The following is a 72,089-nucleotide window of genomic DNA, read 5'->3' on the forward strand; positions in this document are numbered from 1 at the left end:
GGAATGTCAGCGGCATACAAAGAGGCATTTTGCAGCCCCAGTGTGTGCACAAAAACATGTGTAGCTGGCCGAGTAGTATGCAGAGGTGACATATATGATGACAGGACAGTGTCTCTGCTCCAGTCTGCAACACATCTGTGGGGCTACCTCCCTATCAACAAGTGACATGTTGGACAGAGGATTAAAGCAGTAGACCGTAAAGTGGATATGTGCAATATATATTACAACTCCACATCTGGAACACCCTTCCCTCCTTCATTGTATGGGAGAGTAAGCATTTCCCAGCTGATTGTGAGCCGATGTTCAGCCCAGATCAGCCATGTCAACTGGATTTTTATACACACAAATATTGTCATCAGTAAAAGTATTTATACATGTAAAAATATACATAAAAGTTGAGGACGCAAAGCCATCTTGATTAAGACTATTCGGCTAGCCATAGACTTCTATGATCCACTGCAACATCCAGCACATGGCCAGGGTTATCCCTGATAATCACATTAGTCTCCTATGGATTACAGAAGTTCAAATTTACTTGTATTTGCTCAGCTAAAAAAATACATTACAAAATTGCTTAAACATTTTAAAAGAGATTAGATTTAATTGTAAAAATACAGAACATATCTCAAAAAATGAGTCAGAAAGTAATTTTAAAAAACTGCTATTATAGATTCGATGCCCATTTTAAAACGTGTTTACATATAGAAAACTAGAACTAAGGAGCATTATAAAATCCACAGAAAAAGACTCATTAACGTTTAAATGAATAAATAATGATACATAATTGATAAAGAAGATTCTATATCATAAGTAAACTTATTTGATTGTCCGTGAATCCACAATTCATTTGTATAAATAGTAATTATTAAAATGGATACTGTCAAACTGCAGCTGCAAGCGATTAGAAAATACACATTGTCACATTTCACAAGTTTCTGGCAGACTAACAGCTCTTTGTTGCTTTCCTGTATTTTGTAAGAATTCAATAAAATTACAAATGGACTTTGGGTGATTGGGTTATTGAGCAGGAAATCTAGTACCTCTTGAATTGTGCCGGAACCTTAGCTGGTGAAATAATGTCCTGCAGTCATTGATTAAAGCCGGACAAATGCAGTGTAGATGAGATTGGTTCTCTTGAGCACAAAGCCGCCACACAGTTGATATTGGACCTGTCGACCATGGGGGTAAAAGGTCGAGTGATGTAAAATTTCCCATCCTGATGAGACAGTACTTAATTTTATACTGCACAGCAAAAGTATCTATTAGGTGTTTTTAAATCCCTCTTTTATTGTAGCTTCTTCATATCAAATGCGCGTGTTTCCTATGCATAAGGATCCGACGATCCTGTACAAATGATGCCTTTTGTGTTAATCGGTTTAAGGTCTTTTTTTAAATTCTGATGTGGAAGGTTCAAATTCATATTCCAGATGATCATTGCATCAAATGAATACTGCTGATGTCTTCCATTTGATAAATAAAACCAGATATCCTCCAAAATTGATGATCATAAATTATTATGGGGGCTAAATTGAGAAGCTGGTTGTGTATGCCAGTAGGATGTTATCAGCCTTTAGAGACAGGAAGGCCTATGCTCTTGGAAGGCAATATCTCTGAGGGAGAGATGTTCCAGCAGGATGCAAGCCAGTTGCTCAAATGACACTGTAAAATGTAGTGGCGAGAGCAGACAGCCTTGGCATGCTCCCTTGGATCCAGCCTTCGGGTCAGAGAATGAACCACTCATTTGCCAAGAAAACAGCCCTTGCAGAGAGCAACGGTTCAAGCAGATGTATCCTAGAAATAATTGTGTGCAGATTATTCTGGATTAACATAATCAGGATAAAACCAGCTGTGTCCATAAGGATTGTGAGCAGGCTGTGCGGAGCATTTTTGTTCCTATCCTCCTGCCTTATGGAGCGAAGAGGTAAAGCACACTGGGGCATATTCATAAGCCCCTATCGCCACCACAACAACACTTTCAGTGATGTTGTGGTGGCGATAGGGGCTTTGCCTTATTCACATGGCAGCATTAAGCCACTTAACGTAGCTCAACGCTGCCTTGTGAATAGGCCACCTTTCACGCTGTGTTTAGCGTGAAAGGGGCATGCAGTGGGTGTTGTTGTGGGCGTTCCACCGCAACACCATTGATATTTACGCTGTCACCTATTCACAAGGGCAGAGTAAATAGGAGCTAACGCCAAACTTAAGGCCAGGAAAACCATGGTCTTAAGTAGGCGATACGAGGAGAAATGCGTTATTTCTCCTCGATTTTGCATTTCCATGTGTGCTGCCTTGTGCAGCACACATAGAAAATGCAAAATGCCAAGGTTGGTTTATGTACAGGAAGGTGTCCCTTCCGGTACATAAAAAAACCTTTTTTTTAAATGCGGTTTGTAACTTACATGTGTGCTGCATGAAGCAGCACATATGTAAGTTACAAACTGACATTTTAGGTTTGTTTATGTACAGGAAGGTTTCCCTTCCTGTACATAAACAAACCTCCCTGCTTGCAGACACGCTTGCACTCTGGTTCAAGGGTGCCTGCATTGGCGCTAAGTTGTGAAACTTGCCGCTATGGCAGGGGGAAAAGCAAGGCTGCACCATGTCCTTGTGAATATGGTCCATCCTTGCTTTTCCGAAGTGGCGGAGAGAGGCGTTAAACCAAGAAGGCTTACACCTCTCTCCTCCACTTCCATGTGAATATCCCCCACAGTCTGTTATGTCTTCGTTAAAGCAATTGGTTGTTTGGCCAACAAGTTTGCTTAATCCTTAAAAAAGCCTGCTGTCAGCTTGTCTGTCCTAGAGGCACTCCATTCACGGTCTTTCCCTCTTGTCAGTCCTTTAGTTGCATTTTTAACCTTGGCAACTGTGAACAGACAAACAATGAGCTCCCTGGTGTGACGGGCTGGGTGCTGAGAAGTTTTGTTGAGCCCAGACGTATAATTAAGTAGAAATTCCAACTGCTAGATGCTCACATCAGGCACCAAAAACGTAGCAAGGGAACAGCGAAGTACAACACATAGCGGAATAAACAGATTGCAAAAAGTCCATCACTTGGAAATGCCTACGATTCTATTTCTTATGATTCAAACAAGAACTGACATCACAGGAAAAGGCTGCACTCCACCTTGGGAACCCTGTGTAACATCCTATGAAAAGACCACCATCTTGAAAAGATAGTTTATAAGGTTTGTCCACGCCCCTTCCCTGGAATTCATGATTTTGATTTAAGGAAAAAACCCATGTTTGAAATCTTATGCCCAATGCTGAATTCTGCACTCTCACTGCCACTGTTTATGACCTGTTCTCTAGGCAACCCACTAGGTGACCGCGAGCTGGGACGCACCACAGTAAGCAGAATAGCACTCGTTACAACGCGTACCAATACAACGTGTACCATTACAATGCGTGTATTAGTACGCGTTGTCAATTACAAGATACCATTACAACGCAAACTTTTACAACGACTCTGCCTTTACCACGCATGCCATTACAATGCAAAAACATGCGTGGTAAAGGTATAGTTGTGGTAAAAGTTTCTAAGGTAAGTGACAGTCTTCTCATTACATTTACACTTCCCAGCATGACCCCCTACACTAGACATAGACCACTACACTATCCTAAACCCTTAAACACTACCCCCAGCATGACCCCCTACAGTGCACCATTACACTACCCTAAATCCTAAAACTCTAGCCCCAGCACAACCCCCTACACTACACAAACCCATAGACCCCTCTAAACCCTTAAAAAGTAACCCCCACTCCATGCCCAAACCCCCTTACCTCTCTCTCCTCGTGGTTCCTCTCTCCTCATTGTTCCTGCTTCACGTCGTCTCTGAGGGGCGGTGCACGTCGTTCTCAGGAAACGGAACAGCCTCTGTTTCCTTACAACAACGTGGATGGTCTAAATTTTTTTAGAATGCATGGTCATGCGAGGTAAATGACCATGCGTTCTAAAAAATGCGTAGTAATTTTCTTCGCTATGTACAAAACATGCGTGTTAATGCATGCGTTGTAATGGTATCGCAAAGTAAAAAACTCGCAAAAATGGCTGTTTACCCAGTAAGCAAGGCCTGAGGAAGCCCCACTATTCACTGAGCAGCGCATCCAACAAAGTGTTGCTCTACAGTGTATGGAGCAATCCTTTCTCTTCTGAATGTTTAGTTTCTAGTAAGCTCTTGTCACTGCTTTTGGGATAGATACAGTAACACCTGCCACAGTAATCAACCCAAGCAATGTTTGACTCCTTAAGATAAAGTGAGATATCAAACCTAGATGACTTGGCTGTGCAGAATTCCAAGTAATATTAAGACATATGCAGGAGTAATTACAGTATCAGATGATCATGTAGGATCCATTGCCCTGTCAGGAACTTGAGGGAAGGGGTTGTGAGAGTACAGGGAGTAAAGCAAGTGGATGTATACCTGCTTAGTCAGCAGAGAGTAAAGGGAGAAAATAGACGAGCCTTGATAGATTGGAGATTGTGGCGGCTGGCCCTATAAGGGTAGGTATAGTAAATTACTTCTCTACTGTTCTCCACTGAATAGAATGTCCATGAAATTACATGACATCATAGAATGCTTGGGTGACTCTCTGGCTCACAGTGTCAGTTAGTCAACTCAGGCTGAGCTGCTTGGAGCTTGCTCCTGTTGGGTTTTACCTATACTTCCTATCTTCTCCTACTCATCTTTTCTAGACGGAATCTACAATAAAGGATTATCTAACTATACAGATGGACTGTGTATCTTCCTTTACTGCAACTTGGTGACGATTGTCAACAGGATGAACCTACGCGTGAACTAAGGAGAAAGGCCGACTAAGGAACCATAGGATAAAGTAACAAAGACGTTAAGGAGTTTAAACATGTCAATTGAAACTTAAAGGTAACGCCCTGGTTAACCCCACCAGTGTCCTGTACTATCTGGACAGCCTGCAACCTGGGCGTTTGTTACTAATTTGCCTTCTGTCACCCTGCTCCTGCCTCTGAAAAGTTTCTCCAGCAACACCCTTCCCTGAGGCCTGCGGTGTGTATTTATTTCATCTGGCCTTCATCTTGTGAGGGAAGCGTCAAGGGTTTCATCCACCATCTCAGTCATTTACGGTTGCATCTGGATCTAAAATCAGTATCTAGCAAAGTCTGCCTGTGTATTTGTCTGGAAAAGGAGTTTAACGCCTCTTGAGAGTATTCACAGCCTCGTAAGGGACTCAAGAGTGTTCACAGAAGCGGCACTGTTGGTAAGCTTTTACGTTATTTTGGGCAAGTGATTTTCCGCTACTGTGTGCTATGAGTGGTATCCTGACACACATGTGTGGAGAAACTGGGACCAGAGTTGTGTTAGAACCACGGTGTGAGATATTTAAGTTTGCCGATTTTGGGGTTCAACATGTTGTCCTGGCTTCGTGGCAGTTTGGCAGATGACTTTCAAATAGCCCATGACACCACATCGCGTGCATACACTCGACACGCGCAGCCTTACCAGTTTCATGATGCCTGCAGATTTCCTTCTATGACGTCCGCCTTCTCTGCGAGTTCTTTACTGTGCCTGACGCTTTGGCGCACGCTTCTGCTTTGAGCCTCCCTGCACAGCGTCAGGTATGCGTACTGACATTTTGTATTTGGCCCTGGTTCATGCTATTTCTCTATCAACGCATCAGATTATCGGACATGTTCCTTCATCTTGGCAATCACGGCAACTAAGTTCGACAAACGTGGTGCTGTCTGTCTCCCGGCCTGCATGAAAGGTTGGTGTCATGTTTTCTTCCTATGTGGACGGGCTGGGCGACACGTTAAAAACAAGATGTATCGGTTGGAGAGAGTGTGGAGCAACGGAATGGAAGGGACTTTCCTCATAGACTGGATGACATTTTACTTTTCTGGCGAAATTCAGCGGCGACTGCGGGGAGCTGTTTACAGAGACCCCGGGTGAGAGATCGCTCACCGGAGCTCAAGTCATTTATTCATTTTGTAGCACTTAGCATCCCAGTGCATGTTTTGAGTGTGCGTCTGTTTGGCATAGTGTCTTGGTGGTGTTACATTTTGGGGGCGGGGATTCACCCTATTGTGTGTGTTTGCGGGGAGTTTCAATTCCATTTTGGAAAGTTGTGTACGTTTTTTCATTTGGGAAATATGTGGTGCTCTTATGGAAAGTGTCCTGACAGCTTTGTGGGCTCCATCGACCTACAACTAGAGTTACATGGAACTCTCCCTAGGGTGTTTAGTACTCTGTGTTGTACACTATTTTGAGGACATTATACCCTATCTTAGGTAGTTTGTTTTCCTAGGATAACACATTTTAACCCTATGTGTCCCTTCTTTGGGGAGGTTGTGGGACCAGTCAATACCCAATTTTGTTTCTAGGGTGATGTTATACCTTATGGTGTACCCTACATAGGGGATGTTGTAGTCTTGGCTTTCCAGGGTGTGAATCCTGTGCTGTACCCTACTTTGGGAGGTTGGGTGTTTGTGGGTAGTCAATGCCCCATTCATGTTCTCAGGGTTGGTATCCTGCGGTGTACCCTATTTAGGGGTGGTTGTGTGTTTGTGGGTAGTCAATGCCCTATTTTAGTTCCCAGGATTACTATCCTGCTGTGTACCCTATTTAGGTGAGGTTGTGTGTTTGTGGGTAGTCAATGCCCCATTTTAGTTCCCAGGATTACTATCCTGAAGGGTATCCTATTTAAGGGAGGTTGTGTTATTTGACAGGGTTAGTACCCTGTGTTGTTCCCTATTTTTAGTGGAGATTGTTTGGGCACTATGCTCCGGTCGAAGTCTACCTGCTTGGAACTCGTGGCCAAGGGTTTCATGCTGGTAGGACTTTGAGTTTCGAGCTGTATCATATTTTCAGTGTCAGCATGTTTTCTCTTGGGAATTTTTGTTATGGGGCTTACACTCTTCCAGTTGCCTAGAGTGAATTTTACCACTGTTGTATTTCTCTCAAGGATCTGTGTCTACACTCTCTTTGTTTACCAGGGTGCCTATCCTGTGGTGTACCCATGTATGGGGAGGTTGTGAGTGTGTCCAACGTTCTTTGCTTCTTTGGTCTTGAGTCTTCTAAATCATGCTGTTTCCCTAAGGGAGGGGGATGAGGCATATAGTAGCAAAATTTAGTTGTTTTTCTGTTCATCTAAAACTTTAGCATCTTATTGTATTTCTGCTTATGCTAATGATACCTCATGTTGTACATGTCGTGCATTATTAGATTTGTGTATCTCATTTTGTACTTTCATGCAAATGTTATATATGAGGTATCTGTGGTACATAAACAAGGATGCGTAGTCCAGGTGTAGTAGAAGATCCCTCTTTATTAACAGGTAGTTAGGTGGCAGGTTTCAGGATAGGAAGATACAAGGAGAAACCCCACCAGGAGAGAGCTACCAGCTCCTCAGCCTGAGATGACCAACTGACAATCTCAACACAGTAAGGCACTCAAACATTCCATGATGTCACAGGACATTCTGATAAAGTGCTAGAGAGGGAAAAGACATAGAAACCATTTACCACACATCCTCTTCCATTAGTGAACAACAGCAAGTAAGAAGTTAAGATGGAGCAGAAGGATTCAGAGGAGACTGTAGACACAAGAGCTAGTCAAAGACACAATTTGAAAAGCAGGAAACTCAAGAGTGAAAGCAGAAACAAAGGACAATTAAAAGAGGCATGTAAAAAGATATTCATAAGATACACAAATGGTCATGGTTGGACAAAACACAAGAATGCAAATTACATAACATGCCCATCCACCCTCCTTAATAAAACAAGGTAGCGATCCTGGTAAACCAAGTAGGGTGTAACAACTAAATGACAAAATGTGTGCAGGTGGAAGTAAGCACAATAAGATGAACTAGCAACCTACACAGAAAAAAGGAAAGCCTTGCAATAAAGATTAGTGCATGACGTGCACTAACAACCTCCCCTTCAAGGGTACACCAAGAAAGGCAACCTTTAAACTGTGGAACAAAACAACTCCCCAGGAAAGGGTACACCAGAGAAAACTAACACCCCTGGAACAAAGTACACAGTAGCCACACACTGACAATAGTGGCGCAACTACACCAAGAGTTAGCGCTGACAATGCACCCTGACTACCCACATAGAGTGATGCAACTTAGACCAACACAGACAACCTCCCCTAACAAAAGGGTACACTATTGAACAATGTAGAAATTGTTCAACGCAACATCACTTAATGGCGGCGCTGACCACGCACAACACCTTCCCCAGAAAAGGGTACACAAAGAATACTAATCCTTGAAACTTTCGAACAAAATAGTTACATGCAGACAACCTCCCCTAATAAAAGGGTACACCACGGTAAAAGTGTGCAACATAACTTCTTCAAAGGGTAACAAGATGACCCTAGGAAACAAAATGTGGCACTGACTGGCACCAAAACTTTCCCACAACCTCCCCTAAGTAAGGGTACACCATAGGGTACTAACCCTTAGAACATGAATGGGACATTGATTAAACACAAACACCCTAGTTGCCCAAGCAGGGTGAAACACAGGATACACACCCTGTGAGACCAAGACTACAACAACCCCTATATATAAATAGGGTACACCATAAGGTACAACATCGCCCTAGTTTCAAAATATGGCATTGACTGGCCACACACCCTCCACTAAATAACGCTACACCATAGGGTTAAAACGTTGCCTTAGGAACCCAACCCAAACTCCCAATGGTAGGGTACAGCATAAAACAACCACTGACAAAAAAAACACAAAAGGAAAACATACTAACAACCTCCCAAAGGTAAATAGAACCATCCATTATGCTCAACCCACAAACCAACCCACAACATACACTGAAATACAAATGAGTTGAAACATAAGAAAATGATAAAAATGAAAGACATTAGCTCCAGTGAGCGATATCTCACCCGAGGTCTTCCTAGCCAGAATTGTCCAAAAGTTCTGATGAGAGACTTCACAGCAGGAAACTAAGTAGGGTGACATGCAGGCAAGTCTTGGAAAGTAGATCGCAGGATCCTCCGCTTAAGGAAACAAGAAACTCGAGAGCTGTAGTCGATGCACAGATGCGCTGATGCACAGGGAAAAGTACCTTGAGACCTGAAGAGAGACACACAAACAGCGTTTGTGCGGCTGAGGCAGACTAAGTGCACAGGAATTGCTCGCAGAGATAATTCCAAAACAAACAAAAGCTTTGCGTAGACGCGCCGTGACTGTCGAAGTCCTTTGCTGTGGAAACCGATCGGCGTGGATAGTTTCTTGGAGGCTGGTGTATCTAAAATAGCTTCCTTGTGACGTGAGCAGACGGTGATACGAGATTGGTCAAAGACACAGAGAGAAACGTGTGACGTCGGGAAGAATGAGGAGCTCGCGTAAAGGACGCTGATTCATGAGCGTCGTCACTGTCATCCACCAACACCGTTATGAATTCCACTACGTCATCAGAAGTGCAGCAGAAAGCAGAGTGAACGGAACAGCAGAGGACAGAAATGCAGTTGGGAAGCAGTCATACGCCTGGCGAGAATTAATGCCGCTGTGAAGTAGTGAGACGCTCCGCAACTATCAAAACAAGCAGATACAGAACAAACAGCATTCAACTGAATTTCAGGGTAGAGTCTATAACGTGTTGATTCACTCATGATGGAAGATGCAGGCGAGCTAAAGTACTCAAATCTTGGGCACAGTCACTTAGAAAATAAAGATTTAATCTCTCACCAGCTTGTAGAAAGTTTCCTTACATCTCCATCGATGTCGACAACAATCCCAAGAGTGGGAGAAATTAAGCATGAGCGAATTTTGCGAATCTGGCGTTCGCGAATTTTGCGAATTTGCGAACTTGCAATCCGTAAAATCCGCGAATTCTCACAAATTTGCGGATTTTTTTTTGTGTTCGCAAGGATTTCTGCCAGTTCGCGAGGGTTTTGTACCAGTTCGCAATTGCGAACTTACATGTCAGCTCGCAACGGTCGCGATTATGTTGTTTCTACGTCTGGTTCATCATCACAGGTTCCCAGCACCCTCTGTTTCACCCCTGCCACCCTCTGTTTCACCCATGCCACCCTCTGGTACATCAATGCCACCCTCTGGTTCATCATAACTGTAGATTATGGGGGGAAAAAGCAAGCACACCTGCCCTGCTTCAACTGACATGAATTAATTTGAGGTTGATTTATTAATGTGTCACTGTTTTAAAATTCCAGTCTGGCACCTGCTTCCTTATCTGAAATTTGCTTTCTGTTGCAGTGCAATTTTTTTTTTCCAGGACCTTTGTGGCCTACTTGTAGCTATTCTATGAGCCTGCTGTGAGGGTCAGAGCAGGGTCATACAATTGTTGCAACTAGCAACTGAACTCTGACTAGGAAGCACTACAGGGAATGGTTACTATTGATGAGTTTGACCTTTTGAACCTGCTGAATGCTTTCACTTTTGCAAAACTCGTTTTTCTGCAGAACAGCATTACAGCAACTGTAATGCCCCAAACAAGCTTACTTGTGAAAGTTGATTTCTAATCCAAAAGTGATCCAAAGAAAGTCAAAAGGCCTCAAATCCAAAAAAGTGCAGGCAAATGTCAACCTGAGGAGTTATTCTGATAAAAATCATCATTTTCAGAAGGTCTATGCTGCTTGCTAATGGATTTCTTGTGCAGAATTGCAATTTTTGTAATTTCGCGAGTGCAAGATTGTTGCTGCCTACATGTTCGCAATTGCGAACTTACACCGCACGCCGCAAAATTGTATCACCAAGAAAAAAAAATCCGCTGCGTGCGAATTTGCGGATTTTTGGTAAATTCGCGAGCGTTCGCGGATTGCGAATTTACCGAAAATCCGCAAAATTCGCGAGCGGAACGGATTTTCCGCCCATGCTTAGGAGAAATATCAGCCTCAAATTCGCAGTCGTTAAGTTGACAGTTAAACTGTCATTGAACCTTGGCAACATGTTGAACACCAAAATAGGGAAAGAAAAGTCCCTCAAATCCAGGTAAAACACGCATATCCATACATGCATGTCAGTTCAAGGAGTGGTGGTTGTTGTGAGGAAGAGAGTACTGCTTGCGCTGGGCACTTCCATGAAAGCAGTCGCAAGAAGCGCTTACATGAGAAAATGTGCCTACACTGTGGGGGAACACACTGGTCTCACCTGTTTCACAGTAGATGCAAAAAGGGCGAACTGTCATAGTACAAAAGTCGTAGAGAAGCAGTAGGGTGATCAGGCCAGCTGAAACTCAGACGCTTTTGTGGCTGGAGGCAGGCAATGTCCAGATCACAGTAAGATGGCAGTTGGCTCCTTCAGACAACAAATGCCCAGGGTACAAGCTGTCCAGAATGAAAAGGACGCTGGTGGGGTTTACTGGGCGTTGCTTTGATTCCTTGAAGTGACTAGTTTTCTTCTGTTTTCTTCTGTTTAGAGTTTTACTGAGTTTACTGGGTCCCAGAACAATCCTTGGTTTCTTAAAAGCTGAGTTGCAATCCTCTTTCTGTGCAGAGTAGATTAGTTCAAGAAACGTCGCCAAAATGTGGTACATAAACAAGGATGCGTAGTCCAGGTGTAGTAGTAGATCTATCTTTATTAACAGGTAGCTAGGTGGCAGGTTTCAGGATAGAAGATACAAGGAGAAACCCCACCAGGAGAGAGCTACCAGCTCCTCAGCCTGAGATGACCAACTGACAATCTCAACACAGTAAGGCACTCAAACATTCCATGATGTTACAGGACATTCTGATAAAGTGGTAGAGAGGGAAAAGACATAGAAACCATTTACCACAGTATCTTGCCTATCTTTCTTTCTATTCTGCTGTCATTCCCTAAGGAAGGAGGATTTGTAGTAAAATACTTCTCTACTGTTCTCCACTGAATAGAATGTCCATGACATGACATCATAGAATGCTTGGGTGACTCTCTGGCTCACAGTGTCAGTTAGTCAACTCAGGCTGAGCTGCTTGGAGCTTGCTCCTGGTGGGGTTTTGCCTATACTTCCTATCTTCTCCTACTCATCTATCCTAGAAGGAATCTACAATAATGGATTATCTAACTATACAGATGGACTGTGTATCTTCCTTTACTACAGTAGGCAGTGCAGGTGGATGGATTTATGAGCAGGTAGAAGATCAATAGAAGAACAAGAGGAACTGGGTCTGTGCTTTCAGGTGAGCTTAAGTAGTCAGAAGAATGAAGAAGCAGCCTGGCAACTTTATTAGTTGTAGGTTTTGCCACAGCAGTTGAGGGATTCACTGTTTGGTGTTTCTCCACACTTTTATTGTTTTTCCCTTCCCTCTCCCAAAGTTTCCTCTCTCCTCTTAAGTACTTGACGCCTGAAGGATGTGTCGATATCTGATGATAACTGATCCTGTATGGCGTGTTGCATGTGTCAGCTTCGGGTGCTTCTGAGTCTGGGAGGGTTCCTGAAACTCTGTCAGTGCTTATTTTGAGCAGGTGCTTTCCGGTGCTCAGCACCAGCACCTGTGCTTTTAGCACTAGTTAAGGACACACTCATTTGGAAGGCACTTGATTTTCCACAGAATCACAGGATGTTGAGCCACGCCGAGACTCAAACCCCATTCCCAAGCTCCATAATCGGCAGCTCTAGCCATTAGGCCAAGTCCTCTATAGAATAATAAGTGCTGGGCTCTATTCAGGTGGTAGTTTGCACCAGCACATGTCTCCTGCTAGAGCTGCCTCCTTAGGAGAACCCCAGCACTTTTTATTTTACAAATTAACCATTGAACTCTATAGTGTTGTCAGCTGCCCCTTCACCGGAGCATCAGGTAAGTGTACAAATCAGGCTCAGAGAAGTTTACCACCATGCTTAAAGTACACAAACCATTTTAATAATACCTGATCATTTATATTTCTAAATAGTGCATATGTGAGCCCAATATTAGTGGTGTAAGGCGTTACAGGATAATTAATGAGAATCAAAATAAGTTCTGAACGAGTGTGCCATACCCAGTGTTTCTCCCTACGCCCATTTTCCCCTGGGGAGGGGATGTCTGAACATCCTCTCTTTTGCATGCACTTTCCTTCCACATAGGAGTTGGTTGGGTTATCATCGACAATCTGTTGTCACAATATTATCTCTAGAGACTTCTTCTACGCACAGGGGGGACCCTGCCCGAAAACCAAGGAGGGTCGGTAGGTAGTTGAGAGTTGTAGCATGGATTTTACCTTCACCATGTTGCCTGGACCATGCATGTTTAACAAGATACTTTGGGGCATATTTACAAGCCCCTAACGCCACAGGAGTGTCATTTGTTTATGCTCCGGTGGCGTTGCGCCATTCCCCATATTTACAAGGTAGTGCTAAGCCACTTAACGCCACCTTGTAAATGTGCCCCTTACGCCTGCAGTCTGCTGCAGCTAAGGGATGGGCAATGGGTGTTGCTGTGGGCATTCCACTGCAACACCTATTGCTTTTTAACGCGGCCCCAGATTTACAAGACTGGGGCAGCGCCAAAAACTAAGGCCCGGAGAATTAATATTTTCTCCACGTTTATAGCTCTGTCCATGAGCACTGCATTCTGCAGCACACATAGAAAGAGCAGATCGCTGTGATTAATTGTTTATGTGCAGGAATGTGTGATTTCCTGCACATAAACAATTGCCCCTGCAGCGCAGGCACCCGTGGAACATGGTGCAAGGGTGCCTGTGCTGGCGCTAGTCAGTTGGGAAAAACAGGGATGCGCTGTATTTTTGTGAAGACAGCGCATCTCTGCGGTTTGAAAATGTCAGAGCTTGGCATTGCCAAATTTGCCACAATATTGCGCTCCTGTATTTTCTTGTATATAAATGTAAATGTATTTGTAAAGCGCTCTGTTACCCCGGAAACCAGTGTTTCCTGGCGCTGTACTCATACCACTAGGGAACCCATCCTGGCTTTTCCCGGTGAAATGTCCACTCCTGGGCATCCCCGGGGTGCAGCCAGGCATCCCCAGCGCTGTTGGGGGCCGTTGTGGAGACTAAGCAAGCTATTGCCCAGAGTTGCAGCGTGGGACTCATGTTCAGAGTAGGCACCAAGGCGAGAAATCAGGTCCGAGGAATTATGAGCCCAAGAACCACCGAGATCAGCCGAAGCTGGAATAAACCCTGGTCCCGGGCCAGACCTCTGCACCAGGGACTGCCACTCTAACCAGTGAGCCACACTTCTCCACTATATATATATATATATAATATGTATATATACACACCTTTATTTCCCAATCAGCCATGAGTCTGAAAGAGAAGAGCTGCATACATTTATGCCACAGTGGAGGGAGTGTGGTGCACTTTGAAAAGCGCAAGCTTAAATAATAGGCTATCCAGTTCCCCCTTAAAAATTTAACCACACCTGCAATTCTTGCAGTGCGTACACTATGAATATCAACTAGAAGACCTTCCAGCTGATACCCTGCTTTGGGATTAACCTTTTGTTAAACTGAAAATATTCCATGTCAGTGATTTCATCTTTCAATACTGCATCAGGCAGTGCCTCAAAAAGGAATCTCCATGTGTAAGATCATGGAAGTCACAAAGGACGAGTCAAGACTGGTGTTACTAGGAATGACCTGAGAGGGTTGTAGGGAGGACCTTCACTGACATTACCCAGTTATCACTATAGCGAGACACCAGCCAAAATTTATTGTGTCATGAACTGAGGAGAAGAGTCAAGCTATCAATCAATTGTTTGTAGAGCGCACTACTCACCCGCAATGGTCTCAAGGCGCTAGGGGGAGGGGGTGCTGCTACTGCTCGAATAGCCAGGTCTTGAGATGTCTCCTCAATGTCAGCTGGTCCTGGGTCTGCCACAGGTGGTCGGGGAGGGTGTTTTGGCGGCGAGGTGGGAGAATGATCTGCCGCAGGCAGTCTTTCTGTGGATGCGTGGTACGGTGGCGAGGGCGAGGTCCGCGGAGCAGCGCTGGCGGTTCGGATGTAGAAGGTGAGTTGTTTGTTGAGGTATGCTGGTCCGGTGTTGATGTAAAGGCCCACTCCCTTGGGTGTTTAGGATATAATACATTCATCATCTGAATATGGTAAGTAAGGGTGGGCGTAGTTCGCGAAGTAGCGCTACGCGAAGTAGCGCTACGCGAAGTGCACTTCACACTACGCAAACTTCACATAGCACTACGCGAGCTGCGTAGTAGCATGTTCGCACTGTGCAAGATGCGTTTTCAATGATTGCACAGTGCGGACAAGCATCCCGCACTGTGCAATCATTGAAAATGGCATCTTGCACAGTGCGAGCTGTAGTTTTCTGCTGCTCAAGTAGATTTTTACTCAAGCAGCAGCTTTCTCAACAAGAACTGGTAGTTTCTCATTGTGAGCGGTCGCGAGCATGCGCAACCACATGCAATGAGAAACCTGACCTCCCCGCGTTGAGAATCTCGCCGGGATGTCATTTTGCTTGCTCGCGGTCTCACAAATGACGTTGAGGACCGCGAACAAGCAAAAAATGACCGCTGCACTACACCACGCTGCACTACGCGTGTTCGCACTGTGCTACGTGCAGCTCGCGTAGTGCGAAGTTGCCAAACTTCGCAAACTACGCGAGCGTAGCATAGTGCTTCGCCCAGGGTTAATGGTAAGTCAGTTAGTTCACTCTCCTAACCCCTGCCGACATGTGTCTACACAAAGACCTATCCAACTACGTGTCAAGAATAATTAAGTCCCCGTCATGAGTATAATCAAGCACCCAAATTTAGGATTCTCCCAAAGAAGGATGTCTCACCAATATTGGGACAATATATTTCGAGTGTTGACCATCTCAAATTGCCTTCAATATTAGATTATGAAGCTCAGTATCAGTTAGGGTGTGCATGTGTCCCTATCTCCACCCCCTAGAAAACGCATTGCTGGTGGCAAAAGTATCAACGTGCTCCTACCTTTCAGCAAAGCTCGATGGCATAGGTAAAGCAAGGTTCCTGCATCATCATTACATCAGTCTTTTGGCAAGAAATACATACTACGCCATTCTGAACTTCACACAGATTATTAGGGCCCCCTACATTCCATGTTACAACCCATAACAACATGTTGCATGGGGTGTTACTCCAGCAGGGACTGCTCATCTGCATGAGGCCTGTGATAGGATGTGGACTGAGGCACCAGTATATGAATTATAGGTATCATAAAATAAAAGAATGTTACCAAAAGTTTAAATGTTCACCATGCCCTGCAGACTCACTTAAACTGCTGAAATTCCGGGCATAACATATCCATCCCTTTAATAAACAAGGTATTAAAAGAAAAAAGTAAACAACTGGGGGCAGATTTACAAGTCACTTTTTGTTACGCACTGGCAGCGCATTGTTCTGCCCCATATTTACAAGTACAGCAAAAACCACCCTGCGTGGCTTTTCCTGTTCTTGTAAATATGGCCCCTCTACACACAGAACTTTGCGTGAAAGGGGCGTTCCATGGGTATTGCTGTAGGTGGTCCCACCCAACACCCATGGAACCAGAAACAATTCCAGATTTACGAGGAATCCTGCATCTGGAAAGGCGTCTTAATGCTGTGCCTTCCCAGGGGAGGCGTAGGGAGGCTCAACGAGAAGAAATTTACTAATTTCTCCTTGTTGTTTTCCTCTTTCTATGAGTGCTGCATTCTGCAGCACACATACAACGAGGAAATGACCTTTAATGTTTGTTTATGTACAGGAAGGTTTCCCTTCCTGTACATAAACAATCCTTTAAATCTATGACGTTTTACAAATTCTATGTGTGCTAATGCAGCACACATTGAAGTTGACGTGACGCAGTCATCCTTGCACCATAGTGCAAGGGTGCCTGCGTTGGCGCTTAGCAGCAGTTTGTGCACCAGCGAAGGGGGAAGCACAGAGATGCGACATATTGTTGTAAATATGTTGCATCCCTGTGCTTCCAAACTAACGCGGTGCGGCGCAGCAAAATGACTTGCTGCACAGCGCTGCATTAATTTATTGTAAATCTGCACCACAGTGTTTACTTTCCTTACGCACCATACCAAATAAGGACCCATGCAATTTAATATGGCCAGACCTCGCTCACTCAACTCCTCCCGCCCAAGTAGCAATTTTAAATATGCATGCTGTCAAATCAACAGTGCATCAAAGTGCACAGCATCCTCGTGCCAGCTCCCCCTCGCTGTCTCATTGAAGGCCTCCCTGCAGCCGGTGATTGTGCTGATTGTGCCCCTGCTGACTGTACTGGGCTGCTGAAGCTGCTGGCCCTCCACCGCTGTCTGTCCTCTGCCAGCCAGTGTTGTTTCCTGCCAGTGCCATTGCCTGCGAGTGTGTGCCAGTTTAGCCTTTCTTTTCCTGTTTATTTAGTTTAGTGTGGGCCAGTTAAGACTTTCTTTTGCTTTCTATTTAGCGGGGTGTGGGCCAGTTCAGCCTTTGTTTTTCTGTATATCTTGCGAAGTGCAGGCCAGTTTTTTAGCCTTATTTCCCTGTTGACTGTATTGTGCTCCTTGCCGCACCTGTTCCCGCTGTTTTTTCAACACCCTGGCATAATGTCGGCCAGTGCCCCTCCCGCCTCCAGGACCTACTTAATGCAGGCCACAGCGCCAAAGGCAAACCTGTCTGGGCCCGTCCGTGCCTGGACCGCACCCAGCACCATGAACACAGGTCCCTAGACCACCCACCAGTTCTCCACCGCTGAGGTAATGGCCCTGGCTCCCAGATAAATCAAAAACAGCTGCTCAATCAACAGAAGGACCTTTTTCCTGCTGCAGCTTCTGCTTAACATGCACTATCAGACCTACCGCTCGCACTAGATCACGCACCCCAAACCACTCCTCATCCCCCCATCGCCACTGCAACGCCCGACTGCTACAAGATGACTTGACCATGGCAACAAACACAGTGGAGGCTTTGCCATAGTCCACAAAGAATCCCTCCAATGCACTCCCACTGAAGACGATACCATGCCAATCATGGAGCACATCAATTTCCAACTTCGGACCCATACCAAGACAACCATCAGAGGTACCCTCGCCTACAGACCCCCGGGGACCTGCCCAGGCTTCTGCAACACCATTTCTGAATCTATTGCCCCCCAAGCCATCTAATCCAAGCACTACATCTTCATCAGCATCCTCAACTTCCACCTCAGTGACCGCCTGGACACCAACTCCCCCACTGCCTTGAAAGCATGAGCAACATCAGCCTCACCCTACTGGTCACTTGTCCCAGCCACAGTGCAGGAAACATGCTGGACCCTATCTTCACAGTGAGTGACAGAGTCAAGCTCAGCCACCTCTCTGAACACATGAGGACTAATGACAGCCTTGTACAATTCACCATGACAAGCTCCCCCAAGCACCACCACTAAACACCTGAGCCCCTTCCACCGCAGCTGGAACAAAGTCACAGAGACCCAGCGAATGTCCGTCCTCAGCACCACCCGGCTTGAAACCACTAGCAACCTGAAACAAGCACTCCATGAAACAAGCAGTCCATGAAGATGGCCAACACCAGCAAATTGACTAAAAACATCAGCTGGTACAAACCAGAACTTTGGACCATCACACGTGAATGCAAGCTGCTAGAAAGACTATGGTGCTCCAACAAGGACATCACAGACCTTTTCACCTTCAAAGCAGCCCTCAGTAAATACCCCAAACACCTAGAAGAAACCAAGATAGACACCCTGACAGACAGTATAGAGGCCAGCGCCAACCACACCAAGGAACGCTTCAGCATTGTCAGAGAGTTCTCCTGCCCGGAAGCCACTGAGAACACATTATGCCCTTTCCAAGAACTCTGTGGCATGCTAGTCAACTACTTCCACAACAAGATATTCACTGTCTATGGCAACTTCGACCAACAACCTACCAACATCCTCCGAATGCAAACCGACGACACCCACAACCACATGCTCACCACCTGGATGCCTCTCACAACGCAACAGACCTCCTTTACCATGACCTCCATCCACTCTGGAGCACCATCGGACTCCTGTCTCCGCCACATCTTCAACATCAGACACAAAGAAATCAGCAGCCCACTCACCGCCCTTATCAATAAATCCATCATCACAGCCGCTTTTCCTGAAGCATGGAAACATGCAGATGTCAGGCCCCTCCTGAAGAAATCCTACTGCAACCGCAGTAAACTCAAAAACTACCGACCCATCTCATTGCTCACATTCCCTGGCAAGGTCATTGAGAGAGCTATCAAACATAGCTCACCAAACACCTAGAAAGAAACAACCTAAGCAACGCCTCCCTATCTAGCTTCTGCTGTAACCACAGCACAGAAACTGCCATGATCTCCGCAACCGATGACATCAGATACCTCCTCGACCGAGATGAAAATGCAGCCCTGATCCCCCACGAACTCTGTGGCGTTTGACACCGTATCCCACCACACTTTCATCAATAGACTCAACCACACCTTCATCCAGGGAGACGCCCTCAAATAGAGTGCATGCTTCCTAACGGAATGGACCCAGAGAATCCAACTACCACCCTTCACCTCCGATCCTATGTGCATCATCTGGGGCGTCCCCCAGGGATCATCTCTCAGCCACACCCTTTGCAACACCTACGTGACTCCACTGGCCGACATCATCCGAGCTCATGGACTGAACATCATTTCCTATACGGACGACACACAACTCATTCTCTCACTAACTGAACAGCCCAGCACCACCAGAAAAAACTTCCAAAACGCCATGATGAACGTCGCCAACTGGATAAGGACCAATTGCCTTAAGCTCAACAAAGACAAGACAGAAGTGCTGGTTTTCGGAAAGAAAACCTCACCATGGGTCGACAGCTGGTGCCCTCTGGAGCTCGGACCCTCACCCACCCCCATGGACCACACCTGCAACCTCGGTATCATGCTTGTCAGCAAACTCACTATAAAACGACAGGTTAACCCAACACCAGGAAGACAGTCACTCAAGCCCTCGATCCCGCAGGTTGGACTACAGAAATGCATTCTACACCGGAATCGCCATCCAACGACTCAAGAGACTCCATTCCATACAGAACTCAGCAGCCAGACTCATCTTCAGCCTTCCCAAGTGGGCCCACATCACACCCCACCTCAATAACCTCCACTGGATCTCTGTATAGAAGAGATCCCACTTCAAGATGCTGGCCCTCACCTACAAAGCTCTTCACAACTAGGTTCCAGCCTACATCAACCACCGCCTGAAATTCTTCCAGCCTACTAGACAACTGCGCTCTGCTTCCCTCGCTCATGTCCCCCATATCCACCGGAGCCACCCCGGAGATTGTTCATTCTCCTACCTCGTCGTCAGGTCCTGGAACGACCTCCACTTATGAACAGCACCACCACCGGCGGACATCAGGAAGGGACTCCAGACCCTGCTCTTAGACTAGAGACCTACAAGACCTCAGCACCTGGATACCCCCAGGGGTGATGAGCTGCGCTCTATAAATACTGATTGTTTGATTAATTGTTTGACATCCAACTTATGTTGAGATTTACCTATACTCCGGTAGTGAGGACTGACAAGTAGTGACCCAGAGTCAGAACAAGAGCTCCAAAGTGTCTTACAAAGGATATAGTGAAGAGGAATGGCAATGCTATGCATTCAGGCTAGAAGAGAAAGTTGGACAATGTGTCGTAGTTGATTAGAAGTGCCATTATCATGAAATCTGCAGTTAAACATCAACAGACCCATTGCCCTGAATGTCTGCCACGTATACATTACCACACGTTAAAAGTTAGAGCCTTAGCAAACCAAGCAAAAGAAAGCGATTGCAAATCAAAGTTACCAAACTGTGTTAGCCCTCAGACGAAGCAGCACAGAACTTTTCAGAGGTGTGGGACGGCGGGATTTTTGATCTCTTATCTTATCACTATAGATCTAAATCCCCACTCAGGTCGACTGAACCTTTGTTGCCTGTCATAGAGTAAAAAGTAATCCACTACCAGGTCAATCAACCCAATAATTTGCACAACTCTGAAGAACCACTTACCACGAATAAGTTTTTAAAGTTTTATTATAAAGCCAAAGATAACTGGAGATACAAACATCTCAGGATTAGATTCAAAAGATATACTGGCACTAATACAAACATGAATTCTCTAAACGATCTTAGCCGACAGAAAAATATCACCAAGACTAATTCAAAGATCAACAGGTTTGCAAGAATAGACACAAGTTGTAACTTGAGCGTCATATAAAAAGGGAGAAAAGTTCAGGTTAGACTGTCCCTACACTGGACTAAGTGACATCCCTACTTAGCAGAATCTTAACCTAAAAAGGTGTCAGCCGTGGTGACTTCCAAAGAAGTGCACTCACTTTCCCTTAGTCTCTGTTGTAAATCTGTGCATCGCAGTCATGCCCTCTCTGCCTACCCATCCGCTCTCTAAGGTTCCTCAGGCCATCTGCTCTAACTCCACCCAAGGGTGCTGTCCCGAATACAAAATCACAATTACAGTTGAAACGCCCCTCAGAGACGCCCCTCACGTACACCTCTCACGTGGTGTCGGTTCTGGCTTTTTCCATACTGATACTCCTCTGGGCTCCTTGTTAGCATTGACCTTGCTTCTCAGGCTTTTCTCCGGCAAGACGGTACCCCCCAGGAAATTCCTGAAGCCTCCTCCAGGCCTGTGCCTGTCTCCCAGAACAGAGCTCTATTCATCACTCTCTTGATTGGAACCCCCTCACACCTGCAAACAGACACCCATGAAGTGGGCCCCAAATTCCAGCCTCCAGCTTATCTCACAAGTCGTAAAACTTCGAACATAGTCCACAATTTATGCTTAACGAGACTCGATTTTAACTAGCACATGCAGATCAAAGAAACAACTTTATCTTTCCAGGCCCACTAAATTACATGAACAGGCCTGTGCATTCCATGAACCCTTGTTTCTCAACCTAAAACAGTATTCTAACTTATTACACTCTGATTATATGAAACACTTCTATAAAACATAATTTCAATCTATGATCAATAATAATTTGAATAATAATAATCCATCTTATGTGAAAATGTAAAGGCACGTTTTCCTTCTTCATACATTGCCATGAGGCCTGCACATTTCTATGTTTGGCAGCATTACATTCTCTTCTGCAACAGCTACATAACATGGAATCTAATAGCATTCTAACAATTTCTAACATTACTACATTAGTTTCTCACACTTGATATATGCATGCTATATTGATTAAACACTCATAAGTATATTCACTCTATATATTCGACACTCTTATGTTCTTTAACTAAATTCGTGCATCTTACTTGTAAATAGGGTGCACTTCTACATTCTACTCAAATTGCGCTCTCTCAGTTGTATACCTTCAAAATGTCTGCCTTAGGTAAAGCCCCCACAGCACTGTGGGAGGTGTCATTTTTGCATCTTTCATTTCCCTTTTCATTCATCATTCAAAGGAGTAATCAGCTTTCATTTAAACAGTTAGTACAGTGCAATCTTCACTCACTTAATTTCCTGGCATCATGAAGTTTAAGTCTCATAGAAATTCTTCACAAGAACTTAACTGAAGCTTGTTCTTTGATGCCCACATTAAATGCTACAGAGCTGTTCAAAATAAAAAGTACCCAAGTACCTGGTCCAGTTAGGAGGCAATCCTTGATTACAAGTTTCAAGCTATGAACACAGATTTGTCCGCAATCAGTGAGTCAGGAGACTTCTAACATGCTCACCTAGAGAGAGCGGTACAAAGGGGGGTGGTAAGAACAGGCCAATGTTGCATAGGAAACGGTTTAGCGTATTTTAATAAGTAATAATTTGACATCAAGTATGGCCAGATGTACGACATATTTTACCTGTGGCAAATAGCCCATCTATCCGTTTGCGACAGATAAAATGCATTTTTCTATGTCAAAACCCTATTTTGAGAGTCCGTAACCTATTAACGACTAGCAAAATAGGGCTTACGAGTCGCTATTAGGAAGGGGCATGCCAATGACGTCCTTTCCTACTAGCGAGTCCCAGGGAGATGCACGATTGTTTTGCAACCGAAATGCAGTCGCAAAACAATCGCAGTTCACCACCTACTTCAAGTAGGTGGTAAGCCAGTCACAAATGGAAAGGGGTCCCCAGGGATCCCTGTCCCTTTCCCTTTGTGAATGGTAGAGAAAAATGTTTTTACTAGCAGGCAGTGGCCCCATGGATCACTGCCTACCCTTAAAAAATGAACCAGAAAGGTTTACTTTTTCTTTTTGAATCGCATCTCGTTTTCCTTTAAAGACAACAGGTTGTATTTTAAAAAAAAATTAAAGTTGCTTTATTCAAAAGCAAACACTGACATGGTGGTCTGCTGTCCTGAGCTGCCCACCATCCCTGTGTAAACTGCCCATTCCCAATGGATCTCAAATTGCGACCTGACGCATGAATATTGATGAATCAGGTCAGTTACAACATCGCTAATGTGTCTGGACGGGTGACAACCTTTACAACGCAACTTTTACAACGCACTACCATTACAACAAAACTTTTACAACGCAACATCCATTACAACGCATGCATTTACAACGCAACCATTACAACGCATGACACTACAACGCACACCACTACAATGCATGCCATTGCAACGCACTCATTACAACACATACCATTACAATGCATAGCATTACAACACATAGTGCCCTTACACTATCCAACCCTTACTCTACTGTTACACCCTCTGGAGTTAGAATAGTAATTTTTACCCCTACACTATCCAACACTTACCCTACTGTTGCACCCCCTGGAGTTCGAATAGTAATTTTAACCCCTACACTATCCAACACTTACCCTACTGTTGCACCCCCTGGAGTTATAATAGTAATTTTTACCCCTACACTATCCAATACTTACCTTACATGCAATGTAATGTTATGCGTTGTAATGGTATGCGTTGTAAATATAGTATGCGTTGTAGTGGAATGCGTTGTAAAGGTAGTTTCAAAGAATTTGTTGTAATGGCATGCGTTGTAATGGTATGCGTTGTAATGGATGTTGCGGTGTAAAAATTGCGTTGTAAAGGTAGGTGTTGCAAAAGTATGCGTTGTAACATCATACATCCGTCTGGACACATGAGTACATTTCATTTTGCGATTCTCTAACTACGAGTCCCAAAAAATCACAATTAGAGACTCGCAAAATGAAATGTTCGTACATCTGACCCGTGATCTTTATGGTTATAGGAAGTCGTGCAGGATTCAACCATATGTGGGTATGGCCTCATTCCATCTACACATCGGAAAGTCCCTTTCTGATGTGTAGACACTCATTCTGGAGCAACAGGTTCAACATTGAAGGTAAACTTCAAGCTTCTCCGGCCCTTGGGCCAGATTATAACATCTCCCCTTCCTAACTTGATCACTTCTACACTGTCCGCCATCTAAGTTCCATCTACTGTGTACAGCACTCCATTGCTTACCAGGAAAGTTTGTGCAATATGTAACAGAATGATACAAACATGTATACATAAATAAACAAAGCATTCTTAAGTATAAGGACAAAATATGTCAGTAGCACTAGTGGCAAATGCTAAGAGAACTAGAGCTTGCACTGATTTAATAGACAAAAAATGGAAAAAATAAGGCCAAAATAGGAATTTGCACCAAAAGCAAAAATTGTGGTTATTCCTCCACCTATAAAAGGGAGTTTCCGGATCAAAAGTACTATGGATGGCTTGAAACAGAAAACATAACTTATCACACGCCTCCAGCAGAATCGTTGGTATAAATGAACTTTTTCTGGTCAGGTTCAGGAGACAAAATGTAAGTACTGAGGAAGACCCCGGGGATGGGTTAGACGATTTCTTCTCTTTCGTGCTATAATGTTTCCCTCCCTCTCGAGCTGAGTAATGCTTTGCAGCTGGTATTTTATCGGCTGCAATCCATCTGTTCGTTTCACATCACAGACTAAAGTTAAATCCATTCCGCTCTATTTTTCGATAAGTTAGCTTTAATGTCCTTTCTTTTTGAGGTATTGACTTAAATTCTGCCTAATGCGCGTGTAAATTGCCCGGTAGGTGTCATTTGGACCTTGGCCTGGCAGGGCAAACATCTGAACGTGGTGCTATTTAGGTCTTCTTGGACACTCAAATGTTATTTACCCTATCAGCACTTCTATTCTTGCATAGCCACAAACTTCAGGGCAGATTTATCAACACTTTGCACCGATACAAATTTACAAAAAGTGTTGACAAGCATAATTTTCACTGGAAAGTAGCCCTAAAAGTAATGAAAATAACATATTTTGGTACTTCGCTTTGCTTTGAATCAGTGGGGGTGGGGGAATGGTGTTTCAGTAGTCATGGATCCCCACCGACACCAGGAAGACGGTCACCCAGGTCCTCGTCACCAGCCAACTGGACTACGGGAACACCCTCTACGCTAGAACCACAGCCAAACACCAGAAAAGACTCCAGCGCATACAGAACGCCTCTGCACGACTCATCCTGGACATCCCCCGTCACAGCAACATCTCTGCCCATCTGAAAGACCTGCACCGGCTCCCCGTTAGCAAGAGGATCAAGTTCAGACTCCTCACCCACGCACACAAGGCTCTCCACGACATGGGCCCCAAATACCTCAACAGCCGCCTCACATTCTACACACCCACCCGCCAGCTCCGATCCACCAGCCTCGCTCTCGCCGCCGTCCCACGAATTCACAAAGCCACCGCCGGAGGAAGATCCTTCTCCTACCTGGCGGCCAAGACATGGAACTCCTTCCCCACCCCGTACGGCTGACCCAGGACTATCTCTCCTTCAGGAAACAACTCAAGACCTGGCTGTTCAAGCAGTAGCGACTACCCTCCCTCCCAGCGCCTTGAGACCCTAACGGGTGAGTAGCGCGCTCTAAAAATTACTTGATTGATTGATTGATTGATTGATTGACATAGGCGTTCCTACCCACCACTCAAAGTTTTTGATGCAAAACCCTAGCTACAATGGTTGAAACAGCTTTGCACAAATAACACCTCCTTGAGGCAGGTTCTAACAAGGATAAGGAGAAATATTTGTATTTCTTCAAACTTTTCTCATATTGCTTGATTGCTTGTGTAGTGCACTGTACAGCTCACTCACACAATGTGGGAAACATTTTAAAGTATATCTAAGCATGCTATGCTACACTCACACAGACACCTTTGCACTATGGTAAAAAGGTGTGTGCGTGGTGTTAGGCAGCCTGAAAGAGCTTAACCTAGGGAAAGAGATCAGCAGTGTCATGACTTCCTATTTATGGCGCTGCCCTGCTCTGTCCCAATAGAGCTACGTAGTACATCAAATTTGTCTGCACAACATTGCGTTATAAATAAGGACCCGATGTATGAATATCTCTTCACAAAATGCTGGTCACAACCTGCAGCCAGAAATATTTTTACGACCAATAAAGATTTTAGGAACCGACCTATGCACTAATCTGGATGGTGGTGGGTTGGAATTTGGCTGACCTCACAACTGAGGTAGGTTGCAAATTCCTTCTCCAATTTTAGCCTTTTCTGTTTACGTGTTGGTAGTGTCCTCTGGACTAATCTCTGCTCTGCAACAAACATGACTTTTATGTTAACAAAGTGGAAAGGAAACTAAAAGTACCTCAATCCCTTTTACGAATTCATTACCACCTCAATTGAGGTGCCAACAAAATATCAATGTTTTGCAATTGGATTTTGGTTGCAAAATGTTGCATAAGATACCGATTTGGTATTTTGAAGGGATGCCTAGGCCTACAACACTCCCCTGCCACATACCATATTGGTATCTATTCAGAATCCCCTTTTAGGAGTTGGAAAAACACACCTGACTCTTAAAACGGGGTTAGAACGTCAGAAAAAAGCTGTTTCATGGTAGCATGCTGAATTGGAGTGGTTGTGACTGTTACAAAGTTTCTATATTCGGTCTTAAATCACTGCTGCTAAAGAGTTTTCCTTTCTGCTGCTTGTTTTTGCATCCCTCTTGATCATTCTTTCTTTGTAGTTGGAGATAGCTACAGACTTGAACGTGTCATGCAAAGTCTCACAACACTCACTCCCATTTAGAGATATGAGAAACATTAAGACGCAATTATTTCACCAGTTCAAGCTAAGATACATGTGTAACATTTTGCTCAAATACATGTAAAATAAAATAAGAATGTTCCCACATGTTATTCCATCTTTATATCCAGTTGGTTTTCACCAGCTTTTTAATTGTGGAAGGGTTTAGGTATTGATGTGAAATATGTCAGTATATCATTTTAAATATAGTGTGGTGTGCACAACCACAGGAGTCTAAGGGAGGCATTTTGAGCATCATATCCCTTGTCATGTGTGGCTACACAAACATTAGCTCTGTTGAAAATATCCAGATCCCTATTATACGTGGATTGTGCAGAATGTTCTACAAATTAAGACCATTATTGGCAATCGTTGGCCTCCTATCACAGTGGGGGATCAGTCAGGATTCATGATACAAGCTCTTTTTCATTCTCGTTATTGCTACTTAACCTTACAGTTCACTCTGTAGGTTGCTTATCAATTCCCCATGTAATAAAAACTAGACCTGTGATCCCACTTTTCTCCCCCTTTCCTAATGATTTTATCTCTTTGATCTATATGAAAATATAAAGCTTCCTACCAAATGCAAGCTATGATTCTACTAAGTACACGGAGGTATGAATTGCACGGTTTTTACACGGTATCTTTCTCTACTCCTATGGCCATCATTACTAGTGGCCTGCATGATTCTGGTATGTGCGGTGGCTACGGTGACCACACGTCCCGGAATTATGAGTTTGGTGGTTAACTCCACCCTTCTTGCAGTTTTCCCCAGATACTTTTTTTTGTCAGGTCGAATTGCTTGAAACCCTATTGGGGAAACATCCCCGCTAAATAACAGGATATGTACACTTTACTAATGTAAGCTCCAAAAATATGAATGCCATTTTCCATTCTCAGGCACATATTCGTAATTTGGTGTCATGAAGCACATTCGATGAATTCCGACCCAGTGGTTGCAGATTTCAATGAATGTGACAACTACTGGACCCAAAACCCGGATACGCGTAATGAGCGCTTCAAAAAGGCAGCTGACCGAGGACAAAAACCAATACTCATAACACCCTGGGAAAAACAACAACGCATGCAGTTAACAGAACAACAAATAAGGCATTATTAGTGGAAAGAAACTGGTGTGAAACAATCCCATAATACTCTCATTGTTGCTTGTCAACCTTGTTTTATGTTCATTTATTGCTTGCATTTTGCATGCATTGCTAGGTTGAAGCCATTTGGCTCACCATTATGGGGCCTGCTGGGGCCAGTGTGCCTAGAAAGTTGCCTGTCTGACCACCGAGTCCTTTATTTCCTGGCGGATTGTCAGCTTCCACCCCGTGTTTTGGCGCGTTGGCTGCAGGCCCTTTGCTGATTCGAAGGCAGTGCTTGACAGTTTCGGCTATCAGCCAGTGGTCTTCCTCAGGTCCCTCTGGCAAGACCCGCACACCCGCTGCCTTAGGCGTTTTTAGCTTTATAAGGGTCAGGTGGACAAGCTGAGACCTGAAGTTTCAGAGTGGTGGGCCACACCTTAAGGTAAGGACTTTGCAGTCGCACTTCTATTTGCACACTTCAGCCTTGATTACTTTCCGTCCATGTTAAAGAACAGTAGATGTTTCAGCACCCAGGCTAATGTGCTGCATAGCTAAATACATAAAAGGCCCAAAGGCGAGACCGATTGCATTACAAATGCTTGTTTCATTTTATTTTCGATCCGTCCCTTCATATGATAAGCTGTGAGGCTGTGACACCATCAGCCGAAACTATTGTTAAAGCCATCAGTCTTTGCATTCTGGGACTTGTTGTTTTACTTTACCACTATCGGTTTAAGCTTAGAAAATCCCAGCATAGCAAAGACTGGCCGCCAAGAAACAATATTGACTGAAGGTGTAATGCACAATACCACCACTCTCCCAGATGTGCAGGATTGCATGCATACACAGGTGTGAGTTATGCACAGGTCTGTGTGTGCTGCTAACGGCTCTCTACGTGAATTGACCCTGTTCGGAAGGGGATGTTTAAATATATTACATAACCACAAATAGTTACAAGTCCCTGCAAAAAAATCAATCAAATGCCCCAGAAACGCAGCTGATACGCCCATATCGTCTTTCAAAATGTGCTGATATTATAATAAGAACAATAGCACAGGTGTCATAAGGCAAGGAGAGAAAAAAAGAAGGAGGAGCTGCTCAGGTTCCACCTGGGGCAACTGGAGCCCTCTCTGACGTCACTCTGTGCCCATCGACCCCAAGTTAGGGACAGTCATAGGTAAGACCTTTGCATTAAAGGTCAGGCAGATTTGGAAACTTCTGTTTAGCAAAGCAGAGAGAGTTTTTCTGTCTTCACCTATGATGTGGTTTCCTGCCCTCCAAGCGGACTGTTCTCTACGAAGGGAGGGACATCGTAGGAGTGGAAACGCGTAGGTGTCAAGAGCCATGGTGGTGAGAAGAGCAGGCAGACCAGTGGCGTTGCCTTAGGTGAAGGAGTTGCAGCTACATGGACAGTGTTGTTTCTCCCTCGAGGACTTTAATTAAGAGGGAAATGGGGGAGGATTTATTAAGTCGTCTTCCACTTCCACCACTGGTGGATATCACTTCTGGGACTTTGCAACTTCCCACACCTCCTAATAGAGGTGCGCCCCTATTGCTGTACAGCACCATCTCTCTCTATGATGCAGACATCACCAGGTACTGATGTATATCATGAGTGCACCCATTATAAACTAATTGGATGGCCTTGGATATACTTGGTGCCACTTTAATGATAGAGGATTAATCGATCCATAGATTATTACCATTGTCATTGCCACTTGTAAAAATTGGTCCATTTCTTCTTATTTCTTGCATTGTTGGTATGAGTATGGTTGAACTCCTGACCTACAGGACTTGTTGGTATGCGAGAGTATGAATCTGTTGGTGTGAAACTGTTGGTATGAATGTGTGAGTGAATGTGGTGTGGGGTTTATTTATAATCAATCATTGTCAATGAACTAATAAATTTTAATATGTTTCTAAATTTTGCATTGTGACATGCCTTTGTCTTCTGGCCAGCTCCCAGGGTGTCTATATATCAGCGACTTGTAGCGCATCTTATATATTGCGGTAGAGAATTTCTGTTTTAGGTAGCCCATTATAAACAGTACTTGGTGCTCTGATTACGCATACTCCCGTATATTTGTATGAACTATATCACACAGTAGGTACATCCCCTGGGGTATCTCAACTAGTGCTGTCTGGAGGTACATTGCTAGCGGAGGTACAGCTTCCATTGGTGCAGCAGGTGCAGTGGCACCAAGGCACATAGGCCTAAGGGGCCCACTGAACCGAGATTGACTCAATTTCACAACTTAAACAGAGGCCAGGAAGTTAATTTCCTTTCTTTCACTTGGGCCTATGACAGACTGGCTACACCTCTGATTGCTAGTGCATGATCTGTGGCCTTTATGTACATCCATTGACACCCTTCAACGTGTACCTAGGCTGTATGTATGTATCCATGTGGTATTTCTGTAGCTCAAAGCTAGCCAAAAGCCAGATGTATCTATATCAGTGGGTTTGTATATATTTATGTTCGTGATTCTGTGTTCGACTTGGTAAAAAATCATTGTCTTAAACTTGTCATAGTCTGTATACAAGCTCTAAGGGGCTTATTTGCAAGCCTCTTGCACCTCCTGTACGTCACTTTTTCCCATATTGAAAGTAATGCGCCGGTGGAGCAATGGGCTTGTAAATAGGCCTTTAAGTGTGCACATGCGCACAAAAGCCTCGATGTGCAACTGGTAAAAAACGCTAGTGCTAATTGCTTTGTCAATTCTTGGTTTTAATGTGCACTACATGGCAGAGCTCAGCACACGAGCTGGCGTAACAACGGATATGTCAGGTTTATGATGTGCTAAAAAGTTTTTTGTTTAAAGTCATTTCCTGTATGAATAGTGCATAGACATGTAGAAAGTAGTTAAAATGTACATTCAGAACGTAAGAAGCTGAAATCCATCAAAGACTCGGATTAAGAGGTAAATCTGAAGTCCAAATACCTGGGGCATCATTTACAAGAAACTGAGGCATTGATGTGCCATTTTCCTTGCGCCTGCAGCAAAATGTCCATGCACCACCATGGATGTGCTGTAGTTACAATACAGGGGTCCATGGCACAAGTAGTAACATATGCGTAAGAAATTCTGACACATCTGTTGGCGCAAAAGTGATTTGTTGCTATAGTTGGCCATAAAACTGACGCAACTCCAGCAATGCGACAGAACAGATAGGCGAGTCCCATTCCTTACTCCTGGTCTGAGCAGGCGTAAGGATTTTGAAGCAGTGAATTTAAGGAGTGATGCAGTGAAGTTTGGTAAATTTAAGTGAACCAGTTCTACATGACTTTTTTCCGTGGGAATACCTACCCTGCATACATTACACCTGGCGCAGGTAGAATGTGATGCAGGGCTCTACAAACTGATGCATTGGACCCAATGCGTCAGTTTGTAGATATGGTGTAGAGTGACGCACTGATTACGCCGGCGCTGCCTAAATAAAAGTGACGCAGTGGCGGCACAAGGGGTTTGTAAATGAGGCCCCTGGAATTTTTTCACAATTTAGCCTCCTGTGTACCAAGACGAACTTGGATTATTTGGCAGGAACATAATGGAGTAAATGCAAACTTATAATGCAGAGGGTGTATGGGTCAGGATGAATTCTCTGTAAAGTATATTATTATATATCTAAAATATGGACAGGAAACACAGGGGCTTATTTACAAACCGCTTGTGCCGCCAGTGCATCACTTTTAATATGTGAAAAAGTGACGTACCAGAGGCGCAAAGGGCTTGTACATAAGCTCTTTTGTATCTGAAATGCACGGTAAACACTGTGTTTGTGAGAACGTTCAGGGGTTTGAGATCATAATGCAGAAACTTCGCCCTAATGCAATGTTAATACTATTTGCATGCTGTTTGTAATAATTTTGTAATAAGGAAGAGAACTGGTGGTATTTGCAGTAGTGCTAATATAACAAATGTCAGTTTAGATCTATTTTTGCATTTATGGCATAAGAAGTGGATAGAATACACTTTAATCATGTTTTAAATGTGAAAGATGAGATTGTGTCTGAGGTTAAATCACTGTCGCTTTTATTTCAAACATTTCAGAAACACTGCAAAGTCAACCGCACTAGGAACCCCTCCCACCCCTACTGACCATGCAACCTTGACATCATACTGGACACCTCGCACTCAATGAACTGCCAAATCAACGCGGGATCCTCATTCTGTTTCCACAGACTCCACATCGTAAGACCTTCAGATGGCGTCCCAAAGAACCCAGAAAGACTGGACTACGGCACTGCACTCTACGCCAGCGTCACCTGGAAACAGCTTAGGAAACTACAGAACATCCAAAACGCTGCAGCGAGACTGGTCCTCGACATCCCCCGCCGCAACCACATGACACAACACCTCAGACAACGACACTGGCTCCTATCAACAAGAGAATCACATTCAAGCTCACACATGCCTACAAAGCTTCCACAATGCAGGACCGGAATATTTGAACCACTGCCTTGCCTTCCAAACACCCACCAGACATCTCCGCTCCGCCCAACTCGCCCTGGCCTCAGTCTCATAGATCCACAAGACCAGAACCAGAGGAACATCCTCCTCCTTCCTTTTCGCCAAGACCTAAAAACACCCTGCCCCTTCACCTCATGCAATTTGTATCACTAACACAGTTCAGGAAGGACCTAAAAACCTGGCTCTTCGTCTAAACCTCCACACCCAGACAGAAGCCCCCCTTTCCCCGTTAGCACCTTCAGACCCTCACGGGTAAGCAGCCACGCTATACAAACCCCTGATTGATTGATTGATTGATTTTGCGCTATGTTCTTTTTTCGAAGAAGCCATTCATGCATGATGCGCTAGAATGTATTTTGTGATATAACAAGGGAGTCATGAATGCTAATGCAAGCCAGGAAAATAAATCTCCTTTGCCCTTGCTGTGTAGTAAAAGCCAGAAAAATCAAAATGATGTGGGCCCTCCCACACCTCTGTTGTTCATGCATTTGCTGAATGTCGGTCCCTCGTCAGGAGCCCACTGCAGCTTGCACCAGCCCATTGCTTCTGTAAGCGCCACCTATGACAGAACCAACACAGCTACTGACCATGAAACCCTACAAGTGCGACAATTCAGACTATTTCAGGCCCCCAAAGCTGTAGGAATGGCTTGGAAGCAGGGCACAAGTCCTAAAAAAAGAAGTGGGTGGATGCTGACGTCACAACAGAAAGTGATGTCACGAAAGGTGGCTTGCACTCAGTTGCAGTTTATAGGTATCGAGCTCCCGATAAAATAAGTGGGGGTGACGCCGTCCACCCGCGTGGTACCCCGACTCGAGAGTATCCACTTTAAGGTATGTTGAATGAATAACAACTGTTGCTGTGCTCCTCTCTATATTAGACAAACAGCGCCACCATGATGTGGCTGCCTGTCATAAGCCTCGGTGTTGACAATTAAGTGCACGGGCCAGCACCGGACACCACCGGCTCAAATGAAGCACTGCTTGCTGCACTAATGACAGCTACGTCCCTGGTGTTTTTATAAATGTATCTGTTGTATTCTACATAATTATAACAGGTATTCTAGCCCTGCTGCCTCTAGCTGCTCAGCCAGAGTGTGTCTTGGTCTTAGAATGTTGGTGTGCCTGTGCTGCGTGGAATGCCTGGGTGACTGAGTGGGATGAATGTGGCAGTCGGAGATGGGCTGAGTAGCTGGGGAGGCTGCTCCTGGTGGGGCTGGTACCACACTAGGCTGGCTGGAGTACAGAGATGTTGTTACCTAAACTGAAGACTGAATAAACAAGTCTAGATTACATTCTGGCTCCTGGTGTCTTTTCTACCAACGACACAACAGTATCAATTTACCATTAAACCTATTTATAAATAATATACATATTGTATAAGGATTCACAGTCAGTATGTTCCATTTTCACCAACATGTGTATAATGGACTACTATACAAAGGTGCTTATTTACAAGCCCTTTGCGCCGCTAGTGCGTCACTTTTAATGTAGAAAAAAAGTGACGTGCTGGCGGCACAAAGGGCTTGTAAGTAAGCCCCATCTCTTCCATATTGCACAGGCACAAAAAAAGTAACATGATTCGCCCCCTCCCCCAACCCTCGTTCTTGAACAAGAGTAGTGGAGCCAGACGCTAGCAGGTTGTCGTGCTAGCAGGGAGCCAGACATGAGTGAGAGGTGTTGATGAACGGTGTCTCTTCGAGCTCACTGCACATGCGATGGACAGAGTAAATACCGGTGTCAGCCCCGTCTCGGGCAGCATAACCGATGAAGCTTGCATCCCGTCCCCCAATCCTCCGGAAGTGAGAGAAAAATCCCAGCAACAGACACCCATTACAGGCGTAAACTGGCATCGCGGGCGCGCGCTGCCTTCCCTGTCTCGCTTGAAGCCTGTGAAGGGGATTTGGCAGGGTGCAGCCAGCCATGGCAGCATAAGTGGCGGGAAAGGGACGCGGAATCCATCATTAACACTCTGACTTGGCTGTGATGGGGAAAGTGGAAGACTGAGGTAGGAGTCAAAATGCTCCGCACAGTTCTCCTTATATTTTTTGTTTTATCACAAATTGGCATACATGTCTTTATGTCTGTGTTTAGGGCCCATGCCTGGCTGCACACTGATGTGATGAGTGGGAGCCAAGGACATACTTCTCCAACCGACTCCTATAAAGGACATCTGATTTCAGATTACATGATTTTTACTAGCTTCCCTTTCTGCATTACACTGCTGCTGCATTAAATGTACTTAAAACTTAAATCTGTAATTTGTGAATATGGAGAAGCCTAGCAAAACCTACTTGGCAGCATACATGCAATGTTGACTGAAAAGAATTCCAGTGTCATTAGAAAGATATTATACCATTATTACAAGTTTAAATCCGGAAACATATAATGGCTGTTCTAAGCTGAAGGTCATTCCAGAAGACATATACATCTATGTTATTACAGCTCATTCATTTCCTGGTTGGCCTCTTCGCCCCAGAGGCTACTTCAAAGTTCTGGCTTCAAAATACCAGTATGTAATTAGTATCAATGGTCTCTATCATGGAAACCTGAAGTCATACACACAGGACTGCAATCAGAGCTGTGTGGGTATGTATCCAAATGGAAAGCATTGTATTTATATAACTATTCAATAAACCAGGAAATGAATGAGCTATATATGTCTTCTGGAATACACTTCAGCTTAGAGCAGCCATTATATGTTTCCGGAGCCAACCAAACCAGTCATGCGCACATGCAGCCTACATGGAGAAAATAGCCTCCCCATAGGCTCCTGGCTGGGCACTGTCCCGACCAATCACAAGGCTGCAATTGCAGCGTTGTGATTGGCTTAGGGGAGGGGAGAGGAGAGAGGCTGCCTGCTTCCTATTCCTGCCAGATGCAGGAAAGCAGGAGCAAACCGAGCAGTCAAGACAAGGGACCTGGGAAAGGATTTTTTTTTTTTTATCATTTAAACCCCACACCCCTCTCCACATGACCCTCCTTCCCTCGCAACCATTCACTCATCACCCCCACCCTGTGCGATCTCGCGCCTGCCCCCCCACCCATGAGCCATGCCGGCCACAACTTATAAACCTATAGCTCCTGCAGTTGAGATGTACAAAACACAAGCGAAATCTGCAGCACTTTACGGCAGTGAACTATGGGGGCACCAAGCTGCAAGTGAGTTGGTACGTGTTGAAAATAACTTCATGAGGCGTCTTCTGGCCCTCCCCACTGCAACCCCTTTGTTTCCCTTACGTCTTGATCTGGGCTTACCATCTATCAGGGAGGACCTTGAATCCAAACCCATAAGATTCTGGCACAGACTTTGGTCAACAAAGGAGCTTAGTCACTATAGGCAAGATCTTGTACATGTTATGAACCTAAACCACAATGACAAGATCCCTTGGCTAGCCTTTGTTAAAAAAGAATTGTTCCGGCTGGGTTTTAAAGAGCTGTGGGTGGCTCCAGAAATTGGCTGTAACAAGGTCCCCCGGAAAAGACTAGTGGAAGCATATAAGGAACAAAACCTTGCATCCCACATGACTGCATCTAGTATCGGCACCCTAACTCACGGTTTTATTCAATCCAAAATTTCTTATAAGTTTGAAACTTTTATGGACTTCATTTACCCGATCACGGCAAGGAAGCTTTTCATACAGTGGCGGTTTGGCACCCTACCTTTCAAATCCTTCACTAGTAAATGGACCAATGGAGGGGACAAATTATGCCCTGGCTGTAATTCGTGTGATGAGGAGGAAATCCATGTTCTGTTTTTCTGCCCCACCTATAAGTCTCCAAGGAAATATTGGTTGGTGCCTCTATGTAGGAACATGGCAATAAGGAACTGTTTAACATCTTACAGAATATTGAAATCTGATCCCTCCCCCCACATTGTTTTTGCAGTCTCAAAATATCTCTTCGCCATGTGGCGCATTAAGTCCAAGTTGATTAAGGTTAAACCAACATAGGATGAATGTCTCTGCCACTGTCTTATTGTAACGTTTGGCTCCCGTTGGTAATGCCTTCCATCATATTGCCTATTTTATTCTCATTGATATGTATTGTGTTGCTTTTCCCCTCATGCATTCTATTTACTTGATTTTAAATAGTAAGAAATGTCGTTACTTGTTTTTGTATGCATTTCAATGATGATTTTAATATTGTTGTATGTATTTTTATGTATCTTTTATGGCCTCAATGGCCGAAATAAAGATTTTTGGATTGGATTGGTATTAATGTCCAAAAATGCCTCTGTAGTACCACTCCTGTTCCTAGAAGGGATTCTTCCAAGCCAGGTAAGGCAGAGCAATCCAGCTGTCATCCATCACGAGTGACTTATGGAGGGGTGTTCCATTGAAGGAGAACCGACTTAATTGGGAGTGCGTCACGTTATGCTAGAAGTTGCAGTGAGAAGCCTGTGACGTTTCTTAGGCTTTGTCAAGGGCCAGTGCTTAATTTGCTAAAAACATAAGTGCCAGAGGTCTCTTGAGAAGGCCACTGCAGCTTGCACCAGACATTGCTTCTGCCATGCTGCCAATGATAATATCAATGCAACTACAAACCATTACATTTATAGGTGTGACAATTCAGATTATTTCAGGCCCCCAAAACTATAAGAATGGCTTGGGTGACAGAAAGTAGTAATTTTTAATATATATATAGTATTAATAAGTAACTGTTGTGATCATTTCTAAATTAGCTGGACAGCGCCACCTTGTGGCAGGCTGTCACAAGCACTGATGCTGACAATTAAGTGCCAGTGTTGCACACCGGAAACAACAGGCTCAAATTAAGCACTGGAAGGCATTATTACTGGTGAATTACTAATTTACCCAAGTCAAGTCAATTAAAACTTTATTCAGCCACGTTCTGGCCATAAAAGTACATTTACATAAAAAACATGTGCGTTATAGATTAAAATAAACTGGGTTAAAATAAATTCAGAATAAAAGAAATGTTCTTACCACCTGGGTCATAATTGTTGACCCACCACATTATTTCTTTTACGAATTGGTCCTGATAAGAAACGTGTGACCCAGTAACAAACAAATGGGGAAGAAAGCAATTTGTAGGTAGATCAATGCTGACCTAACTTGTGAAAATTGGCAATCTCTTAAAAGTGGTAGGATGTATTTAACACGCAGCTCGGTAATAAAACCACAAAAGAACATAAAGTGCAATATGTCTTGTTCAGAAAAGTTATCACATGCACATGGTTGCAAGGAACTTAACTTTGAAAAACCTTTAGGTACAGTTAGGATCCAGTGGATACAATTAAATCAAAATCTAGATAAAATAAAGCAAAGATGCAGATTATTGACAAAAGACCAAAACGTTTGAGTTAAAATACCAGGACTTGAAATTATAAAATGCCTACATGTAGGTTTCATAAGTTCATTTGCTTCTCTATCCAGCTGTCTCCTCATTAAGCATGTAGTTTTCACATTTTGCACAGTTTCAGGGTGCAGCTTTCTGGATTGATTAAATAGCTCTGGTTGCCCAAGAGCTGAAAGCTGCCTTGAGATGTAATTTAACCAAGGAATTTCTGCAGCTCTGTACAAACTCTTGCAGTCTTCTTAGATATCTGGTTTAGATTTGGATTTTCTCTGGACCAAATCTTTAGCCACCATATCAGGGGTGCTACAGCAATGTTATCTGTCAGGTAGCCCTGCCTTAGTTCCTTATGTATATTACAAGCTGGAATGTTGGAGGGAGCAGATAGGAGTTTTCGTAAACGTTTATTTTCTACCACTTGAAGTTCATTACAATCCTTGTAACCCCAAACCACACTACCATACACTGTCATAGTAACACATTTCACATTGTATATTTTCAGCAGTGGTTGTATGTGTTTGCTCCCTAGTCTTCTAGTGAAATCCAGTGAAGAACCAGCTGCTCTTGCCAGGGTATTTTTCTTTAGAGCATGCTGTGCTACACAAGTGCCCCTGTCATCAAATAATATACCCAAATATGGATAAGTGGGCACATTGGTTAGCACTCCTCCTTTACAAGGAAGGGATTTATTCCCCCTTTTTGGGTAACCAATTGACATTACGTGTGATTTATTAAAATTGACCGCAAGATCAAGAGCTACCATAAAATCAATAAAAGTATTAACTAAACATTTCAACGCAATTGGAGTCCTGGCAATTAAAACTGCGTCATCCTCATATAAAAGTGCTGGGATTAATTTTGAACCTACTCTAGGAATATCTAGACAAGAGTTAGACAGCACGGCCCCCAAATTATTTATATACAATGTAAATAAAACCGGGGAAAGAATGCTCCCCTGACTTACTCCTCTTTTTACCTTCCAAGCATTAGATAGGGAATCTTCATCTTTATACCTTACAGAGGCAGTTAGATTAAGGTTGGACCAGTCAAAGAAACTTACTAAATTCATGTCCATCCCTGTTTCTATTAACAAATACCATAGCTTGGACGTATTTACCCTATCGAAAGCAGACGTTAAGTCCATAAAAGCCAACGACATACTTCCTTTTTGGCTAGGGTGTATTTACTGGTAATCATGAGTAGATTCATACATTGTTCCACTGTATCCCTGCCTTTGCGAAAAACAAATTGTAGTTCTGACAACACTTCCTTTTCTTCCAACCAGGTTGTTAGATGATCTAAAATTACTTTAACTATTATTTTTGCTGCACAGTCCAACGAAGAAATTGGACGATAACATCCGTTGTCTTCCCTATCACCTTTTTAGGTCTCGACCTCTGCCAATGCGCTTGCGCATTGCAGATGTCGAGACATATAGAGGCGGAACAGGAAAGCTGATCAAGGGGCTTTGCCAGGCGGATTACGCAGAGTGCATGTGCCCGTGCACGCGCTTGCCATTTGCTCCCCGAGCCGCCTCGCATCATCGTATCAGACCCGTCACAGCAATGCCGAGAGCTTCACACTTCAAAGGAATGCTCTCCCTCGCCCCCTCTGTGCAATGCCTCGCTTCCATTTGCTCCCCGTCTCTCCGTGCTTACAAGTAAAAACCAAATGTGTACTACCAACAGTGTCGTCACGGTCGCTGAAAAAAAACATTTCTTACGTCCTTTTCAACTCTTGGATGAAGTTTCCTCTCAAATGAAGATTCCATTAGATTTAGACAAACTTGTCATTATTACTGCAGTCGATAAAACCTATAATACAAAAAACGGCATGCTAGCACCTTCAGAGCTGAAGCTAAAATACAATGTTGTATTCGAGATAGCTTGGCTATGCTTCAAGTGAAGAGTGGCCTTCAAAAATGCATTTTATCGGCAACCAAGTATAAGAGACAAGCTAAACCCAATGCATGACGTGTTGCGACAACCTAACTGGTCACATGTGATTACACTGACTAATTGTATCCACATTACTAAAATGTAGCCATTGGATGGAAGTCACGTGCTGAACTTCTGTAATCGGTGCCGTCAAGTTATCCGTCACCCTGGGGGCCTGATCGCATTCTGCACGGTATGGATACTTTACTTCTAAAGTTACGAAAACAGATAACATATTTCACAATTGGTGTATCTATTTGATGTATACCCGTTTCAGCATTTTGGTGCATTGATTTCAAGTTCAAAGAGAAATGTTTAGGTAGTGTCCCCAGGCTTAGAGTAGTGATTCTGGATGGGGGTGGGTGGACAACATAAGTCAAAAGGTTAAGAACCGCGGGAGTACTGTATTGCTCAGGTTGTGTATCAAGCAGCGCCCACAGTCTGAACTTACTCTTCAGCACATACCAACGAAGCTTGCCAGAGGCACTGCACCCATCTCGTCCCCCAGCCCGAGGCAGTGGGCTCTAACTCGGTGACCCTTACGACCCAAGCCAGGTGTGCACCTGTTGCAAATGACGCAATTCCAACGTTCTCTGTTAGATTGTGCTATGAATGACATCCCTCTCTCTGTCCATTTTCTTACCTCTCTATCCCTCTCAGCCTCCCTACCATAGCGCCATATTTTAACTATGCCTCTAGCTTCCTCCCTCACCCCCTCACCCTCACACACCCCTCACCCACCCTCACACCCTCAGCCTCACACCCTCACAACCCCACACCCTCACAACCCCACACCCTCCCCTCACACCCCCCACCCTCACACCCCCACACCCTCGCACCCCTCACCCTCATACACCCCCTCACCCTCACTCACGCTCACTCCCCCTCCCCCTCATTCCCCCTCACCCTCACATCCCCTCACCCTCACACGCCCTCACACACCCTCACCAGCATAGCATAACAAAACATAGCATAGCATAACAAAACAAAACATAGCATAGCATAACAAAACAAAGCATAGGGTAGCAAAAAAAACATAGCATAACAAAACAAAACATAGCATAGCAAAACAACACAACAAAGCATAGCATAGCATAACAAAACACAACAAAACATAGCATAGCATAACAAAACATAGCATAACAAAACAAAGCATAGCATAACATAAAGCATAGCAAAACAAAACATAGCATAGTTTAACAAAACATAGCATAGCATAACAAAACACAACAAAACAGCAGAACAAAACATAGCATAACATAACATACAACATAGCATAGCACAACAAAACATAGCATAGCATAGCAAAGCATAGCATAGCTAAACACAACAAAACATATCATAACAAAACACAACAAAACATAGCATAACAAAACAAAGCATAGGATAGCAAAACTAAACATAGCATAGCATAACAAAACAAAGCATAGGATAGCAAAACACAACACATAGCATAACAAAAAATAGCATTGCACCCTCCAACTCCACCCTCCAACTTTACCCTCCAACTCTACCCTCCAACTCTACCCTCCAACTCCAACCTCCAACTCCGACCTCCAACTCTACCCTCCAACTCCACCCTCCAACTCCAACTCCACCCTCCAACTCCACCTCCACCTCCAACTCCACCTCCAACTCCAACTCCACCCTCCAACTCCACCCTCCAACTCCACCCTCCACCTCCACCCTCCAACTCCACCCTCCAACTCCACCCTCCCCCCTCCAACTCCACCCTCCAACTCCACCCTCCCCCTCCAACTCCACCCTCCAACTCCAACTCCACCCTCCAACTCCACCTCCACCTCCAACTCCACCTCCAACTCCACCCTCCCCCCTCCAACTCCACCCTCCAACTCCAACTCCACCCTCCAACTCCACCTCCACCTCCAACTCCACCTCCAAATCCACCTCCACCCTCCAACTCCACCCTCCAACTCCACCCTCCAACTCCACCCTCCAACTCCACCCTCCCCCCTCCAACGCCCCCCTCCAACTCCACCCTCCAACTCCACCCTCCAACTCCACCCTCCAACTCCACCCTCCAACTCCAACTCCACCCTCCAAATCCACCCTCCAACTCCACCCTCCAAATCCACCCTCCAACTCCACCCTCCAAATCCACCCTCCAAATCCACCCTCCAACTCCACCCTCCAACTCCAACTCCACCCTCCAACTCCAACTCCACCCTCCAACTCCAACTCCACCCCCCAACTCCACCCTCCAACTTCACCCTCCAACTCCACCCTCCAACTCCACCCTCCAACTCCACCCTCCAACTCCACCCTCCAACTCCACCTCCACCCTCCACCTCCACCCTCCAACTTCACCTCTACCCTCCAACTTCACCTCCACCCTCCAACTCCACCCTCCAACTCCACCCTCCAACTCCACCCTCCAACTCCACCCTCCAACTCCAACTCCACCCTCCAAATCTACCCTCCAACTCCACTCTCCTACTGCACCCTCCAACTCCACCTCCACCCTCCAACTCCCCCTCCACCCTCCAACTCCACCTCCACCCTCCAATTCCACCTCCACCCTCCAACTCCACCCTCCAACTCCACCCTCCAACTCCACTTCCACCCTCCAACTCCACCTCCACCCTCCAACTCCACCTCCACCCTCCAACTCCACCCTCCATCACTCAGGGACACCATCACATCACTTGGGGACACGACAACATCACTCGGGGACACCACCACATCACTTGGGGACACCACCACATCACTCGGGGACACCACCACATCACTCGGGGACAGCACCACATCACTCGGGGACACCACCACATCACTCGGGGACACCACCACATCACTCGGGGACACCACCACATCACTCTGGGACACCACCACATCACTCTGGGATACCACCACATCACACAGCCCAACCACATCCTCACTCAGCACCACAACAGCACTGTCCTTGCTTGCTACCAACAAGCATTGCCATAGCCAATAGGACTCGCATTACCAAAGTGTAAGCTATTGGCTTTGTGAATAACGATGCTATTAATTTATATATTTTCAAAGCCAACACTTATTAAAAAAAATTGTCATTTACAATACCAATAGCTCACACTTTCCTAATGCGAGACCTATTGCATTGCAAATGCTTGTTGAAAAATTGGCAATATCACTGCTGTTGACCATGAATGTGGTTGACATACCCTTATGGCAGCATTGTACACTCCGGTTAAATTTTTTGCCCATGCACCCGGGTCTGACATATAGAGGTCCACGGGTATCCCACCGAGAGCTTTCCTGGCAGACATACCCTCAATCGATTTCTGAACCTCTTTTAAATTTAGAGGTAAATCAAGTGGAAAAGCAATCGGTATCTAGGAAGGATAAATTTGTTCAGTAACAGCCTCAGAATATATTTTTTTAACCCCTTAAGTGCTGCTGACGGCCAATGGTCGTCAGCAGCGCTACCTCCCCAGTGCTGCGCACGACCATTGAACGTCCATTCAGCACTAGTTCTAATGGACAGCGCAGCACTGGGGAGAAATGTTTACACGCAGCTAAGGTGTTAAAGTGGGTAACCCACCGGTCGACTCGAATTACATTGCACACTCTACTTTTGCTGTAATATTGTCTTTGAAAAAGGAGTTGTTTACCACTTTCCAAAATTTTGCACTATCGGCTTTTGCTCTCGCCTGTGTTAGATCGTCCCATGCCTGCTCCCTTCCTTTATTTTAAAGCTGAATCATATGCTTCTCTATGGATTTTAATCAGGTCAGGATTTCTAGGTGCGCTTTTTATAGCAACCATAAGGGCTTTATGGGCTTTGGAGCAGTCGGTGTTAAACCACTTTGCCTCATTAATTCCTGTCTTGATCTTTTTACTGGTTAACTTTATACCAATGAGCTTACTTAATTTATCATAAGCCTCTATTACTTCTACTAATTTACCCTTAAAAATGTCATGCATGAATTCTGTTCACGGAGAGGCTCTACCTAGATTTAAAAAGTAAAGAAGGCTTACCTGGCAGACATGACGAGTTCATACCTGCCAGTCAGAGTACTGGAGACTGTTTGGTTAAGCACTTTTGTGATCTAATTCCATCATTTTGGTCTTGGACTTCTTGTGCCTGTCTCATGCAAACCTACACAGCTATATGGCTCAGTGGCGGCTGGTGACATTTCAAAGTGGTGCGCGTAAAAGTTGCGGGTGAGTTTTAAGTACTGAACAAGGTAAGTGAGGGAGCCCGCCTGATAAAATGGAAGGTTGGGGGGTCTCTTTTAGAGAAACATTCGATCAAAGAGGGCCAAATGTATTTTAAAGCAAATTTCTATACAGAAAGATTTATAAAACTATTCTTAAAGTATGGTCTTGAAATATGACAATCCATTAAGGAATGTCCTATATCTCACTAGATCCTGCCTCAAGTGTCTTGACAGCTGAGAAACAATTTTTGTATGTTTGCAACCCCTAAAGTGGGATTTGTAGTCACAAAGAAGAGCAATGTACACGCTGGAGAGGAATAAAAGCGACTTCAGCATGGAATATTGCACAAATATTATGGTCCAAATGTGCTAGCAGAGCAGGAGCCTTTGACAATGAACAACAGCAGTGAAGCCAACACAAGCGTGGGGTCAAGTCAGCTCTAGAGCCAGTGTGAAAGGATTGCTCTGCTGGCCATGTGCAGGTCACTGAAGTCATACTGGCTTGAATGCAGATAATGTCACACATGATGACATAGGCAGACAATAGTTGTTCATAGGTCACTCTCTGGCTTACAAAACATGTGTCATCAATAAAAATACTAGAAATCCTGATTGCACCGTGAAAACAATGACTTTTAAACACAAAGCCCAGAACTGGAGGCTAATGACCTCACCACAAAAATGATGTTCTGCAACCAACACATGAATGTCGGCGTTTAAAAAAATCTAAATTTGAAAACGATCCCAGATGTGAATCAAACCAGGGTCATCCCATGTAGAAAAGGAAAAAAATGGTATTTTAAATTTTCTGACAATGTTCGACCTTGGCAGAGCCTTTTATATGTGAAGGCACATATGATTTGGGCTCATCGCTCCGTATATTCCTGCTGATGCAATTAGTGTAAACAGCTAACCTACATCAGGAGGAAAGTGCATACAGCTCAAACCAAAACTTGATATATAACGCTTATCGCTGCATTTAGCCAAGATGAAGCACTGAAAACATCAATCGGTTAACTTACATGATGCAGTCCGCATGTTTCGGTGATCTCAGGAAAATGTTAAAAAATACAGCACTCGTAAATTATTATTATTTTTTTTAAATTAAAAGTTAATATTGATAATCCACCATCCACACATTCGAGAATCAGGGCCCTTAACAGTACAGGAAAGAGAATTACCAAAATGTGTGATCCTGGGCAAATCAAATAATATCTATGCCTGCAGCTCTTTATCAGCCAAAACACCGCAGGCGCACAGGAGGCTGACAATCAGAGCTAGGAACTAGGCATCTTTGACACAGCAAAATACTGTTTCAAAACGTTTGCTGTACATCAGATCTTGTCTCAGGCAGTGTGTGCCGGGACAGACTCGGGGCACAGAAGACATGAGACACATTTCTGGATCTGATCATTCATCACCGGAAGAAGCCATAGGATCAGACTTTCACCCTTCCTCTCCGACCCCACGAAAATCACCTGTGAAGTCCCACAGGGTTCATCAGTGAGCCCACCCTCTTCAACATCTACATCGCCCCCCTCGCAGCCATCGTCTGATAACACAGCCTCAACATCGTATCTTACGCCAATGACACCCAGCTCATCCTCTCCCTCACCAAAACCCCACCACTGCCAAACTCAACTTCCTGAAAGGAATGCAAGATGTCGCAGTCTGGATGACGAACAGCTGCTTGAAGCACAAGGCCAAGAAGACAGAAGTCCTCGTCCTCCGTACCATACCTTCTGCATGGGACAGCACCTGGTGGCCAACCGCCCTCGGGAGCCCAACTACCCCCTCAGACCACGCAAGAACCTTGGCATCATAATTGACTCATCACTCACCAGGAACCGACAGGTCAACGGCGTCATTTCCAGCTGCTTCAACACCCTCCGCATCCTCCGCAAGACCTTCAAGTGGATCCCCCCTGATTCAAGGAAAACAGTCACCCATGCACTCATCACCAGCAGACTGGACTATGGAAATGCCCTCTTCACTGGCATCAACAAATCCCTACTCCGCAAACTCCAGACAATACAGAAAACCACCGCTAGACCTGCCCTCGGCATCCCCCGACACAAACACATCAGCCAACAACTACCAAGTCTCCACTGGCTCCCTGTGGAGAAAAGAGTCATTTACAAAATCCTCACTCACGCATGCAAATGCCTACACAACAATGGATCCAAATACCTCATTGACAGAATCAACTTCCACATACCCAAAATAAACCTCTGATCTTCCAACCTCGCACTGGCCGAAACCCCGTGCAGCCACAGAGCCAGAGCAGGCGGAAGATCCTTCCCTCACATTGCAGCCAAGACCTGGAACGAGCTACCGGCAGACATCAGACATGCCCCCTTCCTGAACACCTTCATAAAGACCCTCAAGACCTGGCTTTTCGTCTAAACAGATCTGCAGACCCCCCCTCAGCGCCTTGAGACCCTCACGGGTGAGTAGCACGCTTAGAATTCCCTGATTGATTGATTTCAGCAGAGTGGCCTGACACTACAGTGTCCACCATATGTCAACATAACATATTTCTCAATCAAAATCCAGAAGTGGATACTGGTTAAAAGCATCATTTCTGCATAAAAGTAGATGGTGCCATCACGATCTAACTAACAACGAGAAACTGTTTAACTTTCTTTTGTTCAGAGGGACTGGTAGAAGAATGTATATGTTTCGCTGAATATGTGTCATTACATTGCATACTAATACCACGCGTGCCATTACAACGTGGCTATTAATACGCAATGTCAATGACAATGACATGCCATTACATCGCATACTTGTACCACGAGTATGCCTTTACCATGCATGCCATTACAACGTAGAGGCATGCGTTGTAAAGCTATACTTCTGCTGAAAGTTTGCAAAGTAAGTGACAACCCTACTCCTACACCTACACATCACACTACTTCCACCCCTACACTACCCCTAACCCTAAAACACTACGACACTACAACACTACCCACACTACTCCCACCCCTACACTACCCTAAATCCTAAAACGCTACTACACTACAACACGACCCTGGAGGAACAAATGGTATATCCTGAGCTAAAAAGTCAATATCATAGTCCATCAATTAAATCCAATGAATCAAGTTGTCTTCATTTCATCTTCATTTATTTTCCAGTTCATCAATTAATCCAGTCTTCACCAAGAGAACAAACATTAGCCGCTGCCAACACGTGTTTCGTCTTGGTATGGTGACCAAAAGACTTCTTCTGGGCTAGAAATGTTACAATAAATATAATCACAAATCCACTCAAACAAACAATGTAAATGTTGCCACATAGTCCAATATATAGAACAGTCCGTACAAAACAAAATGGCCTAGATTGAGGTCAAAACTATTTTGTATATTCATACCATGACCTCACCACCCAATTAATAAGATCCAACAAGGATCCTTTACATAGACACAATCAAAGATATAGCAGTTTCAAACTTATAGGTCATATATGTATTTCCATAGTACAATAATCTTAGATCTCAGAGAAAAATCTTTTTCTCCAGTCATTGAGTTTAAAAAGGAGGAAAAACTCACATATGATCCCAGGAGATTGATTAGGATAAGAGAAGTGATAAGGTCATAAAGTAGTAACCCCGTAGGAACGTGAAAAGTTGAATTACTAACGTGATATCCATAGTGTAAATAAAGATAGTAACCATAGAACCACAGACTCCTTTTAAACACCAAAAACGTGTACCAAATACATCGAAAGTTGTGTGACCAGATCAGTGTAGTAGAAGATAAATATTCATAAAAGAAGAATTAGGTGAACGGATAAGATAAAAGAAAAAAGGAACGGTAAAGGAGAAAGCACATGATCGCTCACCTATGGCTAGAATCAAAACATACTAGAGAAGCAAAAGGTGTGCCTTCTCAGATCCACGGCATCCACCAATAAGATCTAAGACAGAAAGGGAGCAATACGTCATCCTATAACATGTCTATCCATCGTATGTATACGAGGTCTATAGCATAAACTTTATTTTATTTTTAAATCCCAAAGAAGGGATTTGTGTACATATATAAAAGTGATACCAAAAATGAACAAGTAAAGAAGAGCACTCACTATTCGTTAGTATTTCCACGCTCCAAACGGTATTTCAAAGTTCTCAATTATATAGAAAAAATAGCCGATCTCCAAAATCAAGAAGTTATTATTGTGCCACAAGTTGTTTAAGCGTATTAAAACGACCCGTAATGGCGTTTGGAATCAAGCAGTGTCCTAAAGGTAAAGAAATGTAAGTAATTGTAAATATTCTATCCGTATTAGTAATAACAGAGCCTCTATTATTAGAAAAATGATTATATATTGCTATCATAAAGACATTCGGCCCCCATTAAGAGGCCTCAATATTAAAAGAAACCACTTCACGAGCAAAGCAAAGTGATATATCCAATTATTAAGTTAAAAACGGAAAATAAAGGGGAAATGGTTCTAACGCGTGTCCCCGAGTTTATCGAATTTAGGAGTATACAAATAGTTTGTTAGGAAAAGAACGTTCGATACTGATCTTACCTCCGAGTACAGAGAAAGACCGCTAGCAATCCGGTGCAGTCGGCGTTCAGCAAACACGCCATGTTAGTCAGCTCCTATTAGTTTCATTGGTAATAGAAATGAAAAGGGGACTGGCGAAGTCCTTGTAAGTAGTTCATAATGTGAGTAGCAAAAACTACCACCATCTTGTAGTATGTTTGTACTACTTATACTAACCAAGTCAGTTCATATATTAACTAGTCAAACGTCAAGCAGTACAAACATACCACAAGATGGTGGTAGTTTTTGCTACTCACATTATGAACTACTTACAAGGACTTCGCCAGTCCCCTTTTCATTTCTATTGGTTAGAACACGCATACAAAATAACAGCGTGTTCCATAACGGAATTAGTTCCTATCTTAATCTAAAGGATCTAACCTATTCTAATGAGAACCCATTAAGAGTTACTTTTGCAAAAGAGCAAGTAACATTTCTGATGGTCTGTCATCTTCTTTCTCGATTTCCAGGGTAAACGTCCATGTAGACGTGTAGTTATTTCAATGTGGCTACAGCATATTACAAAATGATACATCTAGGAAGGCTCTTATTTGACCCGTTCTGAGACTACTCTGTTAGCTGTTCAGTGTCCCATTGAGTAACAATGAGCTGCTCTTTGAAATTAAACATTATTGTCTGGCCTGTCCTGGTTAGATCATAGAATTTTAACATACAGTGGGCATTTTCTTCATTAATATACTTGTTCATTATAAGCATGTGGCAGAGGAAACAACCTAAAATATGAGGGAGGTCATACGGTGTAAGGAAGGAAAGCAATATATTCTGCAACAAACAGCATGTTTCACAAAGTTGTCACGTTCTATAGTTGAGTTATAACATTAAATCAGCATTTACAAAAAGGCATTCATTTTATTAAGGGATAGGAAAGAATCAAGAACGTATTGGTGCCTAGCAGTGAAAGATTGATGGAAATGGGAGCTTTCTGCAGAAATAAGCAGCTAATTCACTTTTTACACGTTTAATAAATGCACATTTTGCTAACCACTATCTTGATATGCATTTTCTATGTTAACGTTAAAACACATTTCTACATTGGTATGAGTTAAATTTACATAAATATTTTCAACTTCCATAGATTCAAAAATGATGTTGAACTGAGGGCACATTTGACTGTGGCAAGTGCAAATACTGCACCTGAGCTTGATTCATGCTTTACCTGATTACCAAAAGGGGAAACACTGGAGGCACTTGTGATGGGGAATCAGGGTGTAGCCTCATTAATGAAGATCGTATCCACAGACACTGTCTTGTACAGCCAGTTACACTGCTTAGTATTTTGTGTTGTTGTGTGATTAAACATACTTTTATTTTCCTTAAAAGGAAAGCACTATTCAACATCTATGTGTCGGACCTGGCCAAAACCATCAAAGCATATGGGATGAACCTTACCTCATACGCAGATGACACACAGCTGGTTCTAGCCATCAAAAATGATGGAGAAATAGTGGCAGAAGGTTTTAAAACAGGTATGTTGGCAATCGGACAGTGGATGTCCGCAAACTGTTTAAAACTTAACTCCGAAAAAACGGAGGTGGTAACTTTCGGACATCTATCCCCTAGCTGGTCCCCCGCTTGGTGGCCAACATCTTTCGGGGCCCTGCCGAAACCAACTCCCAAGGTGAGGAACTTGGGTGTTATCTTTGATAATGACCTTAATTTTGTTGCTCATGCCAATCAGACTGCCGCCACAGCTTTTTACAAATTACGTCTGGTGAAAAAAATCCTCCCTTTTCTTCCAAAGAGTGCAGGCAAGACCTTGGTAAGCGCCCTAGTTTTATCTGCATTAGGGTCATCAAGAAAATGCAGACAGTACAGAATGCGGCTGCCAGACTTCTTTCGGGAATTCCTAGATATAAACCCATAGCTGCCACTATTAGGAGTTATCACTGGCTCCCAATTGGGAACCAAATTAAATTCAAGACCCTTTGCATAGTCTACAAATCACTGCATCAACAAGCACCTCAATTTTTGAGAGACCAACTAATTCCATACAACCCTTCACGACCACTTCGCTCGTCCAACCTTAACGACTTAGTGGTGCCCCGTACTAAGTCGGTTACTTGGGGAGATCATCATTTTCTTATTACGGCCCCAAAATTATGGAACACTCTCCCCCAATCTATCAGGATTAGTCCTACTCTTATGTTATTTCGAAAACAACTGAAAACCTGGTTGTTTAACCAGTAAATGTGAAGCCCAGTAATGGTCTGCAATAGTAATAGCGCCGAGACGCCTGCGGGCAATTGTTCGCTCTTTATCAAATATCAGAAATAAATAAATAAATAAATATTGAAGTAATCATGCCGGTTGAGGAATTGATTAGTGCTGAGCTCGGGCACCTCACACTACATCCCTGAGAATCTGTCACTGTTCTCCCCTGCTACCCTGAGAGACAAGCGCAGAAGGAAGTCTACTTGGCCCAGTTGCAGAGCCATAGCAGCGCAATCCCCAGGACACCAATGGCAAATTAGCCAAAACCCAACAATTAGGGCCCACCAGTCCCTGTCTGACCTGTGACACCTGAATGAGGTTTGACAATTTGAGGACTAAATACCTGGGACCTCATTTATGAAAAGTGACGCATCGCTGAGTGAAAACAGCGATGCATCACTTTTCATTGCGCCCTCCTTGCAACACCAATGATGCGCCATATTTACAGTATGACGCATCATTGCGCAAGGAGTTACAGATACGTCAGTATTTCTGACGTATCTTTATGGCGCAAAAGTGATGCCTTGCTGGAGTGTGTCACAAAAGCGACGCAACTCCAGCAATGCGTCCTTTCACATGGGGCAAGCCCCATGTGAAAGGGCCTGTGTCAGTCCTACACCTGCTCTGAGGCAGGTGTAAGATATTGATGCATTTGCATCCTAAAAGTGGCGCTGTGAAATCTTATAGATTTCACCGTGTCACTTTTACGACCCTTTCTTGTGTCAATACGCCCCCTTGCATACATTATACCTGGCGCAGGTATAATATGGCGTAGGGGTTTACAAAGTGACGCATTTACTTAGATGCGTCACTTTGTAAATATGGCGCGACAAGGCACATTTTTTACGTCACTGGTGCGTCACAAAAAGTGACACACCGGCGGCGTAAAAGTGACGCACAGCCTCATAAATGAAGCCTCTGGAATAAATTGCAGACTTCAAGTGAAGTGAGTGAACAATACATGGTGGAACCTCTTTGGAATGTTTGTCCCTCAAATAGCGTAATTTCTACCTCCAAAATTTGCTAAAGCCATGTAAAGGGCACCCATGATAACGACCAGTACCTTGGCCGTGTTTCGTGAAGGTTGATAGGGGTTTCCCTCTACCGGAAAAAAATGAAAAACAGTGGGCTGTCTGTGCACCATTTTTCAGACCAGACTTTTCACAAAAAGGGGTATGCACACATGGGGGCATATTATCAAGAAAGGCGATAAAATTATCGCTGCTCTAGCGGCAGGAAACTGCAGCTGAAGCGGCGATAATGGGCTTGATAATAACATCAGAACCTGGGCTGCTATGGGAATTCACAAGGACATATTATCTAGGCCATTATCGCCGCTTCAGTGGCAGTTTCCTGCCGCTAAAGTGGCGATAATTTTATCGCCTTTCTTGATAATATGCCCCATGGACTTTAAAGGCAGGTCAAAAGCTCTCCAGTTGTGTTCTCACATGGCCTTTTCATTTATAAATTGCATAGAGAATCGTCTTTCACTTCTACATTCCACTTCCTTTCATGTTTCCATCCTGCTTTTATCTTTTCAGTCACACATTAGGTCACACGTTAGGATGATAATCTAATTAGAAGGAACAGTGTTGAAACATTAAAAATTACACTCACAATCCCAGCTGACGGCAGCAGAGCTAGACAGATGATGAAGGCTCAGGAAACAAATAGCAGTAGCCATTATGCCATCGAAACCTTAATCAATATAGTCGATGAAATGTCTCCACCAGTCATGAAATAAAGGGGACTAGCATGAAGAAGAAAAAAATCAGCAATAAGTCACTAGAAGACTTCATGAAGTGTAATCGTATTCTTAAATATCAGCTTATTGAAAGGTATAGACTTTGCATTCAACTTTATGTTTTAATTTGAGAAAAAAACTAAGATTTCTCAAACACAAGTTTGACTTTTTTTCAAATTAAATATGTTTGATGCCCCAATATCAATTTCTATCACCTGGCCAACGTTTGCCTTTCGAACATAGACATCACCATCATTTGCAGGAAATGTTTGTTTCATCCCAAACATTTGAACAGTCTAGTGCCAGGGCTTGGCATTATCATAAACATGATGGCCACATTATGATACACATTACCACCACTTTACTAGAGGAAGCATTCTGCCAAGGGTGAGCACCATAGTAGCAGTTGTCAAGGATATAAACAAGATCAAAGGAATTAACACAAGTATTTCATTGCCAACATTATACATGTTGTGGATGTCCACATTAGCCTGCAAATGACCACCATTATATCAGGTCATATCATTCTATGCCAGGGAATGGGACTATTCTGCAAAAGAGCCTGCAATATGGCAAAATGACCACTATTATTCTATGGCCATCATTATACCAAGGGTCAGGGGAGAAACTAGAGTCAAACATCTCTTAACACTTAACATTGGTGGGGGGATCAACATAACAGAGAGAGAATTAATAGTGTGGGGTCTCCCATCCGCTGTTGTGGTACAAAGCATACATGCATTTTAAAGTACACTGATGCAAGGCAGAATTTAAAATTATTTACAGGAGTTTTGGGATTCTTCCTCAAGGAATTTTAACAGAAAGAAAGCTTACAAGTATTTTTTACTTTTGATGTTTGCATAATAGGATGTTAGTATGATGGACAACTCTCTTGTTGTCCAAGTTCCTTAATACATAGAATCTTGAATACGTATTCTGCAGTACTTATGATCCATCCCCCATCAAATCCTCTGGATTTTGAAATGTTGGTTAGTCATAGAGCCTGAAACCCATGTTAGGAAAGATTTGGTGGTATGACATGCATTAAGAGCAAAAACTGAGCAGTCAATGGTTATCATCTATGCTTGCCCTACATCATACTTGGACACCAATAAGGGGGTGTCAGGGTTAGCAGGTACTATCCCTGACTTGCATTTGTTACTCCTGCATTCTCTTGCCATCCCTCGTCTCACAATTATGAAGGCGGTAGCAGGATCAGGGCCGGACTGGGAACACAAAGCAGCCCTGGCAATTTTGTCAGCCCAGCCCCAGGAGGGATGAGCAGGGCAAGTGTGAAGCCCTGCTGCTTTTGTTACTCGGGGCGATATTGCTGCACCCTGCAAAACAGGGCCCCAAAACCAAAACTGGCCTCCACCGCGACAGAACCGGCGCCCACCCCTCCAGCCTCCTGGGAAACACCCGATGTCCGCTACGGCCAGTCAAGCCCTAAGCAAGGAAATAAAGTTACGTTTCTTTAGTTTATACCCCTTTCCCTCCACCTGACCATGGCCAGCAAATAAGTAGAAGTGCTAACTATGGGAACATGGGTCACAAAGTGATGCATTTGGAGATCAAAGGCACGGGATGTCACTTTGACTGCTTCTGGCAATTCTGTGAATGAATGGCCATGGCTGCACTGAACCAATATCCAAACCTATTACATACCCAGGACCACTAGTAAGGAGACTATATCAGAACAATTGAAGAAGGTTTTGGAAAAGCAGAAGTAATATTTATTTTTTAGTACGGTCCTTCATGTTAACCTAGCCTTCACACTTTAAACAATTGTGTAAGACTACATGGCCTCTTCAGGAAAATTTAGTTATTAGTAAGAAGCTCATGTGGGGGGGTACTTTAACACACTCAAGCAGATGGGCAGTCCTCTGTCTCCCAGGCATTCTCTTTGGCCTGCCCTAGTATCTCTTGAACACTGGTCATACTGAACACTACCTCCTTACCTTTCCTGATTCCCCCTGCCCTCATTATTGGCTAGCTATAGTTAAAACACTGACACATGAACTACCACTGTCTTGCTGAAGACTCAGTCTTACTTAAAGACTTTTGCCTCATTCCCTCATTCTTATGCGTATCCTTCCTCTTTCTTATGGTGGCACAAACAAAATATGTAAATAAGTACCATATCAACTACAATCTCTTTGAGATACAATTGTATGTTAAAATTAGTGCTCTATGAGGTCTCGAGGTCTCTCTCTCTCTCTCTCTCTCTCTCTCTCTCTCTCCTGTCTTGAGCACTGCAACAGAGTGGAAAACTAAGGAGGCAGTGACAGGAGAAAATGAGCTATAGTATGCATTCTCTACTGCACTTCTCCCCATCATTCTCTCCAACCACTCCTACGTTCCCCTTTATCCTTTATCTCGAAGCAAGAATTTCATAAGTGAAATGATGTGTTTTTGAAGTCTGTTTTTGAGTACTGTTCGAAATGGGGTTTCTGGTTGGCTAGGGTATGCACCAAACCCAGGCAGACAGAACCCACCACTCTAGTCAGGGTAAGGGAGCAACACAACCCAGATAACCCCTGCTCACCCCCTTGGTAGCTTGGCACGAGCAGTCAGGCTTATCCCAGAGGCGATGTGTAAAGCGTTCGCGCAACACACACACCCACACACCAGTGACACACTAGGCACACCACAAAAGACACTCCACCCAATGTTATATAAAAATATAAACTAGATTATACACAAACCATAGACCAAAACATCATAAATAAGTAATGACGTTGCAAACTAGGCAAGCATCAAAACACCACAATGTGTGCAATAAAAAAAAGGTCTCTAGGTTGCACTTGTCACTAAAACGCCATTACTGTGCACATTATACAGTCACTCGTTTTCCTGACAGTGCAAGGCATAAACCAACATATCACTGTGAACATGAAAGGCAGCTGTGCCTCATAAGCACCTCAGTAACTGTGGTAATTACTTTTGATTCAGCTTAAGAGTGAAGCACAGAAATTACCAACTCTCACCATAAACCAGAATACTACAGCCCATCTGCGTTCCTTTCAGGTGTGGTACAGTAAATCCCCCAAAGCGTAGGGCACAGGAACCCCGGTTCACCTATTTATTTTATAACTTTATTTTCAATGATTATTAAAAACCAATAGCACATGTTCCATTCAATACAATTGTTTTTGGTAAACACATCATAGATATAGTTTTATCATGTATTCTTCACATAGTAATGGACACAGATATCTTGTAATGTCAGCAAAGGAATACAAAACGCAATACAATATATGACATATGCTCGTCCACAAACGTATCCTCTTTCTAAATGCCCCTCTCCACCTGGCTGTAGGTCCTGAGTCAGATCAGTCATCCGCCATCATCCCCAACCTAGAGCAACAGAGGTGCTGTCTTGATGAAGATAAGACTGTGCGAAAGCCAGTCGTGCCATATACAGCCTTCTCTTGCTTATCAATGTGTGCTCCATATGATCTATCTGATACCCGCGGGTACTATCCCAGAGTTAGATTGGGAGGCGGAGGAGTTACGTAAGGTATCAATATATGTCTTATAAGGGCCCCAGATATCTTTGGGGTGGGCTGAGCTCGGCAGTAGGCTAGAGTAGATCTCGCTATGTGTACTACAGTGCGCTAGGCTATTCAACCAGCCTTGCAACGTTGGAGAAACTTTTCTGCACAGTGTAACACTATCTCTCTCTTTGCTAGGAGCAGGCCTAGTGAAGCAAGCTACCGGACCGTCTTAGGAAAATTAAGTGTGTAACCCAACAGTGCCACTCCGGTATAGGAACTACTGCGAGCCCAAGCTTGTCCCCTAGTGTTTTGTGTACCTGTACCCAATAGGAGTGTATGCGAGGGCATGTCCAGGTTAGGTGAGCAAACTCTGCATATTGAGTGCTTCATTTCCAGTATGTGTGTGGCCTATCTGGGTCAATTTTATGCAATTTGTCCGGTGTCATGTAGATTCTTCTGAGAAATTGAAAGTGTAATATTTTATTGTGACTATTTAAAGAGATGTCCCCTATGGCTTTACAGCAGGCGGTCCACTGGTCGTCTAAAATTGGACGCCCTAAATCGGCCTCCCATTCCGCTCTGAGTGTCATCTGCGATAGGGACCTGTGCTATGCATAGTTTACAAAGTTTGGAAATTATGTGTGTACCACTCTCATTCTCAATAATTTGAGCGACAGTGGCGCAAAGGAGACAGGCTTCAGCGGGAAGCCCACTATCATGGCTCTTAATGCTGCGTGTATTCTTTAGAGGACAAATTTATCCATAAACGTGGCCTCTTGGAACATCCTCAGCGGCCGAGAAGACATGCCCGTCAGGGTACAGATCACCTACTCTGCTAATGTCAAATTTAGTTAACGTGCGTTGCACCAGTCCTACACCTATTATGGGCAGCCAACGGGCATTCGGCAGCGGCAGGGCTGAAGAATATAATACTGCAGTACCAGAGTAGCGGAGCAGCCTGCTCCAAGCCCAGCTGGTGGTCGAAACCGTTTGTATGTCCACTGGACTCCTGGGTTCGCCCCTAGGTAAAACAGCAGCTAGTCTCTCTGGGAGGACGAAGTCTGTCTCTGGGTGCAGAAATGGGATTCTTGCGTCCGGGTGATACAAGGCAAAAGCATAACTACACTCACCAATAAATAGTATAAGTAAAAATCAGGCAATCTGAATCCTCCCCTATCATACGGTAAAGTGAGTATCTTCCATCTAATGCGCGGTCTCCCGCCTCTCCACACCAGCCAGGTAAGGTGGAATCGCAGTGTTAAAAGGAAAGTGCATCTGAGGGGCATGGGGATATTATTAAAAAGATATAAAAATTTGGGTAGCACCATCATCTTAATTATGGCCATTCTGCCTGCAATGGACAAAGGGAGTCGTAACCATTTCTCCACCTGAGACTCCAGTTTCGCAACCGCTGTTCCATAATTAAGGTGCAGAATCTGGTCCGGGTCTAAGTGTACCTGAATACCCAGATATTTGACAGAGTCCGAGCACCACTCCAATGGGAACTCACATTCCTAAGGAGTCATACTATTAGTCAAGAGAAAAATAATCGATTTGCGCCAATTAATACCTAATCCAGAATGTCACTAATGAGGGACTAGGTTCAGATGCGGTTCTCTGACATAAAGAATAGTATCATCCGCGTATAATGAGACCAGAAGTGGGCCCATTTTAAATTGTGGGCCTCTATGGAGATGACGTTCCTGAAAGTGCTGTATCAGCGGGTCCATGGCAAGAATGAATAGCAGGGGCGACAGAGGACATCCCTGACGCGTACCTCGGGTTAGTGTAAAAGTGACGGAGATAGTGCCGTTTATGCAAAGCCTCGCCATAGGACGACTGTTGGAAATGGCCCTTTTCGCAGGGTTATCCCCAAACTTTTTGCTTATTCCTCCTTTTTTTTCCTGACCTGTGGTTGTTGGCAATAGGACTCTGGGCACTTTACCACTGCTGATCAGTGCTAAAGTGCATCTGCACTCTGTATAAATGGTTTTTGTGATTGGTTATCCATAAATGGCATATTTGTGTTACCAGGAAGTCCCTAGTAAAGTGCACTGCGTGTGCCAGGGCTGGTGATTCGAATGCTACTACTGGGCCTGCAGCACTGATTGTGCCACCCACAGGAGTAGCCCTAAAATGGTGTCTCAGGCCTGCCACCGCAGTGCCTGTGTGCAGTTGCTAACTGCCATGCTGACCTGACCAGTGTCCACACGGGCCAGGCCTAACCCTTCCCTTTCTGTACACATTGATCACCCCTATGGAAGGCCCTAGGTACCCCCCTGGGCAGGGTGCAGTGTATGTGAGAGGTAGATCATGTACTAGTGTGGGTGACATGCTCTGGTAGTGAATTACAGCCATTTTTGTTTTTCACTATTGAAAGGTTATCTTGCCCATAGGCTATAATGGGGAATGCTGTGTATAATGTTTACCTGCATATCTTCCCATAGGAGCAAGATGGAAAAATAAAGTTTGGTATCCCTGAACTCATAATTTAATAACACATCTTGTGTTTGAAAACATCACTTTTAGAAAGTGGCTGCTTTCTTGTCTGACCTCTCTGTGTGTCTTGGCCTGTTTGTGAATTGCCCGTCTGGTTTGTGTGTGACAGGGGCTGAGGTGGCTCCCAGGGGCTGAATGAGTCATCCTTGGGCTGAATACCTCCATGTGCATCTTGAGTGGTGGGAGGGATAGCACCTGGGCCTGAATAGGGCTATGCCTGCCTTCCACAATAATGGCTCCACCTCCTGCTGGGCGGCTGACAACCCTGCCTCTTTCTCTCAAAGGAAAGAAAAGTCAAGTAAACAAAGTGCTCCAGGACTGACCAGAACTGGTTCTAACTAAGCCAAGGCCTCTCTGCCCTCAGAGAACAAAGAGAATATTGGTATAAAAAGGGCTACCCAGACTTCAGAAAATTAGATCATCCTGGAATCAAGAAGTAACCACTGCCTAGCAGAAAGCTGGAAGACTGAAGAGGAAGGACTGTCCTGCCGTGTGTTTGTGGGCTGACCTGCAGTTGCATTGCTGCCAAGGAGAGGGGAAGGACTTTGCTGTTGCTGTGTCCCCTTGCTTGAAGAGATCTCCAAGGGCCTGAGGAGAGCTGGCCTCCTGTTAAGAAGTCCCAGGAACAAAAGGACTTCACCCCCAGCTTCCCCCCTGAACTCTGCTGTATGAGTTCTGCCCTTCCTAGAGTGCTTGACCCAATTGTGGGGCCTCTGGAAATTGTGCCTGCTGTTTGGGTAGCTGGACAAGAAGAAAAGAAGATCTGCAATTTTCACGCATCGCTCGCTTGTGGAGCGCATCGTCGACAGCTGAGAAAGTTCCTGCCACCGCGAAGATCCTCGCAGCGCCTGTTGCCGCTGCAAGAACCGGCGCATCGCTCGCTTGTGGAGCGCATCGCCCCGGTGCGGAAAGAATCCTGTCGCTGCGAGTATTGTTGCAGAGCCTGTCGTCGCTGGGTGAGATCGTCGCTCCGCCTGCTTGCGGACCGCATCAAGTTGCTGCGAACATTGTCGCAGAGCAATTGCATCAAGGGGCTGTAAGAGGAGAAGATCGCCGCTGCACCGCGCATCGCCGCTGCACCTGAGATCATCGCCGTCCCAAAGATCGGCGCATCGTGCCTGTGCTAGACACTACCTACCAAACCTGTGCACCGGAATCCATACAAGGTATTGTATCCCTCCCCATACAGACCAGATTCATAGCAACATGCCCGCTGCATGCTGCGGGGCTGTCACATCACCTCTCCAGGGTCTCAGGAATGACACATCGCTTGATTTCCAACGCTGCAGCTTCCATTTGGAACTTTTGTTGAATCTACAGGTACTTTGGACTAAACGTGACGCAACTTTGGAATATTTTGACACAAACCCTAGAGCAGCGAACCGTCGTTGATACGGATCTCCATAATGTATGCTTTGATGTAGGGAGGTCTAAGGGTCTGAGCCAGTGTGCGACCTGGGCAATCGCCCTCACCATATCTGCAAGCTGTTGGATATTTACCTAAATAGAAGATCTCGCAATCAGCTGTTTCTCTGTATTCTGAATGGAAGGTTAGTTTCCTACCTCGCAAAGTATCTGGAGCAGCGAGACGTGCCTCATTGACCAGTGCTGCTAGGTCACTCTCTAGCCTTGTCAGTGTTGTGGGTAGTGCCTTGAGTACCCCTGCGTGCTGGAGATGCATACCCTGCGAATGTAGGCTTTGAACCCCTCCCACAACACTGCCCAGGATTCAACCTGATCCAGTGTTAATAGTGAAATAATCCTCTATCGCTTCTCTAATCTCGTGACAGAACGAGTCGTCTAGGAGCGTGCAACTGGGAAAACGCCACTGCCTTTCAAACCCCTCGGGCGTGGGACTCGGAGGCATAGCTGGACTGGGGAGTGATCTGAATATGTATTAGGAAGCGTGTGTAACACATGATACCAAGGAGAAACACCCAGGGAAATCTGCCAGAATTCAATCCTGGTCCATGTGTTGTGTTGTCCATGTGTGTAAGTAGTAGCGGTAGGATTATGCCTGCGAAAAATATCTGTCAGTGAAAATTGGTCGCATGGGTCTCCAACTGCACATCGCGCTCTAGGTTTCATGTCCGCAGCGGTGGATGTACTATCTAGGTCTACGTTCAAAATAATATTGACATTCCCCCAACCATAATCAGAGTTGGTTCTAGTTTCGAAAGTTGAGTGTGCACTGCGTGAAAGAATTCCGGGGAGTCAGTATTGGGGGCGTAGACACTCATCAAAGTGACCTTGTGACCCATCAGCGACCCCACAGCAATAGTATAGCGACCCTCCTTATCGGTGATGACCTGCTGTGTATCAGAACAGCGGTCCCTCTCGCATAATTACTAAAATTAGAAAAATACCTGTGAGCACCCCAACTGGCGTCGATGCTTGCTGCATCTGACACTGGTAAGTGTGTTTCTTGTAGAAAAGCGATGTCTATGTTATGTGTATCCAGGTAATGCACTACCTGCCGTCCTTTACGCCGGTTATTAAGACCTCTGACATTCCATGACAACAGGGACAAATTAGAGGGACCTGCAATTAAAACTGGCTGTGTCATCAGTGAACTTTAGGAAGTCTGAAGCGGACGAATGTCAACTTGAATACAGTAAAGCAATACCAAAGACAATCAATACGATAACCAATCAAAAAAACATTTGACCCTGCCCTAACCCCCACCCACCACCCAGCCTTACTGTAGAAACAGCAGGGCCAACCCCATCCTGTAAGCAAAGAACAGAGTGCCAAACAACTTTACAGTGAAAGAGCTCTACCTTAAATAATTCCACCTAGTTGGGTGGCAACGCCACGGCAGTCGACCGGCTGTGCTGAATATTTTAACTCAAGCATAATGTGTCCCCTTGAAGTTCAGGAATCAAAAAGGAGGAGGCAAATACACAACAACGTCACCCAACGCAGGAGCCAGAAAATGGTTCCAAACTTGCAACAGAGCCACTGTGCTTGGGAGACAGGCCATCTCTATCATCTCGAGACTGGTCATTGTTATTTTTATATGTGTGACAGAATTCTTGGACCTCATTAGGATTGTCAAAAAAAGCGTACCCGGCCCCCGGCTTCAAACCCTAAGCCGTGCAAGATATAGCATGCCATATTTGAGGCCAAGGTTTTGGAGGGTAGCCTTTACCCCAGTGAATTTCCGTCTGGCTTCCTGAACCGTCACTGTGAAGTCTGGGTACAGAGCAATTTTTGAGCCTTGCCAAATAGTTTCCCCATGCTCCCTGGCCAAGCCCAGAGCTGTGTCCCTTTCTCGAAAGTTCATAATACGGGCTATAATTGGATGCAGAGGGAAGCCCGGGATAGGTCGAGGCCCAATGGTGCGGTGGGTCCTCTCCACCACAAAGCCTAGTGTGAAAGAATCCCTCCCAAACATATCTCTCAGCAGAGTCTCAACAAAGAGAGCCAGACGGCCCGTAGCTGTAGACTCCGGGACCCCAAGAATACGCACATTATTGCGGCGGCTGCAAATTCAAGATCCTCACTCTTTATGGCCACTTCCTTCAAAATACGTCCACATGGTCTAATCTTTTAGTAGATTGCGCAGTCCCATCTTCGATGTCTGAGATCCGCGCTTCCGCCATGTCGAGACGTCTATCGTGGGCCTGGATCTTGGTGCTCATTGATTCAAACGTTTTGTCAAAAGAGTTGAAACGACTGTCCAAGGAGCTAAAACCGTCTCTCATCTCCTGTAACCATTCGGCTGGAGGGGTCACGGAGGCTGCGTCACGAACCGGATCCGCGGCTTGCTCATCCATGTCAGGGCCTTTCTCCGCTGTCTTCTCTGCTGCCTTTTCAAAAGGTAGTGTCCTTTGCTTCGGGTCCTTGCGACCCATGCCCCTGTGATATGTTGAGGGACCACCCAGCCGCCACAGACTTCCAAAGGATGCCACTAATCATGCAAGGGGCATCGAGGTAAAGAGGTCTCCAATGGGCCATCTAACACACGCTTAGTCCTCCAGGCTCCACGCAGGATAAAACGGTGCCAGCTATGTCAAAAAACACCCCTGCCGCACAAGCTGGGACCCCAACATTGGTCGGAGAGATGTCCGCATTGGGTTTGCAGACAGGGGTGCACTATCGCTGTGGTATCTGCCCGGATGGTGGATTGTGGGATAGGCGGCAAAGGCAGTCAACCCTTCACCTTGATCACCATTTAGCCAGGTACCAGCAAATCAAAAGGGCCAGCGGATGCCAGCAGAAGGAATGAGTCCCATAAAGCTAGATGCACGCAGGAGCATATCTGTACTGAAACCGCCTCACTCACGGGTATTACGGAGGCCAGGGTGACTTCCTCTAACGGTGCAGTGGAGTCTGCATCTAACTAGGCCCAAGAGGCCGGGGACTGCACGGGAGACACTCGGGCACCGGGGGCAACAGGCAACTCCAGCCCCACCCCCCTCCCAGCAACTCACGCGCCGCCTTCTGTACGGCCGCATCAGCGCCCTGTGCAACTGTGGGGGCTTCTGGGATCAGGAGACAATGCGGCCGCAAACCCGCAGCAGAGCCAGGTAGGCCCCGCCTCGACCCTAGTGCTCGTAGATCAAATGAGCATGCAGGAGGGAGGGGGTAAAGCCAAGAATTACCGGACTGGCACCCGGGCGCTCACCGTCACTGTGGGTCCCCATGCAGGGTGGACGACTGCTCCTATGATACCAATGGTTGCTCTCCGCCTCGATGTGCCTTCAGGCCACCATTATCAATTCCTCCGCACTGAAAGTAAATGCCGTCTGGGGGCCAATTCACGTGCCCGCACCCCCGTGATGCCACACGATTTACTCCTTACTGATTATGGGGTGCATCGGTGCACTCGCCTCCCTCATAACAACACTGGATACTGGGGGAAACGCCGTTGATGTCGGTCGGCTGGCGGAGCTTCAAAGCTGCGTGGCCATTCCAGTCCAAGGCTTGGTCACGACCCCACCCCAATGCACCTATAACAGTGATTACAGTAATCTTTGAGTTCCTGAAAAGAGCAAGTCCATAGGGGGACCTCCATCAAGGGCTCGCCCCCACCGGCCACCAACGTGCAAACAAATCCCTTAAGGTTCCTTGTAGAAGCATGACCAGATGCAGTATTCCTAAACAAAGCCTGTCTACATGCTGACTCAGGCCATGTCCTTGTTCACACCCTCCCTCTAGGCTACCACATTAAACATAGAGGGGCATATGTACAAGCCCCTATTGCCACTACAACATCACTTTTATTGATTTGGTGGCAATAGGGGCTTAGCCTTATGTACAAGGCAGCGTAACACCACTTAACATGGCTTGACGCTGCCTTGTAAATAAGGCCCCCTTTCAGAGTATGGTTAGCGTGAAAGTGGTGAGGAGTGGGTGTTGCAGTGGGCATTCCACTACAACACCCATTGATTTTGATGCTGCCCCCTATGTACAACGGAAGTGTACATAGGAGGCAGCGCTAAAATTAAGACCAGGAAAAACCTGGTTTTAAGTTGGCGAAACGAGGATAAATGCATTATTTCTCCTTGTTTTTGCTTTTTCCAAGTGTGCAGGCAGCACACACGGAAAAATAAAAATGCCATGCATTGTTTATGTACAGGAAGGTCCCCCTCCCTGTACATAAACAATCTCTAAAAAAAATCAATTTAGTGGCTTTCATGTGTGCTGCATGAAGCAGCACACATGAAAGTGACAAAATTGCATTTCAGGATTGTTTATGTGCAGGAAGGGACACCTTCCTACGCATAAACAATCCTCCCCTGCACACAGACACCCTTGCACTATGGTGCAAGTGTGTCTGCATTGGCGATACACTGCTAAGTGTAGCGCCATTGCAGGGGGAAACGCAAGGCTCCACCATATTGTTGTAAATATGGGGCAGCCTTGCGTTGTAGAAGTGGCAGAGTGAGGAGTTTAGCCATGACGGCTAACTCCTCACTCCGCTACATATCTCCCAGAGATCATGAAATTAGGAGACGTGGAGGTGTTGCAATCAATTTGAAAGATGTTTTTAACTACTGCATCAAAATCGACCCGGTAGCTGATTGTTAAAGCTTGTCATTCGCTATCTCATTCTCCTCCATTAACACTTTCTCAGGTATCCTCATTTATAGGCCTCAAGGCCCCTGTGGTAAATTTCTTCAATCACTCCCAGACATGGCCGCAAATCTGGCTAGCAGCAGACCCAATTTATCATTAGAAGGAGATTTTAACATACAGCCTCTTCTCTGCTTCAAGATATGTTAGCTATGACAGAGGGCAGTTGCTTGACACCGTCTTTTCTATTGACAAATGGCTCAAAGTTCTAGCCCTTGTTTCTGTTTGTTGTATTGCCACATGTCTACCTGTTGTAAGGACCGTATGAGATCTAGACTCTCAGTAGAGCACAGGAAACAATCTCTTACCGACCTTGATCCTCCCTAGATGAAAATCCTACCTCTGCCTATGATCATTTTTCTGGTTGGATTGTCTCTTCTCTGGATTAGGTATCCCTCTAAAAACTCCCTCTGCGAACGAACAGAGGAAGCATGGAGGGACAATTATGGGGAATCAAGCAAGCAGAAATATAGAGAGGCCATTAAAATCTATAAAGCAGAAGTCATAGAAGCACAAGCACTTTCTTCTGAAGAAAAAATTAACCTGGCAGTCAATTCTGCACAAGAAATTCTTCGCATTGCCAAAACTTTACTTAACCCACCGCCCTCTCGCATTAATTTAGTTTCGTATCCTGGAAGGTGCAATGACTTAGCAAGCTTTTTCCATAAGAAAATTCAAGACATCTATGATTTATCCTGTTGTGCAACCCCCACCCCCCTTCTCACCGGTGTGCAAAAACGTTTACCGGCTCCCCACTGATATTAGTGTTACGGAATTTTCCAGCTTGGAATTAAACAAGCTCTCAGAGATCTTTCACCAAGTCAAGTAAGGCTTCCCCTGTAACCCGGCCCTTCCTCACATCTTAGCCAAAGTCCCTGATTTGATATTTCCTGCAGTGCTTGCAGTGATGAAGCTTTCTTTCACCTCTGGCTGAGTACCTCGGGCCTGGAAACATGCTATGGTCCCAGCATTATTGAAAAAGCCGAACCTCGACCCTTTGATGCTAGAAAACCCATTTCTCTCCTCCCATTGATTGGCAAGTTATCTGAAAAATATGTCAACCAGAGTATCTCGGAACATCTAGAAAGTCAATATTTACTCCCCTCTACCCAGACAGGATTTCGACCCCGCGTAGGCACAGAGACCGCTCTTTTAGCAGTGGTCAAAGAATCCAAAAGATTACTCGACCAAGGAGGATCTGTTGCCAACTTCTTGCTTGATCTGACCTCGGCGTTTGACACGATAAATCACAAAATTCTTGTGGAAAGACTAATAAATATAGGAGTCTCTGGGAGCGCTCTTGCATAGTTTAAATCTTTCCTGGAAGATAGGTCTTTTCAGGTCTTTGAAGATGGATGTCTCTCTGACAGCTTACCACTTAAATGTGGAGTGCCTCAGGGCTCATCTTTTAGCCCCACATTATTTAATGTTTACATGAAGCCTTTGGCAGACATCGTCCTACCATTTGGTATCTCTATAGTCACCTATGTTGATGACACGCAATTGTTACTCTTTCTGAATAAAATCCAAGACCGTCCCCCCATCTTACTAGGAGCTGTGCCTTAGTAGAGAAGCTAAGTGGATGGAACATTCTTATCTCAAATGTAATGGAGGCAAAACAGAGTTTATGCTCCTTGGCAACAATCCATATCTGGGTCCGAGATTGGAATGGCCAAGCTGCTTAGCTCCTCCTCCTCCACCTAGAACACAATCGAGAGCCTTGGCATATGCTAGATAAGTCCTTTAAATTTGACCATCAGGCAGCGAAGCTTGTTGCCACCTGCTAAGGTCTTCTCAGAGTGCTTAGAAAGATACTTCCTCTACTCCCGTTTACTGCCAGGAGATTGATGGTCCAGACCTCATTCTATACAGAATGGATTATGGTAACACTCTTTACTTGGGATCACTGAAGGGAATGATTAGGAAATATCAGGTGGTCCAAAATTGTGTTGCAAGATTGTTGCTCAACATCCCAAAACATTAATCTGCCCGACAAACCTTGAATTCCCTGCACTGGCTCCCTGTGGTTGAGATAATCAGGTTTAAGTCTTTTTGCATTGCGCACAAGCCATTGTGGGGCAATGGACCCGTGATGGTTCAATCCTTTCTTTCTTTCTAACTCCCTCAAAGAACATTGCTCATCTAGCTATTGTTCCTCGTTTCAGGGGGGAAAGATTTGGAGGATGTTCCTTCTCACATAAGGCGCTTTACTCTGGAATGCCCTCCCCTATTCCTTGCACCCTACAAGTCACTCAAACAACACATATTCTGCCTAACCTAAAGACTCAACTTCATCCAAGTTGTTTCAGAACTGACACAATGTGGTGGGCAAATGCTGGACACTATTGTTTTCTGAAGAGAACTCACCACAGTGACTCGAAATCTTCAGATCATCTGGAGATGTCACCACCTCACCTCATTCACTGCTAACCTACCCATCAGTTTTAGATTATTGAAGAGCAAAAATAACTTTTAAAGACATTGGAAAAAGTACAAATTCACAGCATTCAACACTCACGTCTCCTCATAGATGCCATCCCAATTGCATTACAGAAATGAAAGAAATCTGAAGGTTTCAACAGACTTATACCGCAAAATGCCCATAGAAAGAACATTGCAGGATCCTCTCAAAATTCTTCAGGTTCACCTGCTCTGCTACCAAGGCCACACTATCTCAAGCCCTTCGTGACGACCTTGCAGACCATCTCTTCATAAAACCACTACTCTGGAACAGTACTTCAGAAATACGTCACACAACTACCTCCATCCTCAGAAGACTAACCATAGATAACGGATTATGGCAACCTTCATTCAAATTCCTGACCCAAATTAAGAATTGGCGAAGAGCAGCATCCCACCTGGCTCTCATCAGACACTTGTCTACCTCAAATCTTTAAGGCCTTCCAACTATCCACCAACACCAGCATCTAGTTCTGAACCATCATCAACATCTGCTGAAGACCTTTTACAACCAGCCAATTATAAAGTAGTAGTCTGTTGCCGTTGATTCAGCCAGCTACTGGCCAACCTCCAATAAGACATTCCTATACAAATTGATTGACTGAGCTCCTTCGACTTAAATCTACAGCTTCCCATAATGAAACAATCTACTGTCTGACTTTCAGAGTCTCAGACTGGCTTCCTTCAGCTGACAGGAATATAGGAGGCACATACTGCTTTTGGACCTGTTCTTACCACTCCAGCCTAGAAGAAAGGTTGAAAGATCTTGGCCAGGAATGAAATGAAATTAAATGAACTATCCTAGACTGAATCTCCTCTTCTCCAACAGACAAAGCACCTTTGCACTCCCATAATAATCACCAAATCTATTCTGCTCTACCTCTGCGGTGCCTCAAGCTACTATCATCTTTCCAATCCTCTTCAACTCTTACAACTCCATTAGCAGAGTTCATCAGGGCCTTCATTCCAATATGTTTCTATGACACAGATGACAACCAGATCTGGTTAGAAAACCACATGAGCCTAAACTGCATTGATCAAGACCATTACCTCTATGCCATGAATCAATAGATGCTAACCAGCAACCCGAAACTCAACACATCCAAAACTAAGATCCACTTAGATCGAAGATATCTGTCTGAAAACAACAAAAATACAATATGAAGACAATTACTGTGCCTAGTTTTAGGTGACCACATTACTCTAGCCCTCGACTTACTTTACTGCCCACCCAAGGCCGTATTCCCAATGGAAAATCCAGTGATGCATACAAAACTGGCCCCCTTTCTGATGGTTCTGCCTTCAAGAAGATCTACATTGGTTGACCTTTCAAGGTTCATGCATTACTATTCTAGAACTCAGTCCTGTAAAGAAAAAAACCTTCAGCTTACATGAGATTTAAGAAGGAAGCCAATCACCCTCTATATAAATGGCAGTTATCAGCTCATGCAAATTACAATTTTGCTCCTCTTGGTTCCACTCTAAGCTTACATGCATTTACAATATTTCTGCAATGCAATAGGAGTACCCATATGTTTATCACTTACCACACCAAAACACCTGCTACCTAGCCCACACTATAAATTCACAGTTTCAACAAAGGTATGTATGTATGTGTGAAAGCAACTATTTCCTCTTACAAGTCTTCTCTGTAGCCCACACTTGGGGGAAATTAAATATATGACACATCATGACAGGAGCATTTCACTGGTCCCAAAGACTGACATCAATATTCACTCCATATTGAATGGAAATATCCTTCCCTACGCTAACACAGAACAGGATACATATTTGGACTGGACAACTGTGTATGGTGCACAATATAACCCTACTTGACCAATCATTCTGAGGCGCATGGTACTGGGGACATGGTAAAATTGTAAGTGATTTTACAAACTACTGTGCCGTAAATCCACCCGAGTACCATGCAATTTCAAGTTAAACACTCTGGAGTGGCGAATTTCTATGATTTTGCCAGTTGGAAAACCATCAGCGGTGGCTCTCCGGCTATGGTGAAGCATCCCCCCCTGCTAGCAGCCTAAAAAAAAAACCAACAAAAAAAACGATAATAAACCTGGGTTTATTTTTGTTTTATTTTGTTTCAAGGCTGATTGTTTTGGTGAGGGGCCAGGGGAGACTGACAGGCATTGAGGGGAGTGGTTGCACACACTTCCTTCAGTGTGCATGTGGGTTTGGCCAGCCGTTACAGGAAGGCCAAACTGACATGCGCACTGAAGCTTGCTCCAACCCGAGCTGCGTTGCCTAGTTGGAGACAGCAGGCACAGGCTCCCAGTCTCACTAGGAGTGCAAACTTAGGGCACTCAGGCCAATCCTGGCACTACCCTCATGCATGAGAGCAGCGTCAGGATTGGCTGCAGCCGAGTCTGGGAGCCAGAGGGGAACGGAAGACCAGCGTTGCAGCATGTATGGTATTTTCTTTTGTTTGTCTGTCGCCCCGGTCCCCCGACACCACTCGCCCCGCCACTTTCCCCGCACACCAGCCACTACTGAAAACCACACAGAATTCCCAATACTGTGGGGTTTACCACAAACTTTTACTACCTTATTGTAGAAGGTAGTAGATGTATGAGGGTACCTCTCGGTGGTCTAAGGGGCATCAGAGGGGGTTGTGACAGGTAACATATGGAATGGCAAGGTGTTTCTGTGAAAAAACAAGGAATGAGGCTCGGCTGCGGCTGCAGCTAAATTATAATGCGATTTTACTGTGCAGAATTACCACACAGTAAAATTGGCTCTGGTTCTCCCATGTTCTGAAAAAGCAGGTGTGGAAAAACTGACCCACTTGTAATTAGTGAAGCAGAATTCCATGAGGTAATTCAGTTCCGTCTGACTCGTAATGAGCACCTAAGTCAGTGAAATTCAATTAAGGTAAGGTTTTAGGCAAGTGTTAAGAATATTAGTACGCGGCTGAACTTGAAAATGTATGTCTTAAATAATTTGAAGTGCATATGTTGAGATGCTTTTCAATGAAATACAGTAAAGCACACAGAAAACTAATGTAGGATCCAGCGGGTTACCAGCAACAGGTAATCTAACACCACATACTCACCTGGGCCCCTAAATTCATTCACAACACACTGGCAATAACCGTTGGGGTCATGTTTTTTAATTTTCTAGATTAGTTACCTCTAGTCACTAACTAATCTTTCACTGATCAAACATTTCTTTCCTCCGGTCAATGGACCATTATTTGAAACTATGATGGTGAAATGACATAAGATTTCAATATACTTACACATTTGGAAATGATCACAGAGTCTGGATGTATTTAAAATGTTATCTCAGATTAACTCATGTGAACCACTTACACAGTACAGAACCAACTCCGTTTCTCACAGGAAGGAAGATTCAAATAATCAATCAAAATGCATTCATTTATACTTTGCAATGACACTGCATGAAAAGGAGAGGACAGAGAGAAAAGCACATAAGTGCATAAACACATATATTTATAATTAGTAAGAATGGTATGAAAACCAACTCCCAGGCCTAGGAAATGGAAGGGGTCCCCAGGAAAGGTCTGGTGAACAAAGACTCTAGGACAGGAATCAGGTCATGAATCAGGACAGGACAGAAGCCTCTCTATCACCGACACTTGCTTAGCACCCCTCTCTGACACTCTGTTCCTCCTCGAGATTCTTCTGCGATCTTCTTCGAATTAATTTGCTTAAGATAATTGGCTCATTCATTTGATTCTTCTTCAGTATCACTCGTCACTCTGACAGCATCCCGGTCTGGACTTCAGCATTTCCTTCTCCAGTCTAACTAACTAAGAACTAAGAACTACCTTAATTATACCTTTATGTATGTTGGCACCACCCATTAAAGTTTCAAACTTATGAAAATACTAACTCTGATTGGACAGGCAAGGGGAGGTGATCATCACACCATGTTTATTTCTCAATATTTTTTTCAGTTCTTTGTTTTAAAGCCCATCCTTAAATTTTGTACATCAATCATTATTCCCACCTGTATTCACATTGTAATTGTCACATATTAGAAAAAAAACTGTAGTTCCCATCCATTTCAGTGGACTGTCGTTCTGGTTCTCATGAAAGTATCCACTGGAAACCTTGGACAAAGTTCAAGTTGACTTCGTGTCTTCTAGCTTGGTTGCACTACGCATGTGCGATAGAACGAGAGGGAGTAGACTGTGGTTCATTATAACTATTACTGAAAGACTCAAAAAGACAAATGTTAAAATCAAAAATAAATGGTTTCACTGTATACCACCGTATACCACCTATGTCTACTCTTCCTGCATTAGCATGAGTAGAATAGTTGGGTTTTGTTTTCTCAGCAGGCAGGTGGCAAGCATGTGAGTTTCAAGCGGCCATTTTGTTAGCTACTGCGCAAGTGCAGAAAGTTCCCTCCAAGCAAAAGATCTGTCATACTACGTAGACGCATGCGCATTAAAGATTTTCCGTTAGCGGCCATCTTAGAATCACACTTGAGCTTCTGGTTAATAAGACATATAAGCAAGCTTCGTTCTTATTCATAAATGTTGTGTAATGCATGTTATTTAGTACCAGGTTAGTGGTTACGTGAAAAGATTGCTAAAAGCAAATCTCTTTTTTATGAGTCCCTACTCCATCAGTTGTAGAATAATCACCATTACTTTACAACGCACAACATCACTCTATGCATTGTTCAAGGAGAACTATGCTGTGGGTAATCAGACATGATTGTAAAAGGCAATTTAACTGATGCGTTTCAGTACTTTGAGACTTTTTGGTCTTGGCTAGAGCCTGCGTTTGCTGTCGCGCTAGCCCTATGTAATAAAGGAAAAAAATCCTACATGAAAATACTTACATATATACTTATATGGTGTGGGGGGTTAGGTCTGGCCTTTTCATCTGTTAAACTCTCATTTACATGTGGCTTCCACCAACCACAGCATACAACATGGGGCCGTGGGTCAGTGCACTTCAGTCGCTGGCTCTCCTGCAATGCTGTTGACAGCATTTTGTCTAATCAAATGAATGAGTGAATTTCAGAGCAAAGGCTGCTCGGCTTATACTGTAGTTTGCCAGTGATTTCCCTTTCCATTCTTTGTCTTATTTTGTTTTTTATTCATGCTTATATGTTTAAACTACGTCTTCAGATTACAGTAATTCAAAGTCAGTA

The sequence above is a fragment of the Lissotriton vulgaris genome, chromosome 1_2 (genome assembly GCF_964263255.1).
Source record: "Lissotriton vulgaris chromosome 1_2, aLisVul1.2, whole genome shotgun sequence".
NCBI lineage: Eukaryota > Metazoa > Chordata > Amphibia > Caudata > Salamandridae > Lissotriton > Lissotriton vulgaris.